The sequence below is a fragment of the Mandrillus leucophaeus genome, unplaced genomic scaffold (genome assembly GCF_000951045.1).
Source record: "Mandrillus leucophaeus isolate KB7577 unplaced genomic scaffold, Mleu.le_1.0 Scaffold267, whole genome shotgun sequence".
NCBI lineage: Eukaryota > Metazoa > Chordata > Mammalia > Primates > Cercopithecidae > Mandrillus > Mandrillus leucophaeus.
In genome coordinates this window covers 2,319,655-2,391,743 of record NW_012102776.1, presented here as the reverse complement: position 1 = coordinate 2,391,743, position 72,089 = coordinate 2,319,655, and the positions used below count along the sequence as shown (strand labels likewise).

The 72,089-nt window shown below is 36.5% G+C and overlaps 2 protein-coding genes across 2 annotated transcripts in view; one reads left to right on the top strand and one right to left on the bottom strand.

The window, feature by feature from the left end:
* Nucleotides 1-6,773, bottom strand: part of DYNC2H1 (dynein, cytoplasmic 2, heavy chain 1) — a 376,294-nt gene extending 369,521 nt beyond the window's left edge. The window contains exons 1-4 of the mRNA XM_011984411.1: nt 6,435-6,773; nt 2,524-2,694; nt 1,997-2,132; nt 949-1,067 (exon numbers count right to left, since the gene is read on the bottom strand). Coding sequence (XP_011839801.1) covers nt 949-1,067; nt 1,997-2,132; nt 2,524-2,694; nt 6,435-6,629 — 621 coding nt within the window. The 5' untranslated portion in view covers nt 6,630-6,773. The remainder of the gene's footprint in view (nt 1-948; nt 1,068-1,996; nt 2,133-2,523; nt 2,695-6,434) is intronic.
* Nucleotides 6,774-24,069: 17,296 nt separating this feature from the next.
* On the top strand, nt 24,070-54,776 carry DCUN1D5 (DCN1, defective in cullin neddylation 1, domain containing 5). Its single transcript, XM_011984409.1, has 8 exons — nt 24,070-24,498; nt 26,948-27,039; nt 33,079-33,149; nt 33,566-33,657; nt 50,261-50,369; nt 50,455-50,559; nt 52,461-52,563; nt 54,434-54,776. The coding sequence occupies exons 1-8, from the start codon at nt 24,413-24,415 to the stop codon at nt 54,487-54,489; spliced, it is 714 nt and encodes a 237-aa protein (XP_011839799.1). The 5' UTR covers nt 24,070-24,412; the 3' UTR covers nt 54,490-54,776.
* Nucleotides 54,777-72,089: the final 17,313 nt, after the last annotated feature.

Genomic DNA, 72,089 nt, shown 5'->3' with positions numbered 1-72,089 from the left:
TCACATGTCTTTATTCATTCATTATTAATTCACAATATTATGTTTAATCACACAACCACAGTCAAGATTTATCATGCTATTTTCATCACTGTTACCCAAAAAAGCTTAAAACCATTTAAAACACTCTATTAAAATATTATGGAAATAACAGTGGAAAGGAGTAGAAAATTAATATATATTTGTTTTGAAAAGAATAGACTTTTTATGTTCATACTTAAAATGGTTACTCAATTTCAATGTAGACACATAAAGGAATAATCAATTAAATAAGCATAAAACTAAGATTTTTTATATTTCAGATTACTTCAAAATGCTAATTTGAACAAAGTGAACACCCATTCAAAAGAACATGTTACCTGTACATGGATAAACCTGTTATATTTGTTTTTCACTATGTACCTGCAGAAAAGTAATTTTGGGGTTTTTTTGCTTTTTGGGTTTTTTTTGAGATGGAGTCTCACACTGTCGTCCAGGCTGGAGTGCAATGGCACAATCTCCGCTCACTGCAACCTCTACCTCCCAGGTTCAGGCGATTATCCTGCCTCAGCCTCCCGAGTAGCTAGGATTACAGGCGCTCACCACCACTCCCGGCTAATTTTTGTATTTTTAGTAGAGACGGGATTTCACTGTGTTGGCCAGGCTGGTCTCGAACTCCTGACCTCAAGTGATCCGCCCACCTCAGCTTCCCAAAGTGCTGGGATTACAGGTGGGAGCCACGATGCCCAGGCGTAATTTCGTTATTGAGAAAAAGATTTTATAGAGATTAGAATTTGACTAAGTTTTGGATTTCTCAATTCATTTTACATATACAACTTAAACTTTTCTACATACAATCTATTTTGTTCACAATCGTCAAGTAGATTTTAAAACAGAGGAGAGGCTGTAAAAATTGAATCCTAAAGTACTTTTATAAGAAGCCCAATATATAACCATGTATGAATCACATACTCTTGCAATTGTTTCAAATAATTCTTTAAAATAATTGGCTCTTTCTTTACTAATCTGTTTATTTCCACGGTGAGCTTGTTCTATCCAAAACTGGAATTCATCACTTGGTGTAAGGATACCTGTAAAAGTCAAGAGGGGGAAAAAAAATGGTATAGAATATCAGAGAAAAAAAAAATGAATACAAAACAGCACAGCAGCAAAATATTTGAGTCATCTAACACATATGCTCCTAGCTGAGGTCAAACAGGTGACACTTCCTTATTGTTTCCTATTTCATACTATAAACAAGTGTCCTTCCTGCAGTCTACTTAGTGCCACATTTTTCAGATCTATGTTCTTTTTGTTAGTGATTCAGTTTAAAATGGCCCCCCAAAAAAGTGCTAAATTGCTGTCTAGTGTTCCAAATCACAAGAAGGTTGTAATGTGCCTTACAGAAAAAATATATGTTCGTTAAGCTTCATTCAGGCGTGAGTTACAGTGCTGTTAGCCATGAAGTCAATGTTAATGAATCAACAATATATATGAATTAAAGTGTCTTTAAAGAGAAAAAAAAAAAATAAGGTTATGTATTGATCAGTTGATGAGATGTTGTGACCAGGGGCTCAAAGGAATCTCACCCTGTACTGCTCCTAGGAACAAAGGTTCAATATTCACTAACTCAGTGTTTACAGTGACTTTATAGAACATAACTACTGCCTTGGCACTTTGGGAGGCCTAGTAGTGAGGATCCCTTGAGGCCAGCAGTTTGACACCAGCCTGGGCAACAGACCAAGACCCCATCTCTACAAGAACTAAAATAAATTAGCCAGTGGATAGTGGTATGCACGTGTAATTCTAGCTACTCTGGAGGCTCAAGCTAGATTGCACATTATTAACAATTATATTTTCCTCTTCTCTACATCCACATAAATCTACTCTTTTTTTTTAAACCAATGCTTAGAGAAATTCCAAAAGTATTTGAAGAAATCTATAAAGAAATATGTTCATTCACTAATGTACTAATGAGACAATCATTTTGTACTTTCTTTTATTAAGCTATGGTGAATACCTCGTGTGTCATCTTCCTTAAATTTCAATTTTGTTAAGTTAGTGTCTGATCTTCGTAGAACTATACCCAACCCAGCTTCTAGTTCACTCAAAAGATTCTGCAGTTTGGGATCAAAATTTCTGCTCCATTCCTGATCCTAAACAAAAACAGACAAGTGCAACCAAGATTGATCAAAATTTTGCTAATCAAATTGGCTTCCCAAAACACTGTCCAAAAACCCATTTTTCTTAAAGCCTGCCACTACCTCCACTTCATAAGAATAAAAAGTCCTCTCAACAGTTAAAACTATGAAAAGCATCTAATGTAGAAATGTTAAGAGTTGATGTGGATTGCATTTTATACCTTTCTCCAATTTCTCTATTTTTTACCACAACTTACATTAAAATTTAAGTTTAAAAAAAGTTAAGAAATTTTAATTAAAATTGAAACACTAATAACATTAACAGTAAAAATAGATATTTATGTTTATATGAAAACATTTCTCCAAATACCTCAGTTAAAAAAAAAATGACAGCTACTTTTCTCACCTTTAACAACATTGGTGCGAATACTTGCCGTACTGCTTGGTAAAGAGAACTAATAGGTGACTCTAACATAGATGAAACAAGAATGTTATCATGTAGATTCTCATCGGTAATTACTTCAGGTCGCAGCTTGAAAAACACCAGCACTTTATCTTTGGTGTCACCAAACTCAATCTAAAGTGACAAATGATTTTTAATGTTATTGTCATAAAATTTAATATTTGAAAAAAATGTATACAAAGTTGTATCACTATAATTATACCTCTTGGAAAAAAATAGTTACTTTAAAAATAAATACATTAAAACCAATTTATCTCTTCTCTCCTTAAGAATACTTCAGTTTAAAAACCTATTCCCACTTATGTTCGATCATAAATTATTTATAAACATAAAACAATATATACATTATTGACAGCTAACTATTCCATTCCAGTCAGATTCCATTCCAGCCAGATTCCATTCCAGCCAGATTCCATTCCAGCCAGAATCAGTAATAGTACAGATGAAAGCTGTATGCTCCAGGTACACAATGAATAGTGTACTTCTCTAGTAACCCAGAAAGTCTATAACAAAATGTTAATTACCTCCTTACCTAGAAAAAGCATTTTAAAAGGTGCTTTTAAAAGTATACAGGCACTCAAAACTACCAAAATGAATTTAAGTTGTCTATCTCCTAAAATTAACTTTATCTTAACTGAAAATTTTTCCTTAAAGAGTTAAGAGCATAAAACTTTTTTGTTAAATTGTCATATAGCTAGATTATTTTAAATCAGAACCAGGTGAACTCAATTGGAATTCATTACAGCAACCTTGTTTAAAATAGGTCAGTTCACAGTAATTAGTTCATTAGCTGAGAAGTATACTAGTCAAAGGAAGTTTTTGCATTTTACACACATTTTCAGTTTTTCTCATTTCTTTTTTCAAGAAAAGAAGTCTACGAATTAAAAAGCTTTCAAACAAGGTCACTGCTGTGTATGAAGAACAGCTATGGGTCTCACGCCGCTTTTTTCTATCCAAAAAAGTACATTTTTGACTGCTAGAAAGGAGCTGAAACTTTCTGTTACTGCTCAAACTCTTATAATATTTCATGACACACGAAAAGTATATGAAAATCCACGTCGGTGTCCATAAAGTTTTGTTAGAACATAGCCATTCCCATTCAATTACATGTATTATTACAAAGTTGATTACATGTCTGCTTTCACACTCAAAGGCCAAGTTGTAGCTGCAATGGAGCCCTTGTTGCCTGCAATATTATCTGACCCATTACAGAAAAAGTTTGCGAACCTCTGTCCTAAAGCATAAACCAGATCACAGCTCTCTCTTGCTTAAGATTACCAATAACTCCCTATTTCAATTTAAATGGTGTACAAGGTCCTAAATGATCAGCCTATGCCTTATTCACCCTTCTCATCTACCATAATGTTCCTTCATACCATAAACTTCAGCCACCACTCTGGATTTTTTTTCTTGCCCCTCGAAACCAAGTTAAAACCCAGCTCAGGGCCTTGGTACTTACAGTTTCTTTAGCTTAGAACACTCTTCCCCCAGATTATGTCTGCCTGCAACTCATCATTCAAATCTCACTTCAAAGAGAACTAATCCAGAGACGTATTATCTCCCACCCTATATATATCTGTAGTTCCCAACCCCATCCCATCACTACTATAACATTATTTTTATCTTAACAGCACTTATCAATACCCAAAATGATGTTACATATATCTGTAGCATGTGTTTAGCCTACCTTTGTCCATTCCAATGTTACTCCTTTAAGATACGGACTCTGTGTTCATGGTTTTGTCCCCAGTACTAGTAGGTAGTCAATAAATATTTGCTGACTTATTAACTTATTGAACCATGCTAACTATCAGGCATCTAAAGTACAACTGAAGACATAACAAAATATTTTCAAATATGACTAAACACCTGTAGCGATGTGTACAACTAAAAATAACAGATACATCATTGGGCTGTACTAGTAATAGCTTTAACTTAAAAAAAAAAAGTTCTAACTTCAACTTTCAAATACCCAAGCTAAGATACAGTTTCACAAATCCAAACCCCTTTCCATCTTTCCTACTGCATTCTATCTGAACTTTCAGTGGCATTTATAACAGTGTGTCCTGATTTTATCATTTGCTGAGTATATGTCATCCTAAGCCACTAGAGTGAGTCTGGCAAAGGCAGAAAGCAGGGGGCTCTACCCTGAATTACACTACCTATTGGAGCAAAAGAAAAGTTAACATTTAGGTTGTAACTTTTGTCCCTTACTTTCCTCAGCCATAAAATAAGAATAGTTCCTATCTTACAGTGTTGTTATGGATATTAAATGAACCAATACATATAAAGTACTTAGAACAGTGCTTGACAGAGTCTAAAGTGAAAATAAATGTTAGCTATGATTATCCATCCTTTTTATATCTTTGTAAACTCATCAAGCCTAGCAAAGTGCCTTGCCTGTATTGACTTCAAAGTAAATGTTTATTAAATACAATCGAATTAAACCTAAGAATAAAGATAGTGAATGGGCTGAATGATTCAATCATCGTATAAAAATGCCCTGAAGCCAGGCGCGGTGGCGCACGCCTGTAATCCCAGCACTTTGGGAGGCCAAGGTGGGTGGATCACCTGAGGTCAGGAGTTCAAGACCAGCCTGACCCACATGGTGAAACCCAGTTTCTACTAAATACAAAAAATTAGCCGGGTGTGGTGGTGCATGCCCTTTAATCCCAGCTACTTGGGAGGCTGAGGCAGGAGAATCGCTTGAACCCGGGAGGCAGAGGTTGCAGTGAGCCGAGATTGCACCATTGCACTCCAGTCTGGGCAATAAGAGTGAAACTTCATCTTAAAAAAAAAAAAAAAGGCACCGAATGCTTTTGCTGAGTGTCGAAAACTCTGCTAGACCTAGGGATAAGGGTGAACGCAAGAGGAAGAGGTTGAAAATATGTCTTTGTTTTATTAACTTAAATGTATTTACTGAGTCCCCTTTACTGTGCCAGGCAATTTTCTCCTGTGTTTTTCTTTTAGGTTTATATATATAAGCCCTGATTGCAAATGCAACCCATTTTTTAAGCAATCCTGCCAGTGGAGGGGGCAGTGTAATTAATAAATCAGTATATCACATGTTGTACACCAATAAAAAATTCAAACTTTATTTTGAAATATATCATTTCGCAAAAATTTAAATTCCTAACTAATCTTTCCCTTGGGCAATGTTAAAAGCAGAGCCTGATCCAAAAAAGATAGACTAGAACTTGCCTCAAAAAAAACCTCAAAAGGGGGAGAGAGATAAAATAAAAATAACTAAGTAAATGTTTTCCTTTTAGTTATAACGTATCTGTAGTCTTTCTTAAAAAGTAGAATATAGGCCAGGCGCGGTGGCTCCTGCTTGTAATCCCAGCACTTTGGGAGGCCGAGGAGGGCGGATCACTTGAGGTCAGGAAATGGAGACCAGCCTGGCCAACGTGGTGAAACCCCCGTCTCTACTGAAAACACAAAAATTAGCCAGGCGTGGTGGCGCGCGCCTGCTACTTGGGAGGCTGAGGCACAAGAATCGCTTGAACCCAGGAGGCGGAGGATGCAGTGAGCAGAGATCGCGCCACTACACTTCAGCCTAAGCGACAGAGTAAGACTCCGTATAAAAATTTAAAATAAAATACAATCTAATTGCTTCTATTCAGATGTGTGGAAGGGAAACCTGCTTTGGTCAGGTAGGATGCAAAGCTTGGAAACTATATGCTTAAGCACGAGGCCAAAGCAGCTAAGCTAATAATGCAGGAGAAGTGGAGACAGCCTTGCGTTCCTGAAAAGGATCCGGTTGGTAAAGCTAGAGTGTGACCCGACATCCCTCTGGCTGGGCCTGGGGACTTGAAGAGCGGTCAGGGGTCAGGCAGGAGTGCAAGGAACCGTACCGTGTTGGAAAAGGAGATTCCGGCGTCGGATCGCTGCACCCTGAGGAGCATCTGGTTACCGTCATCCAAGAAGTTGTTGATTTCAAGACAGTTGCACAACAGTGGCTGATCCCAGAGTTCAGACATCAGCCCGAAGTAATTCTGGGTAGTAGTGAAGATGAAGAGCTTCCGAACGTCCGCAGTCCCGTTCGCCATGATTGGAAGGGGTGGAGGGAAGTTGGCGGTAGGAGGAAGGAAGAAGAAACCAGTCCGGAGGGAAGTGAAGGGAAGAGAGGAGCTTGGCTCAAACCCCTAGCCCGACCGCGGGACCGCAGAGCTTCGCTGTTGCCAAGGGTAGTCGCTATGGCGACGGAGCGCTACGGCGGCGTCGCTGGCGGCGCGCGGTGGACGTTGCCTTCCCGGGACACGCGCACGCAAAGCTCGCGGAGGCGATCGACCGCCTCGGAGCTCCTCAGCGGCTCCCTGCGGTCATCGATTGTAAAGGGTTCGGACAAGTTTGTGTTGGCTCTCAAACATGTCTTTTATTCTTCTTACTGATTTCTTATCACGCATAATCAGAAGAGAGGCATCTAGCCTTCAAGTACAGCAGGGTGATCTACATTTAGGAGAGCTGGGTTCCAGTACTCCGTCTTGACGTGCACCTGGTAGCAAACCACACTGTCAGCGTCAAGGTACACATCTGTAAGAGGGGTAAATACTTTCTCACAACCAGGAGTGTAGTGCGGATTGTAAGAGATCAGTATTTAAAAATCGCTTTTTAGAGAGGCTTATAAAGAATATGAATTCAATACAATGTTAATTTACTTTCTCAATCGCCCTGTGTTCCTTTCTGTGCTGCTGCATTTCCCAACATTGTTTTTTCTCCTATTATTAATTTTAGAAAAATTTAACCAGCGATTTTTTCATTGCAATCATTACCCGAACACAACCATATTTGTAAAATAGCTAAAATGTACAATGATACTTTTATTTTATAACATAACAACCGCAACTAAATTCTGTGAAAATACGGGCATGAAAACAGTCTTTGTCATTTTCTACCCCATGGCATAAATATAAACTATTAAATTGCTGGTCATTCATCTGAACATTCGTCAAACACTCTCAATTCAGTAATTCTCTTCTAAAAATATTTACTACATGCTATTAGGTTGGTGCAAAAGTAATTGCGGTTTTTTGGCACGAACTGTAAATACTTTTGCACCAGTCTAACACAATTTGCCAAGTACCGAACTAGGCCCTGGGGACACAGTTCCTGCCCTCAGGAAGTGTTTGCTGTAGTCATTCATCACCTCAGCACTGGTTTGGCCTAAGATCCTAGGGTACATAAACATATACAGATTTTTTGTTTGCACTTAATAATCATAACCTCCCCTTAAAACTATATTGTTTGAGAATTAGAAGGAGAGCCCTTTCATCTGCTGAGCAACTTAAGATTTTGGAGTGGGAACTTAAAAAAGCTGAACTGCTCTAAATTATAAAAGGAAATGAATGTAAATTCTCATGAAATATCCAAACGGTGGGAGATGGGAGTCTGGCCACCGGATGGGAAAACATCCAAACAGTGATATGGAATGCTGACCACTGGGTGGGAAAAAAAATCCTAACAGGAACCCAAGATGACTGTGTAGCTAATAAAAAGATTTTGAAAGCCAAAGTGACCACAATGGTTACAGAGTTTCTTGCTCTGCAATGGGCATTATCACTCTTACCAAGGTCTTCAGGAAAGTCTCCATTACCCACAAGCACTCGGTCTGGTGAGTTGTTTCGGTGGAAATGTATGAAATGGCTGAATCAAGCTTCCATAACAATATGGTGAATAAAAAGGCAACACATGTAAGAAGAAGAGTCTAGAAAGCAGATGAGATCATGAGTATGTCATCCTCCCAAGAATTTTTAGAACTCTTGAGGAAACTTCAGGCTTCCACAAACTATGAAATTCAAGTTTAACAACGATCTCAAACACGGAAGCTCCCGTTGACATGTAAACCCCATGAAAAAGACGTTTTGTGTTTCCTTTTCACTACTATATACGAAAAATGAAGAATAGAGTGGGAAGAAAAGACAGATATGGACTTTATTTATTGTATCAAGCATACAATAAAGAAGAAAGAACCTCACAGATTAAATAACTTACACAAAACCACAGAGATGGTAAGTGGTAGAACCAAGATTCATACCAAAATCCAATTCTGAGCCAATCTCTATATACCGTATCACAGTGATAGCCAGATATCCACCAAAATCTATTTTTCCTTTCCATAGCTACCATCCAGGTGTGCCCGTGTGACTAATTCTCACCAATAAAATGTGAGAAGAAGTAATGTGTGTGTCTTCAGGGCAAAGTTTTAAAGAAGTGAGAGTACCTTTACCTTTTGCCAGCTGGATGCAGATAACAACAAAGCAATAGGGATGGCAAAACTTTCAAAGAGTGGGACCCTAGGACCCTGAATCACAGTGTGGAATAATGTCTGCAGTTGTTAAATAACCAAGAAATAAACTTTGTTGTGTTTGAGGCATTATACATTAAACTGTGTGAGGCTATTTTTATGGCAATTTAGGCTACTCTAACCAAAAGAGTAATTGATATCCATATTGTAGTAACCATTTTTTTTTTTTAATGTGGGGCATTGGTTTAGCAGTTGGCTGGCAGGTGGCATAAAAACAGGAAGGGAAGGCCCAAAACTTTCTGAGCCAAGGTTTCCTAATTTTGTCCTATATGCCATTTCCCAAGCTTTTTGGTGACCTTTTTATACTTCATACTTTAAAAAATTATTTTTATACTTAAAATATTACTGACAGGCAGAGTGGCTCACGCCTGTAATCCCAGCACTTTGGGAAGCTGAGGCAGGCAGATCACGAGGTCTAGAGTTCGAGACCAGCATGGCCAATATGGTGAAACCCCGTCTCTACTAAAAATACAAAAATTAGCTGGGCACAGTGGTGCATGCCTGTAATTCCAGCTACTCGGGAGGCTGAGGCAGAAGAATAGCTTGAACCCGGGAAGCAGAAGTTGCAGTGAACCTAGATCGCGCCACTGCACTCCAACCTGGAGTTGGACTCTGTATCAAAAAAAAAAAAAAAGTTACTGAGGGCTCCAAAAGAATTTTGTTTCTGTAGGTTATTTCTATCAACATTTACTGTAATCAAAATTAAAACTGAGAAATTTTTGAAATATGTATTAACTTATCTATTTTAAAATAATCATAAGACCATTCTTGTTAAAATAAATAACATTTTTATGAAAATAATTATGTTTCTAAAAGGTGAAAAACATCAACGAGAAGAATGGCATTGGTTTACATTTTTGTTAAGTCCCTTTCCTGCCTGCCTCAGCAGAAGACAACTGGATCCTCTATATGCTTCTGCATTCCATCTCTTGCAATACATTGTTTGGATTGAAGTATATAAAGAATATCCAGCCTCACACAGATAGGTAGTTTAAAAATTGAGAAGCTAAAAAATGAAGAATATTTTAAGAGATACTTGTGAATATTCTTTTATAGTAAACTAACACTCCACAAGTAGTAGTTTCTTAAAGAATAGTTAAAAGTTAGAATTTGGGACCATATGAATGAATATTTCATACTCAGTTACATTAAAATCCACTGGTTTTCTAGCAATTTGAATGTATATTTTACTCTCACATAATTTCATAACATCATACATTGGTCATTTAGAAAATATTGGTTCACTAAGCTATGAAGATCTTCCAAATATTGATACATTTCCTTATACAATATTTTTAAAAATCACATTTATTAATACACCACTGATCTCATAAGGAAAAGTCTTTTTAGAGACAGGGTCTTTCTCTGTCACCCAAGCTGGAGTGCAGTGGCTTGATCATACGTCGCTGTAGTCTCAAACTCCTGTACTCAAGTGATCCTCCCACCTCAGCCTCCTAAAGTGCTGGGATTACAGGAATGAGCCACCTCACCTGGCCAAGAAAAAGTCTTCATGTATGGAGAGGTTGTCAAACTTACAGTAGACAATTTAAGTTATCCAAGAATCTGATTTTTGCAGGAATGCTTGAATTTTATCATTGGCCAGTTAGGTCAAATAAGGTCAGCTGTTTCCCTGGAAGTGATAAGCTCATTTCATTCATTTTTAAGAAAAATTTCTGCCAAATATCAAAGTCTGAATAACATTAGTTGTTATTCTTTCAAGTAAAATTGGTCTTCCATGAAAAAAGAACAGGTAGTTTAGATCATAACTCAAACAATCACAAAATTATTTTCCTTGAAACAACCATTATTAATACTTCAATGCAACAGAGTGTTTTACGGTATATTATTTCATTGTTCAAAATATTGAAATGACTAGTACTGAAGGTTTAAGATTTAATAAAAGGAATACATTTTACTCCTTTATCCAGGAGATTCTTAAATGAAACTGAAATCTTTTCCAGTGAATGCATGCATGTGGAGAATAGATGATTACTAAAGCAGTTTGGTGCCCCACCCTTGATTTGTGTCAACTTGCCAGCTGTTTTAGCCACTGCATTGTTGTGTAACAAACTACTACAAATTTAGTGGCTTAAAATAACACCCATGTATTAGCTGAAAGTCTGATAAGTCAGGAGGCTGGCTGCTGTATGCTAAGGGTCTCGTAGGCATAAATCAAGATGTCAGCCAGGCTGCATTGTCATTTGGAGCTTAGAGTCCTCTTATAGTTGATGCAGAATGCATTTTCTTGCAGTTGTAAGACTGACGTCCTCATGTCTTTGCTGGATGTCAGCTGGGGCCACTCAGCAATTAGATATTGCCCACATTCTTATCCTCCATCTTTAAAGCCAACAGTAGAGAACTTCCTAACACATCTAAGCTCCTTGTGCTTCAAATCTCTTTTGTAACAGGAAGAAGCCAGTTCCTTTTAAGGGTTCACTTGATTAGATCAGGCCCTACGAATAATCTCCTTTCTCATTAGCTCAAAGTCAACTGATGAGTAAACTAGGCATGGGAGTGATATACCATCATATTCACAGATTTCCTCCACATTCAAGGTTAGGGGGCTCTTCGAAGTATGCACACCAGAAAGCAGGGGCCTTGGGGCCTTCCTACAATTCTGACTACCATAGCTGCCGTTGCTACTGCACCATCAATGAAAATGTCAAGCACAGCAGCAGAGATATATAATGTTTCACTACTATTGTGAAAAAAGTTCTGACCTCACAAGGTCCCCTGAAAACATTTCAAGTTCCTCCAGAAATCTAGCCTTCTAGATGATTTCTAAGGTATTGGCATCTATTCCATGAAAGTGAATATAGGATAAAGATTTTTTTCCATTTTACCCATTATGTTTGATAAACATTGGCAAATACGTTAAATATATAGTGTTGGTTATAAAATATTGCCCTACTTATTAAATAGATACCTTGTAATTTAGTAAATTTAAGGGAAAAAATACTAGTCAAGTTGGTAGAGTAAATGATACCCAGATAGCTGGTAAAACATTGTTTCTGGTTGTATTTGTGAGGATGTTTCAGGAAAAGATTAGCATTTGAATCAATAGACTGAATAAGAAGATAGCCCTCACCAATGTGGACAGGCATCATCCAATCCCTTAAGGACTCAAATAGAACAAAAAGGCAAGGAAGGGTGAACTTGCTTTCTTCTCATGGTGGGCCATCCATTTTCTGCTCTAGAAAATCAGAACTCCTAGCTTTTGGACCTTTTGACCAGAATTTACACCAGCAGCACACCATGTTCCAAGGTCCTGAGACTCAGGCTGAATTACACCACCAACTTTCCTGGTTTTCCAACTTGCAGACAGCCTAACATGGGACTTCTTGGCCTCCATAATTGCGTGAGGAAATTCCCATAATAAATATCCTCTTAAATATCTATTTTTACCCTGTTAATTCTGTTTCCCTGGAGAACCCTGAGTAATGCAGATCATTTAATGTTCCTTCAAATTCATATATTGAAACTTAATCCCTAGTGTGATATTATTAAGAGATAGGGCTTTGGAAAGTAATTAGGTCTTGAGGATGGAGCCCTCATGAATCAGGTTAGTTCCCCTATAAAGGAGGCCCAGTAGAGCTTGTTCACCCCTTCCATTATATGAGGACATATAGAAGGCACCACCTAGGAGGAACAGGCTCCCACCAGATACCAAATCTGCTGTTGCTTTCATCTTGGATTTCCCAGCCTCCATAACTGTGAACAATAAACTTCTATTATTTACAAATTACCCAGTCCAAGATATTTTGTTATAGCAGCCCACAAACGAAGATGATACTCTACACTGAAATCTGATATTTACCTCAAATACTTAAATATATTTACCTTTACACATTTTTATGACTCTTTGTGGAATAAAAGGAATTCTATTTCTTCTGACTTTCTAAATCACTGAATAGTTGCTAACCATTACTTCTGGGTCTAGCAGGGAGCCAATTCTTCCTGCAGTCAATTGCACTGAAAATATACAGGGATGACGAGTTGATGGGTGCTGACGAGTTGATGGGTGCAACACACCAACATGGCACAAGTATACATATGTAACAAACCTGCACGTTATGCACATGTACCCTAGAACTTAACGTATAATAATAATAATTTAAAAAAAGAGAAAATATACAGGGAAAGAGGAAGGAGATATGTAAGCAAGGGTGTTAGTCTTCATTGGTTTGTAACACGTAGTTGAAGATATTTCTTATATCTGTACTCTTGCCACCCCCTCCCCCAATGATGTCCTATGATGTTATCATTGAAGAGGGGAAGAATACCCAGAAACGTGATAATGTGCGGATGATTTTCACCTATCTCCTCTAACAAGAGAACCAGAAACAGTCATTAGAAGATAACAAAATCAAGGGGTAGCATTCCTTCTTGCAAATAATATTTCTGTGTTTCATTATGAGAACATCCAGACAGTATATTTAAATAATTTAAATCTTAACCTTTCTATCAGATAATAAATATCATTTATTTGAATGTTAGTGCTTCATGTTTTAAAAATTACATATCAAAGTCACTTTTAAATACATTTAAATATTAATAGCAAGGATTGCAGGAAATACAGCAGACTATTCTAAAACTGTTATCTTTTAAAATAAAATGAATACCAGTCTTGGGATGAAAATACATATATATATATATATATTCTTAAAAGTATAGCTTTGTGATGCTATGCAAGTACTTCTTAGTAAAAACTGTTTCTAGTTCTTGAGCTGTGATTATAATTACCTTATATAAAAATTCTCTTAAGTAGTCACATTGCTTTTTGACAATACATCTTACTGGGATTGAGGGAAAAGAGAACATGTGAAAAAGTAGATACTGGCTCCCAAAGTTTCTACACATCACTTCCATTTACATTTTATTGGCCAAGCAAACTACACAGTCACGTCTAGCTGCAAGTGGGCAGGTAAGTGAAACCATACCTTGTACACAAAAGGAGAATTATAGAATATTTGAGAGCAACCCTAATGACTACCATGCTTTCTAATGATGTTTTTTCCTTTTTCTTTCTTTTCTTTTTTTTCTTTTTTTGAGACAGAGTCTCACTCTGTCCCCCAGGCTAGAGTGCAGTGGCACGATCTTGGATCACTGCAACCTGCGCCTCCCGGGTTCAAGCGATTCTCCTGCCTCAGCCTCCTGAGTAGCTGGGATCACAGGCTCCTGCCACCACACTCGGCTAACTTTTTTGTTTTTTGTATTTTTAGTAGAGAATACACCAGTTTCACCATGTTGGCCAGGCTGGTCTTAAACTCCTGACCTCAAGTGATCTGCCTGCCTTGGCCTCCCAAAGTGAAGAGATTATAGGCATTAGCCACCGCGCCCAGCCTACTGTTTTTCAAATTAACAAAAACAAATCCTGCTTCACTAAGCCAAAGAAGCTGTGCTCTTTCTTTTTACTCTGCCACAATAACCAGTAGTGTTCTAGACAGTGGCTGCGCTCATGACAAAGAACAGAGTCTCCAGCTGACCTTTAACAGGTAGTATGAACAAGCAAGAAAATTGTGCTATCCTAAACTGAGCTTCTTTGGCTTCTTTGTTGCTCTGGCCTGATCTAACCCATCCAGACTTTGGCAGATAGGGTATGCACTTGGCTTCAACCATGGTACCCACCTACCCCATTGTCTTACACCCAGGCCATTTCACTAATTTACATGGTCTACCAGGCCCAGAAGGCTTGCAGGTTTGTAAAGCTGCTTTATGTAATGCTGTCTTAATGAAATTTGTTGCACTTACACTAGATTATGTGATAATCACTTGTCTGGTAAAGATATTGCTTTTAATTTTGCCATTCAGGATAATAAAGTATGCTAGTAAAACTGTGTTAAGGCCCTTAATATAAACAATTTCAAAACACATTACTAGTTAATCTTTTCCTCTATGAGGATGCTAATTATACTTTTACATGGTTTGAAGTTGCTTTCTTTACTGTGTGCATTATCTAGCTTATCTGTTATTTGCAGGAAATAGTCTTGCCTGAATGTCCTTTAATGTCATTTAAAAAGAAATACATACCCACTGATGTAAATGCTGAAGGGAAAGCTTTTTACACCATGTTAACTAATAATAAAGATGTTCACATAAATTGTTATTTTGAGTCTTTTTTTTCTATCTCCATTTTTATTTACATAAAATGATTGTTAAATAACATGCAATTAAATCAAAGCTTTCTGCTTCACAGCCTGGCATCTTTTTGGATAGATTCTGTGATAAAATAACTCTCTGACATCACAGCTTGTTGCTATGAGAATAGAACATCAAAAATTTGGCAGTGTCAACCTACTCAGCAGGGTAGCTCAGGATAAATTTAAAGTAAAAGAGATCAAATTACAATTCTCATTTTTCAAGCATTGGCTTGGCACCTTTAATCCCTAAAGATATCTAATCAAATGTGAAATTTGAGATTTTACACCTTTAAGGAACACATTCACTGAAACTACTGGAAATTATTCCTATCTTGTGTCTAGTGTTCTTGTCAGGAATGGGGCTGTGAAGTCCATGAGGACACATTTGGGGAAGTCCTTTGTTAGAGAAAAGAGAGGGATCTCTAAGGTATCCATGTGATGCAGTTGTTTCCATCGGGTTGAAACGTAGCTCCTGATGGTTCAGCAACCTACAAACTAAAAAGATAAGTTATTTGAGCTTCCTTCTGGGGAAACTCTGGGAGCTTGATAGTTGTTTTAAGGCTCAAAAAATCAGTGTCTTTTGGTCCAGGCACATGGTTTATTTAACAATGTAATTCTTTTCCAAACTTAGTAGGCTTTCTGATGTATTTGCTCTTAGTTCCATATTCTAAATTCCATATTCTAGTTATTTCCTATATATGATTCCAAAGAATGATCTTTTTGCTTACTCATACCCATGTCTTCCTCTCTCAACTTGATGGTTATCCTGAGGCTATATGAAACAAGGTTTAAATAGCAAAGTTAAAACCCTTAGTCTGAGCTTTGCCCAAAGATTCTATCACTTTTCTTAACTGAGAGATCTTTTAGTGCCTTTACCACTTACAACTTTGTCTTTTTCAGTCTTATCTCTTATTACTTAGAAATTAGGAGCAGTCAGCCCCTCTAAACCTGAGAGACCCCTGATCTCTAGGATTCCTTAGTATCCTTCTATTCTTTCTAGAAGATTAACCAGTTCTCATCTGAGCTCATATTTTTCTTGTAAATCTTGCGAAAGGCCAATACACATTATCACTTGCTATAGCCAATACACTTTGTCACTCTGCCTCTAGCTATTTTCCATAGAGTTAGATTCTTACTAGGTTAATGGTCTCCCTTCTACTTCTCATTGGGAAGTATCACTGAATATTTTAACAAGGCATGTTAAAAATCTCTAGATAATCCACCTACTAATCTGTTTCTTTGCTGCCTGTTGCATGACCACTAATTCTATACAATGTATTTTAAGTTTCTGCATGCAGCATCTTCATTCTAAGCACCAACATCTATATCCATGTGGTAGTTGTTACTGTCATCTAACAAATGTTTCTGGCTTTCCTCTTTCTTGGCACTTCTCTGCTCCTTTTAAAGACAGGTATGATCTTATGACTTGCTTTGATCTTTGAATTCTATGTAGAAGTAATATATCACATATACACAAAAATACTAAAAGCCAATATGATTTACCATAGTTCTTTCTCACCATCATGGTAATCATGGAAGTATAAATCAAGACAGTGTTTTTATCAGTTTAGCTCCCGGAGTAGCTTGGATGGGTAGGGTCTTATCAATAACCTACCATGAACAAGAAATAAACCTTTGTTACGATAGCATATTGATATTTTAGTTTTGGTTACTATAACATAGCCTAGTCCTGACAGACAATCAAGGTACGGCAAACGTTATTATAACAACCCCCAAATTTTAGTGGCTTAACCTAAGAATTTTATTTCTCCTTCTTTTGACAATTCAATGTGGTACTTGGCAGGCAGTCTTCCATGTGATGATTCAGGAATCTAGACCGCTTCCATTTTATAGCTCCACTATCCCCTAGGACTATGGAATTCTCTCCTGGGTTATTTAAATCTGGTTGATTGACAGGTAAAGAGTGAAGTCTCATGTACATATTGGCATATACATGCAGGAGATGTATATGGCGATTCCTGACTTCAAGGGTGGATAGGAAATGTATTTTTTTTGTCAGAGTCTTGTTCTGTCACCCAGGTTGGAGTGCAATGGTGCAATCTCAGCTCATTGCAACCTCCACCTCCAGGGTTCCAGTGAGGGAAATGTAATCTTTATTGTACCCTGAAATAGGATAGAATGACTTAATCAACACATATCATTCTCTGACACAGTGTGCTTTACAAATCTGGTGCTCCATTGAATGAACCTATAGGTCAATCGGGCCTTTACTTGTTTTTAAACTGTATGCAGGGCAGATTTTAAGCGCATGCAACTTGTGCGATGTCACAGGGCATCATGCTTAGAAAGGCCTTTCAGTTGGTTTGATGATGTGTTCTCACAGAGCACTACATAATTTTTTAACAAGAGGCTCTGCATTTTCATTATGTTCTGGGTCCCACAAATTATGCACCTGGTCCTAAGTGTAGGTTGCATCAGAAAGATGTGCAGTGGAAGCTTTAACTGCATATGAAATGTGAAAGAGTTCAGTGAAGTTATCTAAGAATCTCTACTTGTTTAGCCTATAGAGAGATAATGTCTTGAAAGAATTGTTATATTTTGTTCTATTTTTGTTTTCTTTATATTCTTGCTCATGATCATTATAGTCAGTGTCATTATCTAAAAGAAAATTATAAGCTGTAAATCAGAAATGGAAAGAAATACAGTTGGTTTACTTTAAAAACATAATCTTGAAATACCACAATATTTAAAAAATGCTATTTAAACCAAAAACTGTTGATTTTCATAAGCTATGTTTTCTTTATAAACAAGAAGGCTCTTGCAAATTACAAGTTCAGGCCCTGAAAGAGGAAGATCATAGATGCTATGCCATAACAATTGAAAGTCATCTTAGCTAGAAATAGAGTTCAAAAGTTGGATAGGGCTTGAACTTGGAAGAGGTCTTTGTTGTGAAACTAGAGAAGAGGGAATAGGCCTCTGAGGAACACATATTGAGAAGCAGCATCAGCATCAAGAGACACCAACACTGTCACTGCCAGAGACGAGAGCAAGGTGGGTGCCAAATAAATGTCCAACTCTTTGCAGACCATTAACTGCCTTTCTAAGAATAACTGCCTCTGCTGCAATCATGTGAACTGATCTTCTCTGTGCTGAGTGGTCCTCACCAGTGGCCTTCTATAACTGCTCATGTGTTACCTAGGGATTTTCCAAAGACGTTATGCATAGCCATGGCCCAAGAATTTGCTGAATCCCATTCAAACTGCCCAGTGTAGATGACCCTATTTTCAATGGCTGAAAACATGGTTATGGTTAATATCTCTGCAACTAAAGATGAAGTCTTCAAAAAGTGGAGTGATATAGACGAGAAAGCTCCATTATCAGAATTTGGGTGGGGATAAAAACCAAGACACCTCACTCCTTTTACATATCTCCTTCATTGCAACTCCTTCCTTTGATTCTGTAAAATACTTAAAAATAAATCCTCTTGCTAAATGTAGAATTTGATTTTTGTTTAATGTACTCTAAAGACCTCAACTGATATATGGTTTTGTACCCTTTAGCAATTTTGATAACATTGTTATCAAAATATTTAACATTTATTTTCTCATGTTTTTCAACAACACAATGCTGTGATGTCTAGATAAGGCAAGTATTATTATTTTATCTTACAAAGAACAAAACTGAGTCACAACATAGTTAAATGTTTATCAAGGTTGCAAAGTTAAAAAGGAAATTCATCAGTCTAATGGTGGTTCTCATTTTAACAAACCCTTTACACTATGCCACTTTGCAATGTTAAGTCTTGGAAGTGTATGGTGCGATAAACGTCTGTTCAGCAAATACCACAATTAGGAAACTACACTTAAGAACATACCCAATGCAAGCTGTCTCCATTCAACTTTAGTCTTCTCTACCATCTCATCAAACAAAAAGGGAGTTCTCTGCAGCAAGTCATCAAAACAATACAACCTCTGCCAGTAAGTTTGGTTCTATGAACTACTTTTTTAAAGACAGAATCTTGCTTTGTCACCCAGACTGGAGTGCAGTGCCATGATCTTAGCTCACTGCAACCTCCACCTCCCAGGTTCAAGAGATTCTCCTGCCTCAGCCTCCACATAGCTGAGATTACAGGCATGTGCCACCATGCCCGGCTAATTTTTGTATTTTTATTAGGGACAGGGTTTTGCCCATGTTGGCCAGACTGGTCTTGAACTCCTGGCCTCAAGTGATCCACTCACCTTGGCCTCCCAAAGTACTAGGATTACAGGCATGAGTCACAGCACCTGGCCTGAACTACTTTTCTTCATTTGGGGTACATATTTACATATGGGAAGGTAAATCAGGTGTACTGTTTAATACAGTTTCCCACCTGAGCACTTGTTCTTAGTCTTCCTGGTTAGGTTTCAAGCTGAAATTGCTCTGTCCTTGGCCAGCTTATATATAAGACATTGCTTTCTACCTATGATCCCACATCCAGAAGTTTTTAGATTCTTACCTTTCCAAAAGCATCCAACCTAGGCAGCTCTTTTGAATCATTACTCTTTCTTCCTGTACTTCACTATTTTCCAAATTTTCTTTATTTTTCCCTATTCACTATGACTTCTTAATAATTTATTTTAGAAGAGTTTTAATTTTGTGGAAAAATTGCAATGATACTACAGAAACTGCTCATATATCCCACACCCAGTTTCCCCTATTACTAATGTCTTACATTGGTATGGTACATTTCCCACAATGAATGAACCAATGTTTATTTTTTTCAACTAGACTTCACTTTTTGATAGGAAATGGTAAGTTTCTAGAATATGTGGGATGAGACATATTGCTGTGACCACCTTTGAAGAATATAATCTGCCACGTTGAGGTATAAGCAGAAACCAATCTTACGCATTTTCCTACTGCCTCTTTAAAACTGCACTGTGAACTCATTTTTCCCTACGCTTTGAAAAAAATTTCAGTCCAATCTCTTACTGTAGTAGGCTGTATTTACCTTTACTTAATGTTTCTCTGCAGGAGGATTGTACATTCCTGCCCTCATGACCTCAGGTGTAGCCACATGACTTGAACAGGATTAATGTGTCACTTCAGGGCAGAATCCTCGACAGGCAGCATGAGGTTTACCATGTTGTTCTTTCCCTCTGTCATGATGACAAGCAGTGTTCTAGGTAGTGACTATTCCCTCAGTCTAGATCCCAGAATGAACCACAGTCACAGCCAAGCTTTAGGGTGTAGGGGGTAAGTGTCATGAGTTACATAGTTCTGCACCTCTGGGCCTCTCTAAAACACAAGTTCTTGTAGGCTATACTGAAACGCCGAAACAAAAAATCCTGTCTTGACATCTCATTTCTACTAGTCTCTTAGTGTTATCTTTCTGTAGATTTATGTGCATGAAACATTTCACAAAATTTTTAACTACAAAGTTGTTTTAAAAATCAACATTAATACATGGAAGGGAGAGCATCTGCACAGATCCGGGACCACAATAACATGTGGCATCCCATAAATCACTTAATGTCTGTGTTGCTTGTTATTCTTGCAAGTGGGAAAGTCCTATTTTAAAGAGGTGTTAAGAAAAACTAAACTATGTACGGAATATATAAATTAACACATCTTAGAGTACTATTTTTGGATACCTTGACAGAGATATAACTATTTTAAGAGATGTTTTTCATGGCTTTGTTTTATAACTCCCAAAAGCTAAGGGATGTATATATGACCAAGATGCCAAATAGATAATAGAACTGGGTCTCAGTATTCTTGCTTAATTACTTCCCTATTCAGCATAAGTATTATCTTTGTTGTTTTTTTCCTACATCCTTCTGTATAAGAATAGGATAAGATGAAAGATAAAGGAAATTATATCCCTTTCCTAAAGTCACTTGAGTGTCTTCTTTGGATCTGGAACCAGAACACACAGGCTTCCGCTTCAGGTAACTACTTCATCCCTCCCTTCCTTGTCATTACCTTCATTTTAAAAATTCTACTGCACGACAGAGAGCCACAGTACTCGTCATAGTTTGTTTCTGTATTATAGGTATCTTTTTTGATGCAAAATCATGCACTATGTGTGCATCGGTGAGCAGCAGAAAATATTAAAGCCACATAACTAGGCATTTCTATACTTCTCATAGGTAGCAAGGCTATCAATATGCCCCGTTATGAGAGTAATTAGGGTGATGAAGAGCCAACTTTTGGGAATGGAGGTTTGCCAGTAGCAGTAGGTACTGACCAGACAAGAGAATGAAGAGGTAGATGGATGTGAATGGTCTACATGACCCAGAAATTGCCATCCCTTTGATATCATTGACAAGCATAGATTATGAACCCTAATTCCTATTCATACAATTCTCTGAAATGCAGATAGCATACACAGAGTCATATATTGCTTATTGACAGGAATACATTGTGAGAAATGTGTCGTTAGGCAGTTTCATCATTGTGTGAACATCATAGAGTGTACTTATACAAATCTGGATGATATCACTTACTACATGCCTAGGCTATATGGGATAGCCTATAGATCCTAGGCTACAAACCTGTACAGCATGGTACTGTACTGAATACTGTAGGCAATTTTAACACAATTGTATTTGTGTATCTCAACGTACCTAAACATAGAAAAGGCACAGTAAAAATACAGTATTATAATCTTAAGGGACTATCATCGCATATGCACATCTTGACCAAAACGTCGTTATGTGGTGCATGACTATTTCTCCCTCCAGACTGGCAGCTCCATGATTGCAGGAGTCATGTCTGCCTTTTATATTCTTAGGCCCAGTAAAGCTCCTGGGTGAAGTGATGATTAAATGTTTTTTGAGTAGATAGACTAAATGAATACCACACATAGATCCAGCCTTTTGTCTTTTTTTTCCAGAGTATTCTATGGGTGTCAGTAGGCTCCTATTCAGTTACTGCATTCAGCTCAATGTCCAGGATTTCCAGGTATAGTGGGGTCCCCCTTTGTTCGAAAGTGATTCCTTATGGTCCAATGGCCTATGAACTAAGAGGCAATAATCTATTCCCCACTCTCGCCCAATAAATAATGGTGAAGAAGGGACACAATTATCACAATGAAAAAATTCCTATTTAAAAAAGAACAGAAGATGAGATGTGCAGTGGTCTTTGGTCTATAGCAATGCTGGTAGCCTGCAAGACAGGCATTATGAAATTCCCTACACTTTGATCAGGCCCTGATTCTACTCTCTGGAAGGACACACCTTTAATATCATCCTCTGAGATCTTTCTTTCCATCCTTTAGGTTTTGTTCCATTTCTTTGGTCCTCCTTGGGAAAATGGGCTGTTTAGCTTTTGCAGCTCACTTCTTGAAGAAATAAGCTTGGCTATCTCTAATAGTTTTGTCATTATCATTTATTTTGTGGTTTGTTTTGCACATTTTATATAAATTTTGTTTAGGAAGAATATTCATAAAAATATCCATTTTAAGTGTACAATTCAATGAATTTTGACAAGTATATATACTATTACTTCAATCAAGACATAGAATATGTTCATCACCCAAAAAGTTCCCTTGTGTTTCTTTGCAGTCAGTCTTCCCCGACTCACTCCATCCCTGTCCCCAAGTGTCACTGATATGCCATTGCTATAAATAAGTTGGACATGTTCTAGAATTTCATCAAATATCCAGCTAGCAGTAACATCTCCAATTGCCACATAGATGTTATAATATTGTTTAAACTGTGTGTGTGACTCAAATTCAAATAAGAACTGCACGCTGAAAATGACTGACATATCCTTTAAGTCTCTTTTAATTTCCTTCTCTCTCCTCTCATCCTAATAATTTGTTGCAGAATTTGGGTCATTTGTCCTGTAGACTTTTCTGACATCTAGATATTGCTGATTGCATTGGGTATTTAACATGTTCCTCTGTCCTGTGCTTTTTGCAGATGGTAGTTCTATTTAGAGACTTTATCTGATTCTGTTTTGATTTTTTTTTGGCCTCATGCGTTTTTAAATGGGTTGAAGGATCATATACTTTGACATTCTTTCGGTTTTAAGTAACAGAGAATTGAACTAAATATGCAAAATAGTGAAATTTGTTGGTTCACATAACTGAAAATTCCAGGGCATATCATGGATTTTGGGCTCATATCATATAATCATATTCTGGTTTTTCTATTTTTCTGCTTGCTACTGCTCTCTTCTGAGTTTTGGCTTCATTCTCTGTACCTTCTCTGGTTCAAATCCATAGGAAATAAAATTGCTTCCTGGTGGTTTAATTTTGTGTCACTGGCACTCATTGGCCTAGCCTGAGTATGCGTCCATCCTGAACTAATTAATAACACTAAGGAAATATGATATTCGGATTGGCCAGATTAGGGTGCCATTGTGAAGGTAGTTTCACAGGAACCACTTCAACTGTTACTCAGACTTTTAGTCTTCTCCCATCACAGTTGGTTTGCAGAGATAAATTTATTTTACCAACAGAATTACTAACGAATTTATACTATGTCTTTACATACAATAACCATTATTTTAAAACAGTAATTCCACCTAAGTGCAAGTGAATAGATTACAGTGTGTTTTGGTTAGTAAGGTCTAGGGGGAGGCTCCTTAGAACTGTCCCCCAAATTTCTTCCTACTAAGTAGCAGTCATCTACTATCTGTTATCGGAGAGGTGAGCTCTGCGGAAATAATGGTAGAGCTAAGTTTCAATACAGGACAAAGTGATATGCAAAGGTAGGGAAAAGGGAGAAGGGGGAGTGGGAGGCTGATCACAGGCCCATAAAGAAAACACGCAAGACACAGGGTGACAATGCATTTAAGGGGTGGGAACACTTCAGGTGAGGTTATCGTGTGGAAGAGCTCACAAGTGGAACTTGGTCTACTTTACCAGGTTATTTTTAACGTCAACTGCAAAGTATTAGTAGTTTCATTTTTTGGCGGTGACTGCCAGCATCAGAGCGCGGCAGAAACTCCATCAGAAACGTCAGGATACTCTGGACAGAATACAGAATCCGCGGGCAGCCGCAGTTGCGAGGGTCAGACAGCTTCCCCTTGCCTGGCCTACCTACGAGTGGCAGAGGCAACCGGAATCACGCCCCTTCCCGGGACCGGCTCCGCGATCGCGTCACTTCCGGGTCTCAGCGATTCGCCTCCGGGTTAGGCTGAGCCTTCTGCTTTCTGTGACTGGTGGAGCTGCCGCGCTGTCCGCGTTATCTCCTCCCGGTGAGAACGAACCGCAGTGTTCACCGGCGAGGAGCCAGCCCTGTCTCGGTCAGAGAAAGACGACGAGGATACCTGGGAGCGGGCGTCGGCCGGGCTGGGCCGCGCCGGTGCGGGCTGGCGACTCTGCTCCTCCGCTTGCTGCTGTCTCTGGGAACTGGGTGCCAGCGCTGAGGGGCTTCCAGCGGACAGGGACCCCCTTCCCCGGCTCCCCTGCCCACCCTGCCGGGGAGGGCGGAAGATGCCGGTGAAGAAGAAGAGAAAATCCCCTGGGGTGGCAGCCGCAGTAGCGGAAGACGGAGGCCTCAAAAAGTGTAAAATCTCCAGGTACCATCTCCCCCCACCCTTCAAGCTTCCCTCCTCCCTCCTTTGCTGGACAACTGGAGGAAAAGGAGTCGGGCCCGGCCTGCCGGGCTGGGGCTGGAGACAGGTGAGGCCCCTTTGATCGAGCTAGGCGGTAGGTGCCGAACACCGCGAGTCTCCGCGCCCGACCCGACCTCGTGTTCGAGTGTGTGCACGCTGGCGTTTATGGAGAGACTAGAAGAGCCGCCCACGTTAAGAGTCTACGTGCCCTGCAGGGTGGGGAACAGATGCATATGTAAATTGCGCTGCCCCCCACCCCCACCCCACAACCGACCCTCAATCTCCTACTCCCGTATCGCTCCTCTGCCTTTTTTTTCTAGACTTAGAAGTGAGTGCAGTTCCGCGGAAGGGTCACTTCTAGAATTTCTTTGTAGAGTGTGAAGAAAGCAGCACATAAGGAATCTTGTCAACTGTCTTGGGAATGGTAGAAAGGAAAACTTGTATGCTGTAATTGGCCTCCATATTTAGTATTTGGAGTGGCCTAACCCGGAAGGTCCCAGCAGGAGGCCTTTTAAATTGCAGGAGCCCCATTTTCTGGAAGTATAGTGCCTCACCTATGCCAAGTGCCTGTGTGCAGAGTTGGAAAGGCCCTGCATGCTTTTTGTCTTCTAGCATTCAGGACGCTGTTCGCTCTCAGCATAAATTAAATAATTTGTGAACTCTTGTACTCTGTCCTATTGGTAAGAAAGAAGACAAGGCAGAACTATATAGTAGTAGTTCTTTGATCCCTTTGTAGCATATCCTGGAGGCATCACAGCAAAATTATATGCTACAAAAAAATAACAGCAATTTTGGTGTGAGAAGTGGTTTTTGTTTTTTGTTTTTTTTTCTTTGTGACGGAATCTTCCACTGTCGCCCAGGCTGGAGTGCAGTGGCGCGATCTCCGCTCACTGCAACCTCCGCCTCCCGGGTTCAAGCGATTCTCCTGCGTCAGCCTCCTAAGTAGCTGGGATTACAGGTGTCCACCACCACACCCTGCTAATTTTTTGTATTTTTAGTAGAGATGGGGTTTCACTATGTTGGCCAGGCTGGTCTTGAACTCCTGACCTCGCGATCCGCCCGCCTCGGCCTCCCAAAGTGCTGGGATTACAGGCGTGAGCCACCTCGCCCGACTGAGAAATGCTTTTTAAAAAAATACCCATATTAGCTGCCTTTTCATCAATGTTTGGCACTTGATATGACAACTTAAGGTGCTATTATTAAAAGAAGACAGTAGCCAGGATTATAAGAAGGAAGTAATGCTAGAGCTCTCCTTAAACAGAGATCTGCTTAAACTGTGAGGTAGATGACTTATCTAGTCATCTTTTTTGTAATTGGTCGACTTTTTTCCCTCATTACTGTGTTTTGGTAAAGGAGTCTAAGAAGTATTTCTTGGGCTATTAATGTGAAAGATGATACACTTTTTTTATACCTCTTGTTAGCCAACATTAGAATTTGACATGGGTTTCTTTAGTAGCTCGTATTTTTATAATATATAGGCAAATTATTAATTCATTTTTGTATTACTCTATCTCATGGCCATAAGTATATAATGTATTAAAATTATTTAAGTACATCAAAATTGCTGAGCAGGCAGTATTATTAGAACTCAGGTGATACTTTGCTCTATCAATTTAAATTTTTAAATATAATACTCTTACTTTACATTACTCAATTACAGAGGTTCTAGCATTTCTATGTCATTGTAGGATAATTATTTGAGTTCCTTGAAAAAAGTTTCTCTGAAAGTCATTAAATTCTAGAGGCCATTTTGAACTTACCAAATTTTAGTTATTTTATGAAAAAGAGAAATTTTATGAAAAAAATGAAACAGAATGAACAGAAGCTAGGATTAAATACCCTGTCCCAATTATTTGGACTATTATTAACTTTTAGGGTTTTTTTGTTGTGTTTTTTTAAATCCGTGAAATTTAATATACCCTTAGGTCCTAAGTCATCATTTATCTTTAAAAATCTAAGCTTAGGTGATAAAACAACTCTTAATATAACATTTTATTTTGAAATATTGATTCATTAAGTATCAAAATATACTTTGTGTTTTCAATATTTATCTATTACACACAAATAGAATTTGTATACAAATCAATAGAATCACAATAAATATTTATACTTTTCCAACTACTAGGTTGAACTTCTTTGTAGTCTTTTAAAATGTGAGGAAATAACTTACTGATATTTTTGGATTTTGATACTGAGTGAAGAGGTGTTTGGGTTTTGTTAGCCGATAATTCTTATGTATAGACTACTGTTTCAAGTTGCAGTTACTTAACAACTTCAATTTTTTTCCAGTAATGCCAACCGAAGAAAAAAAAAATCTTTGTTTAATGTGAATTGAAGTAGTTAATTTTGAACTTAGTTTTTCTCTAAGAGTTGAGATGTGATAAAAATCTTAGGCATCTGTATGTTTTCTAAGCTATTGCAGATCCCAACCCCCTGCTAGACTAATAAGTGGAGAGGAACATTTTTCAAGCAAGAAGTGCCTGGCTTGGTTTTATGAATATGCAGGTAATGAAATTAATGTAAGAAGATACCAGTCATATGCTTCAAAAGTTTATTTGGCTCATTAATTTAACAAATTATCTGTTACAGGCCTGCTATATGTTAGTGCTGTGAACTGGGATGAGGGTCGGGACTGACAATTGTGGGTAGGCTAAAAATTTGTTGCCAATTTAGGCTGATATTTCTTTAAATATATATTCAGTATATATTTACTGGGAGGGAAGAAACTCATTTACTATTAATAAAATGTGTAAACAAAGATTCACTTATTTACATCCATTGGCTAAAGTAGTATTCTGGAAAATAAAAGGTATATAATAAAACATTTTTGTACTTGATATTGTGGAAAACACAAAGTACATAATAGAACATTTCTATTCAATATTCTTTTTTTGAAATTTTTCTGAACTAACATTTTCCGAAACTTTTGGGGAGACATAGGAAAAGATTTATACCCCTCAGTTATGATTGTATAACACATTTACCTTTTAATAATTGTCATTTAGCCATCCACTTCTACTAGAGATGCAATAGTAAGAAAATAAATAGACTGATATTAATACAGTGTGATAAATACTGTATTCAGAAGATACACTGTTAGAGTTCATAGGAGGAATATATAACCCAGCTTTTAAAGTGTCATGGGAGTTTTCTAGAGGAGCTAACTTAACCTCAGTTAAATCCTGTAACTGGTGGATGAAGAGCCCTAGGCCCAGGTGGGGTTGTGTTTTAGAGGCAAAAGTCAAAGCCAGCCAGAGATGAGGCTGAAGAGTTAAGCAAATATATGCACAAGAACACTTATACTATCTCATAAGCATATATGAAATTTTTTCCCCTTAGAATAGTTTTGGTTTTTTTGGAGTTACTGATTTTAAAGCTTTTCTTTTTCTTTTCCCTGTTTTGTTTTTTTTTTTTTTAACCTGTTTCACTTTTTTTTTCTCCTTTTAGTCACCATCATTCTCAAAATGTTTGTTTAAAATAAAAGTGTATATGTAGCTATTGCCTTATATTTAGTGCTCATCCACATTAAGGTCTAAAGTGGTATACTTTGAACTTGAGGTATAAGTTTAGGCTAATTGTATGAAATGTGAGACTATTTTGAAAGGGGGGCAGTAACTTCACTGTTGGGATCAGCTGAGTGATCCCAAAGTACAATTTTAAAATTGTTTAGTGACAGAACAGATTCTTTCTAGACCAGAAGTAAATGCTATTACTGGCATCCCAAGACAACCACTAACCCAATTTAAATGAAGGGAATTCATTTCTTACTGACCTCCATTTAAAATGTTGACCCATTATCCCAAATGCCAGTTTTACTGGTATGCATGATATAGAATCAAAAGGTCATTCATCTTATTTCATTTATAAAGGTTACTAGATACAATAGAAATAGAAAATATTTTCCTCAACTAGGAACTTTCTAGGTAACATAAGATTCTAATTAAACATTTGTTTACTGTATTAGCATTTTTAATAGCCAACATAATAATTGCATTATTCAGGAATTGTCCTAGGTATATTATTTTTTTCTTGTGACTGTTCTGTTAAGTAGGTAGTATTATCACCACCTCCCCACTACGACTTTATTTTTTGAGACAGGGTCTCACTCTGTCGCCCACACTGGAGTGCAGTGCTGCCATCATGACTGCAGCCTTGAGCTCCTGGGCTCAGGCCATCCTCCCACCTCAGCCTTCCTAGTAGGTGGGATTATAGGCATGTGCCACCACGCCCGGCTAATTTTTTTGATTTTTTGTAGAAATGGGGTTTCACCATGTGGCCCAGGCTGGTCTCGAACTCCTGGGCGCAAGTGATCTACCTACCTCAGCTTCCCAAAGTGGTGGGATTACAGGCATGAGCTGCTGTGCTTGGCCATACCCTCATTTTATAGATGAGAAAACTGAGACTTAGATTAATTAATTTGCCCAAGATCATACAGTGACAAGAGCCAGGATTCAAACCCCGGTCCTTCTGATTCTAAAGTCCATGCTTTTTTTTTTTTGAGATGGAGTCTTGCTGTGTCGCTCAGGCTGGAGTGCAGTGGCCGGATCTCTGCTCACTGCAAGGTCCGCCTTCCGGGTTTACGCCATTCTCCTGCCTCAGCCTCCCGAGTAGCTGGGACTACAGGCGTCCGCCACCTCGTCCAGCTAGTTTTTTGTATTTTTTAGTAGAGACAGGGTTTCACCGTGTTAGCCAGGATGGTCTCGATCTCCTGACCTCGTGATCTGCCCGTCTCGGCCTCCCAAAGTACTGGGATTACAGGCTTGAGCCACCGCACCTGGCCCCAATTCCATGCTTTTAACTACTATGCTTTTATGTATTTTGTATTTAAATTTTATAATGTTTATAAATATATATAGTTACAAACATTTTGTTATAATAGACATCGTTTTGTGTTTATTTTTTAAGCTAATTTTCACTTTTGCAAAGAAAATTTTGGTACTCTTGGTTAACTTCTGTCATCCATTCAATAAATACTGAGCACTTGTTTTGAATCAGGCACTGTGCTGAGTGCTGGATATATAGTGCTGAGCAAATCAGACAAGATCCCTGCCTTTGGGGGACTTGCCTTCTAGTGATGAAGACAGTAAACAGGTATGTAGGCAAGATAAGTACAGATTGTGGGGAGTTATAAGGATAATAAATATGGTGAGGTTCAGGAATAGAGAATAAAGAAGGGTTAGATGGTCTTTCAGATAGAGTGATTAGGGAAGGCCTCTCTGTGGAGACCACTTTGTGCAGAGACCTGTTTAGGGAGGAACCGTGTGTTTTTGCCAAATAGTAACTGTTCTGTCTTGACATGGGTGTGTTCTTATTAAAATGAAGGCAATAACTTTGCCTACTGAGAATAATACATGTAAAGCCCTTAGCACAATACCTGGTAGTCAGAACTCAAATGTTAGTTGTTATTATTATTAAAACAGTAATAGCATTACACCATCAGATTTACTGGTTGTGTTTTTTACAATGTTCCAAAATTAACTACTCTTATGTAGCTCATGTTGAAGGTGCTGTGTCACTGAGCTTTTTTTTTTTTCCCCCCCTAAGCATCTGTTATGGCTGGCATGGTATTAGGCCTTGCAGATATAGCTGGGAACATTTCTTTATAGTTATAAAGAAATCAGGAAATTGATGGTGTTTTTCTTTTAGTTTTGAAAATATCACTAAACTTTTTACTATGGTATTATATCATGTGTGATAAGGCCGTTTTGTTCTTTCACAAGACCTCGTTCTCGAGTGATAGTTAAATTAATGATTCAGTAATGTACTGACCTATGGTAATTAAAAACATGGAAAATGAAAGGGCAGTTTTAAGATCTCATAGAGTCAAAAAATAAGTTTGGAATTGCATAGTCCTAATATAGTACCTAGCTGGTAGAGTAAAATGAACTCCTAGTATGAACAAAATCATTTCTATAGCTTCTTCAATTGAGTGGAAACCTAATTGTCCAAAAGAGTTAATTAAATTTAGCTCCAGAGGTTTTACCCATGCAGTAGTTTTATTAGAAAGATTGGAAGCAATGTTATTGGAAGGATTAACGTTTTGCAGTCTAGGGAAAGCACATTAGTTATAGACTTTGCTTTCGACTTAGATCTGTTACTATTTACATCACGTTGGCAAAGTCAGTTAACATTTACAGACCTTATCTAAGTTATAAGTTATTATATCTCTATGTAATCTCATTTGACTTGGTTCTAACCAAATTTTAATTAGTAATCACCAAGTAATCCTCCAGTTTCTAGGGGGGGCTATACTGATATTTCTTCTTTTTTTTTTTTTGAGACGGAGTCTCGCTGTGTCACCTACGCTGGAGTGCAGTGGCGCAATCTCGGCTCACTGCAATCTCTGCCACCTGGGTTAAGCGATTCTCCTGCCTCAGCCTCCTGAGTAGCTTAGATTACAGACGCCTGCCACCACATCTGGCTAATTTTTGTAGTTTTAGTAGAGACGGGGTTTCACCATCTTGGCCAGGCTGGTCTTGAAATCCTGACCTCATAATCCATCTGCCTCGGCCTCCCAAAGTGATGAGATTACAGGCGTGAGCCACCGCTCCTGGCTTATACTGGTATTTCTTGACATCCTCTTCAGCTTTCTCTTCAAATCTCTAATGGCAACTTTGAGAGCAAGTATGTTTTCTTGATGCTTTAGAAAAATTTACAATATATTCTCATCATGGCTTTTAAAACAACCATTTGTCTTTTCCCTTAATTTTTTTTTTTTTTTTTTTGAGACAGGGCCTTGCTCTCTCTCAGGCTGGAGTACAGTAGTGTGATCATGGCTCACTGCAGCCTCAAACTCCTGGGCTCAAGCAATCCTCCCACCTCAGTCTCCTGGGTAGCTGGGACCACCACACACGGCTATTTTTTTCTTTTCCCTGGAGATAGGGTCTCCCTATGTTGTCCAGGTTTGTCTGGAACTCCTGGGCTCAAGTGATACTCCCACCTCGGCCTCCCAAAGTGCTAAGATTACAGGCATGAGCCACCGCACCTGGACCTCTTAAATTTTTAAATCTGATTTTTGTTTTCTTTCAATCATATATAAGAATACATGCTCAGTTATGCATTTTTAACACCTTTATTGTATATGTATGCTTTTTAAATTATAAAATTAACACATTCTAATTTAAACAGTTCTCCAAATATATAAAGGAAGAAAAAGCACCCTATAATTAATCACCCCCTTCACCTTTTAACACATGAGTGCATTGTTAGTACTTACTTAAACCTAATAACATTTACCATGTTACACAAAAAAATTAAAAAGGGTTTTGGCTTCAGACCATGTATTAATGTCATCTTAGCAGCTTGGATCCCAGGCAGCAAGAATGTATTGACTTTATGTTGTGTTAGTAACCTAAAGATGGTGCTATCAAATCTACCTGAGCAGCCTTGGTCTAGTCCATGGTTTATAAAGCTGGAAGATTTTCATCCTTTAAAAAGGAAAATAGAGGCTTCTCTTGACTATTAAGAATAATACCTCAAGATTATATTTTCAAAATCCCATAGCAGTAAACACATTTCTCATATTACAAAATTTGTTTTAGTCTTATCCAGTCATAAAAGAGACTAGTGATGATGTAATTACTGTATTTTGGGAATCTGATAACATTTTGAAAAAATGATAATTGATGTATTGATTTATTAGTGTTGCTAAGGGTGTAAAATAAGGAACAAGTTAAATACCAGTAATTAATTTTTGGACAAATGATAGACATTAGCTAATTGAAAGATTAAACTTTTGTTTCTACATTCAAGTGATATTAATGCTTGCTGTCTATTTTAGAACCAAGATGATAAGGAAAATAGCTCTTTCTGGAAATGGAGTGTAGTAATTTCCATAAGTCATTATTTCCAAAATACGTTTGTCTTTTTCAATAATTAAATTATATTTGAGTATATTTCAAAAGGGTAATAAATGGCCTGTTTTATAAGTAAAAATTAAACCCTTCTGATTACTGTATTGAACTTTATGTTGGTTCTGATATTCCAGTAGATTAAGAAGCTCCAGCTGCCTTATGTTTTTTCATATTCATACATTGTCAAAAATTTTATTCAGAGTAAGCTCTCAGTAAATTTTTTTTTTAAATGGATTGGTTTGAGTTTTTGTACTGACTCATGATTGATACTAATGGAGTATTTCTTTGCTGCTTTTTGAAAAACTAGCCGGGCGAGGTGGCGGGCGCCTGTAGTCCCAGCTACTCGGGAGGCTGAGGCAGGAGAATGGCGTAAACCCGGGAGGCGGAGCTTGCAGTGAGCTGAGATCCGGCCACTGCACTCCAGCCTGGGTGACATAGCGAGACTCCGTCTCAAAAAAAAAAAAAAAAAAAAAAAATTTTCTTAATTTCATATTATAATGTGTTCAAAGAATACTTTACAAATTTTAAATTTTAAATCCTGTAGCAAATATTTATACTTATCAAAGCTATGCCAAAATTCAGATTTAATTATTTGCAAAATATTGTGTGTTCATGGGTACTTTTAGCATGATGTTTTATGTTTTATGTTGATATTATAACAAAATAATGTAAATTATTTTTGTTTTTGAAGGTCCTGATGAAGTTGTAGGGCCAGAAGGAATGGAAAAATTTTGTGAAGACATTGGTGTTGAACCTGAAAATGTATGTTTTATTTCTAAGTAGAATGGAATATAAGTGGGATATAGCATATTCATAAATTTATAAAAATTGAGACACTTTAATCTTGTATGAAGATTTTATTTCTTCATGTTTAATATTGTAAATTTGCATTTAGGGCACATTTAATCAGTTTAAGTTGGGCAAATGTGTTCTTTCTTGATACAAATGTTACATGTAATAGAATAAGAGATTCTACCTTCAGAAACTGTTAGAACTTTTTACTTTTAAGAAATTGGCACATCTCAATTTCTTTATATATAGTTAATAATTCCAGAGGTTATACTCTTTAATAGTTGAAGGATGGAAGTAGTTGTGTAAAAATGCTCTCCATGATGAATATAGACATGATTATCTCTATGCTGACTTTTCCCCTATCCTTTATGTTCTGTTCTTTCCAGATTATTATGTTAGTTTTAGCGTGGAAATTGGAGGCTGAAAGCATGGGATTTTTTACCAAGGAAGAATGGTTAAAGGGAATGACTTCATTACAGTAAGAAATTTTTTTAAAAAACAAATTTGATGGCCTATTTGAAGATCTTAATTGATATTTTGTGCTTCATAATTTTCAGGAGTAAGGTTTCACCTTAAATCAAATCTGTTTGATCTATAACAATTAGTTTGGGGATTGAAAAAATTAAATTGTGGTCTTGACAAATGAATAGGTACCCCATGTTTTATATTCTCTAAGAAAGAACCTTAGTACAGTCCTATTAAAATTGCTTGATTCTCTTCGTGAGTCACTTAAAAGTTCGTGATCAAAGACCTACTTATTTACAGGTTGTTTAAGTATAAGGTTTTCCCTCTCTGAATACAGAATTCTACTATCTAAGTATGTTTGTTGGGCAGCTCTAAGCTCTAGGGCCTCCTCTCCCTTCTTCGTTTTTATATTTGACTTTAAAAATTTGAAGATAGAGTTACATAACAGTTTTATGCCTTCTTTATTGCCAAGTGAATTTCATAAAGGACAAAAGTAGAAATGTCGTAACTGCTCCCATGCACTCTTTACCCATTTTATAGTCCTACACTTTCGGTTTAGGATCCTGCCTTTCAGCATTTTCATAAGTTGCAGAATTGCACCTTGTAAAAATAATTTGGTTTTGCTTTTCTAAATGAAGTGTGCTTAATTTCAGAATCAGTTAGTAATTTTGTGTTAATTGTGTAGTATCATGTTTGTAGTGTTTCTGCAGAGTATTAGTTATCAACATTCTAAAATAGAAGAAGCATTAATTTATAACATTTTTGAGGCAAAAACTGGGGCTTAATTAGCTGTGTGGTTTCCTATTGTGATTATGCTTTCATTAACACATGTAATTATTTTTTGCCTGGCCTTAAATTTTTTTTTAAAGTATTTGTTTATGAGGCACTAAAATTTTTAAATTTGAATTTTCAGTGCCTAATGGTTTATAATGCTCTTTTTTAACTGACATTAACATGTTGACACGTAGATACTTTATATATTTATTATTGGGTAAAAGCCTTTGCTTATGTGAACCAAATCATAATTTCTTGAATGGAATATAAAATCAACCCTCCTACTTCCATTTTTTTAATAGTCTGAGACCCAGAGAGGTTAAGAAAATATTAGGCTCAGTTCCTTAGTAGTAGTGCTTAGTTAGAACCTAGAATTTCAAATTTTCTGATTACCTATCTATAATCCTGTATTCCTATTATATTGTTACTTTCTATATAAATCAACATTCCTTATAAAATAGAGGACCATTATTTTTAAATTATAGCATTTGCTACCAAGACTGAATTCTGCCATACATTTAGGTGTCATAATATGCCCAGTTAAATACATTGATTCTGAAATTCTTTGGATTATTTCTCACCATTTAATTAGCTTTTTAGGGAAAGATTAAATAAAATATACAAAGGAATATGAAAAGAATATAGGCTTTGTACAACTCAATGTGTTTTATTAAAATGTATGTTGTAATATGGCTTGTTGTAAGACCTTTTTTGTCATTATAAGTGCATTTTGGACTACTCCTCCTCCTCCTCTTTGGATATTGCTTTTTGAAGTATCTCAGCTAACAGGTGGCTGTATATTTTTAAACCTAAAATTTTCTTACTTACGTTTTTGCATAAGTTGATGCAACATAAAAAGTCTTTTTATAACAAAAATGTGTAAGCACAAAGCATTTCTAATATATGCTCCTGAATAATTAACATCATATGGTTTTGGGTACAAGAATAGAAACTGAGTAGCCCATGAGCAAGTTTTTTTTTGAGATGGAGTCTCGCTCTGTCGCCAGGCTGGAGTACAGTGGCGCGATCTTGGCTCACTGCAGCCTCCGCTTCCTGGGTTCAAGCGATTCTCCTGCCTCGTCCTCCCGAGTAGTTGGGACTACAGGCATGTGCCACCACGCGTGGCTCAGTTTTTGTATTCTAAGTAGAGACACGGTTTCATTGTGTTAGCCAGGATGTTCTCAATCTCCTGACCTCGTGATCTACCTGCCTCGGCCTCCCAAAGTCCTGGAATTACAGGTGTGAGCCACTGTGCCCAGCCAAGCATGGTTTTTATTAGCACACCTTTCCTGTAGGAAGGTCACAGGGTATACAAAAGAAGAGAATTATTCAGCACTTAAACTTGTCCCTGAAGTTTCTCTTTCACTCATGTATTATTCCTTGCCCATTTGCCTGGAATAATATACTGTAGAGCCTTGAAGCTACTGAGGAATGCTTGAAGTGAGCATTCTTGACCTAGAAAATCGTTGGTTTTTTTCCCTCATGATCTGGTTTACCATGTGAAATACAAAGTGTTCTTCCTCAACTGGCCAAGTCTTATTACTCCTTGAATTTTCTTATAAAAAACTTGCTATGAATAAAACAGTTTGAAATTTAAACAAAGGAAGACAAAAAATCTCTGTCTTTAGAAATTATTCATTGCTTAGTATACTTGATGTTCTATATAATAAACATAATCTTAAAATATAAAACTTTAGTATCAGTTCCCTTTGATATTTTTCATACTTTTATAATTTCACCTGGGCATCTAATGATCTCTTAAATCATCTTAAGATAGTCATGAATTGTTTCAGTTAATTAATTTTAACCCATAAAACTCTTTATAACTATGTTGGTCTGTTAAAAAAATAGTCTGGTAGTTTAAAAAATAGTCTGGTAGTTTAAAAAATACACTACGTTAAAGGATAGTAGACTGTAACAGTCATGATTAGTTATCTATATTGTGTAATGCTTTATAGTTTGCAGACTACTTTGTTAACATTCGTTCATTTTCTATTCATATAGGCTTTCTATAACTGAATTGGCTTTCCTTTTGGGTGAAAGAATTTGTGGGTATATGAACTTGGATTTAACTGGCCTAGACTGGCCATTTTGTAAGTTTCAAGGGATGAAATTGCCATATGCTTTTCACATCCATTCTTCCATGTAGTTTTCATCTTTGTTTAATAATAGCCAAATTTCCTTGCAAATCTAAGGGTTTTTTTTTTTTTTTTTTTTTTTTTTTTGAGACAGGCTCTGGCTCTGTTACCCAGACTGGAGAGCAGTGGCGCAATCATGGCTCACTGCAGCCTAATCTCCTGGGCTCAAGTAATCCTCCCACTTCAGTCTCCCAAGTAATTGGGACCATAGGCACATTCCACCACACCTGGCTAATTTTTTTTTTTTTTTTTTTTAAGAGACAGGGTCTCACTATGTTGCCCAGACTGGTCTCAAACTCCTGGGCTCAAGTGATCCTCCAGCCTTGGCCTCCCAAAGTGTTGCAATTGCAGGCATATGCCACTGTACCCAGTATTAATTTTAATTTAATTTTGTAGATATTTATATTAGAAACCTATATTATTTAAGGCACAGCATCACTTACTGGTGATCACAGTGAGGCATAAGATGCAGCTTTTGTCCTTTAGTTATATTCTACCAGGTCAGGGAAAACATTACAATACTATAACCCAGCCAACGTTTTAGGCACCAGGAACCAGTTTCGTGGAAGACAGTTTTTCCACGGATGGGGCGGGGGCGAAGGGAGGGATGGCTTCAGGATGAAACTGTTCCACCTCGGATTATCAGGCATTAAATTCTTATAAGGCGCATGCAACCTAGATCCCTTGTGTGCACAGTTGACATTAGAGTTCGCACTCCTATGAGAATCTAATGCTGCTGCTGTTCTGACAGGAGGTGGATATGCTTGCTCGCCCACCTGCCGCACGCCTCCTGCTGTGCAGCCTGGTTCCTAACAGGCCACAGACTGGTACTTATGCTCAGCCCAGAGATTGGGCACCTCACTGTAACCATAAACCAAGGAGAATGTGACAAGTGCTAGAGTGGAAATACAAGATACTATGAAAGCACAGATGAGTAAGGTTAATTTCAGCCGAGTAGGTAGGTAAATCTTTATAGGTGTGACCTGTGAACTAGAACATGAAGAATGATTAGGATTTTGTTCATTGAGGATACAGGAAAATGTTTCAGAAGAGGGAAATTGTGAGCAGAACCTTGAGGAAGGAAAGCATATGTTTGAAGGAAGTAGTTTGATTTCTTAGAATTGTAAAGTACATTAAAAATTGCCAGGATAGGTTTTGAATTCTAGTATTTTGAGTGATGGCTTCACTGTGGAGTGCTTTATCTAATATGTTGAGAGAGTTTATATTACAGATACTGGGAAACCTTCAGAGATTTTAAAGCACAGGAATTGTAAAAGATTTGGGGGATCATTTTCAATGAGCAATTGTTTTTAATATTTTAAAGTCATAGTCTCTTGAGAGTCTTATGAGTACTATGGACCTCGTTCCCATTAAGAGGCACATGTACTGCTAGACACAAAAATTTGATATGCTCTCAGGAGGTTATGGAATTTCTCTTCCTTCATCTATAGATACGAGGTTCCAAGGATACTTGGCGAGTTTTTGTTCTGGCATAGTGTACTAGAGTGGAGGTCTTTTCTCATATCTGCTAGCCAAAAGTCTGGTGTTGGAGCAGGGGCAAAATACTATGCCCGTGGAGAAAACTGAACACAGACCTTTGAAAGAGGACTGTACTTGATTATGATAATGAAAAAAAGACAAGACAAGAGCTTCTGAAAACAGTGGTAGTAATTAAGCTGCCTGCCAGTAGGCTGCAGTTTGTAAATCTAGTCTCTGTTTTGAGCCCCGGACTTTTAAGTTTAAAGGGAATGGCGTGGCTTGACCATCTGAGAGAGGGGAATAGGGAACATTTATACAATTTTTTTTGGTCGGGGTGGAAGAGGGGAGTAAATGAAATGCCATCATGTGTGTAGTGTGACTGTCATTCATTTAGCATTTGGGGCCAAACTACTAATTACCATTAGCATCCTTCCCCTCTGTTCTCTCTTACAGGTCATTGTGACAATTTCAAAATGCCCCTCTGCACATTTTCAAATACCTGTAGAAGTAGATGGTATTGTTCTGGTTGAGAGAGCTTATTTAGAGGAAGTTCTAAATCCAGAACTTTGTGACACAATTCTTCATGTTACACATCAGTGTGTCACAGCAGTCACTGGGACTTATGGATTAGGAAGAGAGCCTCACTTACATCTAATACATACATGAGACTTTCTTCTCACTTTAAAGGTCTTTAATGAAACACAAGTTCAAAAGCCTCCCTTTGTAATCAGATGCTTCGCAATACCAGGAAATTAATTTCTGAGTCCTAATGTTGAAATTAAAACCCATTTCTTCTCTTTCTAACCACAGTGGCCTTGGAGAATGGTGTATCATATTGTGCCAGTGTTCCCTAAACTCTGTGTGGTTTTATTTGGTTGTTATTCAGAAAACTATCTCTTGCTTTCGATAGTATGCTAGTTAAGTATGCATTTCTTTTTATTTCAGAGGAAATATAATTTTTTCTAAACTTCCCAATTTCTGAGGTATTGATGTTAGTATTTTGGAGCTAGATTCAATATAAAAATCGTATAGCTGTTAGTAACTGCTTTGGTATGTTGGTTTTGCCAGATATGTTCACAGTCTTTATGATACTGAAAATAAATATGGAGGTTTCTGCTGTTACTCTTTTTTTTTTTTTTTTTTTTGAGGTGGAGTCTTGCTTAGCCGCCCAGGCTGGAGTGCAGTGGTGCAATCTCAGCTCACTGCAAGCTCCACCTCCCAGGTTCACACCATTCTCCTGCTTCAGCCTCCCTAGTAGCTGGGACTATGGGCACCCGGCACCACGCCTAGCTAATTTTTTTTTGTATTTTTGGTAGAGACGGGGTTTCACCATGTTAGCCAAGATGGTCTTGATCTGCTGACCTCGTGATCCACCCGCCTTGGCCTCCCAAAGTGCTGGGATTACAGACGTGAGCCACAACGCCCGGCCTATTCTTTTTTTACTCTTTAAAAAAGGCTGTTGGATTCTTTCTCTGCTCAAGATTTACGGTAGACCATTAGAAATGGTATGATGTAGTTTCTGCTAAGGTGTGTAGTGTAGGTGATTTTTAATCCATTTGCCTCAAAAGAAGTATATCAAGGACTGTGCTAAGCATTTAACACATGGATTCTCATTTAATCTTTATGGTTGTCCTATGAAATTATTATTGTTACCATTTTAAAAATCAGATAACTGAGGCTGAAAAAGGTTAAGTAACTTGCCATATAGTTGTCCTATTAAATTATTGTTGTCGTCATTTTAATAACAGGGAAACAGGCTGAAAAAGGTTTAGTAACATGCTGAAAGCCACATGGCCAGAAATGGAGAAGCTAGAATTTTAACCAATCTGTTTGACTTGAAAATTTGTTTCTCTCTTCACTTTATTTTTAAGCTTATTGAAATTACATGAGATTGTAACTTTGTGTACCTGTGAAATATAAAATATTTGGAAAATATTATAATTTGTTGGATTCTGATCTCTTTAGTGACTTCTCAGTCACTATGTGCTTTGTGATTTTGTTTGATCTACCATTTACCACTAAGTTTCTCCCAGATAGGAATTTGGAAACATGATATAATTAAATAAATAAATCACCTACCCTGCGGTTTATTTTTGGTAGTCACACTATTATCTAACAAATATTTTTGGAGTGCTATATGTCAGGCCCTGTGTTATGCTATGACAGTGATTTTTAAAATCTGGTGGTAAGGAAAGAAAGAACTTTGAATGTCAGGAGACATCTTTTATCTTCTTTGCCCTCTTAAGACTTAAGTCTAAAGTCTGTTAAGATTCTGCGTGAGATTTTGTATGAAAGATGTGACTCATATTACTTTTTAAAAAATATGTAAAACATTACTTTAGAAAAACCTTGAAGATATAGAAGATGAGGCCCTACTTAAGTCTTGGTGGGAAAGGGAGTACATGTAATAGATACTTAAAATGTAGGACCCTCTGAACATTTTCAAGTGATGGTTTGGAGGTCTTAAAGACTTCATCTCCATATTTTCAAACATTATAGTGGCCTGTAATCTGAGAAATCTGTTTTGCATATCCCCATGGTAGAAATCAGCTTTCATTAAAGCATTATTTTTCACATAATGAATAATTTTTGCACTAACAGAAACCACTTGGTGAAATAGTAGGTAATGGAATTTCTAACAAGTAAGAATAATTTTTTCTTGTTTCCTCATCAAGCATATTGTGCATTCATTCGTATATAAGGAATTCCGGTTAACTTATCCAAATTTTGATTTCCATTTCTGGCAATATGGCTCCTGAATGTGTGGAGAAACCATTTCTCATGTAAAACACTTAAATACTGGATAACATATAAAAATATCTTGGCTGGGCGTGGTGGCTCACACCTGTAATCCCAGCACGTTGGGAGGCTGAGGCGGGCAGATCATGAGGTCAGGAGTTTGAAACCAGCCTTGCTGACATGGTGAAACCCCGTCTCTACTAAAAATACAAAAATTAGCTGGGCATGGTGGCATGCACCTATAGTCCCAGCTACTCGGGAGGCTGAGGCAGAAGAATCACTTGAACCCGGGAGGCGTAGGTTGCAGTGAGCCGAGATCATGCCACTGCACTCCAGCCTGGGCGACAGAGTGAGACTCCGTCTCAAAACAAAAAAACTTTTTAAAAGTATACTTGGACTTGCCTATAAGGAAAACAATCAGAAGCCAGAAATGGTGAGTGATGGTGATTACATAGAGATCTATGGAGCTGACATTTACCCTGAAGAAACCTGCCTATTCCTAGTCACCTAGGGTCTGGCTGTTGACGTGTCATCCATGTTGAGAACAGGGTACACATTTCAAGCAAGACCTTAATAGGATGGGAATCAGATCAAAAACATTGATGACAAACTTAGGCAATAACTGGAGATTTGATGACCTGGGCTTGGTTTTACATACAGTTAGAGGTAAAGGTCTTCTACCAGAGAGAATTCCTAGTCCTCCATCTTCTGTCTTGCAGATTTGGGGCTGGAATTCACTGTATGACCCATACCAAAAATGTATTTTAGAATAAGACTCCCCTGTTTGTAATGGAATGTAAAGAAATTTGTAAAATTTATTCTGTAGAGAAATTTTACACAAACCTCAATTTTTGCAGAAAAAAGTTCCATGATCACTAAATGTATAATCAGAAATCACTAAACATATTGAGAAATCAATCTTAAAAAATGAACTTGAGAATCAGACCCTTTAAGATTAATGTATGAATTATCACAATTTCCACATAACTCTATAGTTACAGAAAAGAGAATGGTCTTAGATATCAGACTCCAAATAATTAAATTTCTGAAAGTGAAAAACAGCAGATTAAATACTCGGTGGCTGGGCGCAGTGGCTCACACCTGTAATCCCAGCCCTTTTGGAGGCCAAGACGGGCCAATCACGAGGTCAAGAGATTGAGATCATCCTGGCCAACATGGTGAAACCCTGTCTCTACTAAAAATAGAAAAATTAGTGGTAGTGCACGCCTGTAGTCCTAGCTACTCGGGAGGCTAAGGCAGGAGAATCGCTTGAACCGGGGAGGTGGAGGTTGTGGTGAGCTGAGGTCGCACCACTGCACTCCAGCCTGGGGACAGAGCGAGACTCCGTCTCAAAACAAACGAACAAAAACTCAGCAGATGAGATAAAAGATAGATGTAGTTGATGTGTAAGGATGAGTGATCTGCAATATCTAAGGAAATTAGTGCAGAGAGGTAGAAGGGGAATGTGAAAGAGATGCTAGCAGACATGGAAGATAAATTTTTTTACCGTTGAATTTTCAGAGTTCGCTGATATTAGTCTTTTGTTGAATGTGTGTTTTGCAAACATTTTCTTACATTCTATAACTTCTTTCACTCCTGTAACAAGCTCTTTTGCAGAGCAAAAGTTTTTGATGATGTCCAGTTTATTAATTTTTCCTTTTATGGAGTGTACTTTTTTTTGAGAGTCTTACTGTGTTGCACAGGTTGGAATGCAGTGCTGTGATCTTGGCTCACTTCAACCTTCACCTCCTGGGTTCAAGTGATCTTCCCACATCAGCCTCCCTAGTATCCACACATGCATGTGCTATCATACCTGGCTAATTTTTCTATTTTTTAGTAGTGACAGGGTTTCACCATGTTGGCCAGACTTGTCTGGAACTCCTGACCTTAAGTGATCTGCCCGCCTGAGTCTCCAAAAATGTTGGGATTACAGACATGAGCCCCCAGCTCAGTTTTGATGTACTTTTGATTGTACTTTTGATGTCAAGTCTAAGAATTATTTGCCTAGTCTTATATCCTGAGAATTTTCTCATGTATTTTTCTAGAAGGCTTGCATTATTAAATTTTACATTTAAGTCAGTGGTGTGTTTTGAGTTAATTTCTGTAAAAGGTATGTAAATGTTGTACATATTTGTGTACATTTATTTCTGGGTTTTCTTTTCCACTGATGTGTCTTAACCTTCTGCCAGTACCACACAGTCTGGATTACTGTGGCTAAATAGTAAGTCTTAAAATCAGACAGACTGATGGCATCCTTTTTCAAAATTGTTTTAGGTATTCTAGTGTATTTGCTTTTCCATATAAATTTTAGAATAATCTTCTCTTTACAAAAATATCTTGCCGAGATTTTGGTTAAACAGCATATAAATTTGGGGAGAATTGACATTTTTACTATTTTGAGTCTTTGAATACTCTGATATTCCTGATACTGGTAATTTTTGTCTTCTCTCTTTTTTTTGTCAGTCTTGCTTTGAATACTGGAAGATAGATAATGTCTCTTCACTTTTTTAGGTATTTGATTATTTTAATCAGTTTTGTGTAGTTTTCAGCATATAAGTCCTATACCTCTTTTGTTAGAATTACACCTAAGTATTTTATTTTTACTTCAACCTGTTGTAAATGGTATTTTACATTTTATTGTCCACATGTTCATTACTAATATATAGAAATACAATTGATTTTTGTATGTTATCTTGTATCCTGTGACCTTGCTGAACTCACCTATTAATTCTAAGATGTTTTATGTATAGACCTTGGATTTTCTACATAGTCATGTCATCTGGAAATAGGGACAGTTTCTCTTTTCTGATCTATTTATCTTTTCTTTTTTTAAATTATTATACTTTAAGTTTTAGGGTACATGTGCACAACGTGCAGGTTTGTTACATATGTATACATGTGCCATGTTGGTGTGCTGCACCCATTAACTCGTCATTTACATTAGGCATATCTCCTAATGCTATCCCTCCCCGCTTCCCCCACACCACAATAGGCCCCGGTGTGTGATGTTCCCCTTCCTGTGTCCAAGTGATCTCATTGTTCAATTCCCACCTATGAGTGAGAAAATGCGGTGTTTGGTTTTCTGTCCTTGTGATAGTTTGCTCAGAATGATGGCTTCTAGCTTCATCCATGTCCCTATAAAGGACATGAACTCATCCTTTTTTATGACTGCATAGTGTTCCATGGTGTATATGTGCCACATTTTCTTAATGCAGTCTAACATTGATGGACATTTGTATATTTTGTGTGTATACAAAGACTTGGTTGATTCCAAGTCTTTGCTATTGTGAATAGTGCCACAGTAAACTTATGTGTGCATGTGTCTTTGTAGCAGCATGATTTATAATCCTTTGGGTATATGCCCAGTAATGGGATTGCTCGATCAAATGGTATTTCTAGTTCTAGATCCTTGAGGGATTGCCACACTGTCTTCCACAATGGTTGAACTAGTTTACAGTCCCACCGACAGTGTAAAAGCATTCCTGTTTCTCCACATCCTCTCCTATCTCTTTTTTTTTTTTTTGACTTATTGCATGAGCTAGAACTTCTACCACTACGTCGATAAGAGTGGTAAGAGTATGCATCTTTTCCTTGTTTCCCATCTTAGAGAGAAAACGTTGGCTTTCACTCTTATGTTACCTATAAGTTACTTATTTATGCTCTACCAAGTTGAGGACATGTCCCTCTTTTTTTTTTTTTTTTTTTCCCTGAGAGTTTTATCATGAATGAATGTTAACTTTTTAAAGTGCTTTCTCTGTATTAAATGATAAGATTATGGGGCTTTTTTTGTGTTTGCCTGGTTTTGGTATCAAGGTAATACTGGCTTTATTAAATAAAGTTTTCTTTATCTTTTAATTTTTCTTTTTAAAAATATTTTAAATTTTCTTAATCTTTTATGTTTTGAGAGAGATTATGTGGAATAAGTCTTTAAAGGTTTGGTAAAATTCTGTAGTGAAACCATTTGCTCCTGGAGTTTCTTTTTTGAAAGTTTTAAAATGTTGAATTCAATTTCTTTAATAATAACAGGGCTACTCAGATTATCTACTGTATATTGTATGTGTTGTGGTAGTTTCTGTTTTTCAGGGAACTTATTGGTCCATTTCATACAAGTTTTCATGTAGAAAAATCTTTATATGTGTAAAATTTTTATATCTATATAAAAATCTATATGAAATTTATATATAAAATATCTACATAGATATAGATTATAGATATCTATATAGGTCTATAGATATAAAATATCTATCTATAGATTAGATATAGATCATATAGATATGGATTATATAAAATTATATAGATATAGATTTTATCTGTATAAAAATCTTTATATGTGTAGAAAAATTTATGTGTGTAGAGTTGTTCATTGTGATCCCTTACTGTCATACATTGTGTATGTTCAATGTGTATCCCTTACTATGCTTTTGATAGCTGTGGGTCTGTAATGATACCCCATTTCATTCCTGATATGAGTAATTTTTGTCTTCTCTCTTTTTTTTGTCAGTCTTGTTAGAAAATTGTCAATTTTATTGATCTTTTCAATGTGCTTTGTTGCATTGATTTTTCTGTTTTCAATTTCAGCAGTTTCTGCTCTTATTTACTTTGTCCTGCTTGCTTTATGTTTATTTTGCCTTTCTTTTTCTGAATTCTAGAGATATAAGCTTAGATTGTTGATTAAGGCTTTTTCTTTTTTCTTTTTTTTTTTTCTTTTTTTTTTGAGATGGAGTCTCGCTCTGTCACCCAGGCTGGAGTGCTGTGGCCTGATCTCAGCTCACTGCAAGCTCCGCCTCCCGGGTTTATGCCATTCTCCTGCCTCAGCCTCCCGAGTAGCTGGGACTACAGTCGCCCGCCACCTCGCCCGGCTAATTTTTTATATTTTTTAGTAGAGACAGGGTTTCACCGTGTTAGCCAGGATGGTCTCGATCTCCTGACCTCGTGATCCGCCCGTCTTGGCCTCCCAAAGTGCTGGGATTACAGGCTTGAGCCACTGTGCCCGGCCCTTCTTTTTTCTAATGTGTGTATTTAGCACTATAAATTTCCCTCTCAGTACTGCTTTATTTGTGTGTCAACATTTTGATATGTTGTATTTTCATTTAGTTTAATGTATTTTTTGTTTTCCCTTGAGACTTAACTTTCCCATGGATTATTTAGGTGTTTGCTGTTTAGTTTCCAAGTGTTTGGAGATTTTGCCTTTAACTTTCTGTTGTTGATTTCTAGTTTGATTCCATTGTTGTCAGAGAATACATTCTTTTTTATTTCAGTTATGTTTACTCTGTTGAGGGGTTTATATCTCCGGATTGGTCTATCTTGTTTGATGTTTTCTGGGCACTTGAAAATAATGTGTATTCTGTTGTGTTTGAATGGAGTAGTCTGCTAAGGTCAACTAGATCCTGTTGGTTGATGATGTTAAGTTCTGTGAGTTTGTTGAATTCTATCTAGTGTTTCTATCAATTGCTGAAAAAAGGGTGGCGAAATATCCAACTATAATTATGAATTTATTTCTCTTTTCAGTGCTACTTCACACGTTTAGTTTTTACTTCACACATTTTGCAGCTCTATTGTTTAATGTATATAGGATTGCTTAGAATCGTTTAGGATTGCTGTGTCTTCCTGATGGAATGACTCTTTTGTTATAATATAATTTTCACCTCTATTCTGATCATTTTCTTTACTCTGAAGTTGCTCTATTTTAATATCATCTAATGTAGAAATCCACTTCCTGCTTTCTTTTAATATTTCTATGAGATATTATTTTCCATTGTTTCACTTTCAGTCTGCCTATACTATTTGAAGTTAAAGTTTCTTCTAGACAGCATATGTTTGGTTCATGTCTTTTAAAATCCATTATTGGTGTAGACTACTTACTGTCATGTAATTATGGATATATTAGGGCTTAAGTCTACCTTGTATTTTACAGTTCAAAATTTTCCATTTGGTTCTTTTTTTATATCTTATATTTCTTTGTCCTTGGACTCTTTTTGCTGAGACTTTATATTTTTTCATTTTTCTATTATGTTTTTAATTACTTGTTGAAGTATTTGTATGATAGCTACTTTAAAATGTGTCAACTAATTCTCAACATCTCTGTCATTTTGGTGTTTGCGAGTATTGATTGTGTTTTTGCAATCCATTTGAGATCTTGGTTTGACAAGTGATTTTTTAACCTGAAACCTGGATATTTTGGGTAGTATATTATAAAACTCTGCATCTCTGAATCATATTTAAATCTTCAGTTTTAGCTAGCTTACTCTAATGCTATTCTGGCAAGAGAAATAGAGCTGCTACCTTCTTACTGCCAGGTACAGGTAGAAATTGAATTTTCTACTCTGCATCCATTGACATCTAAGGAAGGATATCCCTTGTGACTGCTGGGCAGGGATGAGAGTTCTGGGTTCCCACTACACTTTTACTGATGCTTTCTTGTCTGAAACGGATAGGAGTGCCTTGTTACCAGTGGGTGGTGGTGAAAGCCCGGACTCTTCACTAGGCCTCCTCTGTATCAACCTAGGGCAGAAGAGGATTGGCTGCTTGTTACTACCTGACGAGAGCAGAAGTTCATGTTACCTGTGTGGTTTCGGTTTCCACCAGCATTGTAGGAGTTGAGAGAGAGGCTTTATTATTTTCTGGTAAGGGTGGACATTTTAGGTCTCCATTCAGTCTTTGCTGGCATTGGTGGGAGTTGGGCCATAGTCTTTTCAGTGGTTTTTAACTGGAGTAGAGTGTTTATTTTCTAAGAGTTTTCTGTTTTGTGAGGCTCCTCCTTTCTTCGTCTTTTGGCTAGAGAAAAGGCAGGGTTTTGTTGGGGCTTTTTGTCTGCCCCCATTGTTGTTTCTGGTTACTAGCTTCTTCAGCTCCAATTTTGGAATATATTAGGCAAAAAGAAACCCAGAGAACTCACCACCATGTAATTCCTCAGGTTTCCACCTTTCAGGGTCTTGTATTTATTTTCTATATAATGTTCAGGCATCTTAGTTGTACCTAGAAGAGAGTGAGTGGGAAAAGTTCATTGACTGCATCCCACTCAAGTTAGTGCCTCTTTTATCTGCACCACTTTAGAATCAAACTCTTTGAAAGTATTCATCTATACTTATTTTCTCCAGTTCCACTCTTCATTCTCTCTTAAACCTATTCCAGTAAAATTTCTATCCCTATCACTCCTTCAAAACAATTCCTGTCAAGGTGTCATTTACAAGTAAATACTAAAAGCAAAAATATACATGTATGTTTGAATTGTAAGATCTTTATTTTTTAAAATTTTTAGGTTTGGGGGTACATGTGAAGGTTTGTTACATAGGTAAAGTAGTGTCACAGGGTTGATTGTGCAGATTATTTCATTACCAGGTATTAAGCCTATTACTCAACAGTTATCTTTTATGCTCCTCTCTCTTCTCCCACCCTCCACCTTCAAGTAGACCCCAGTGTCTGCTGTTTCCTTCTTTGTGTTCATAAGTTCACATCATTTAGCTCCCACTTATAAGTGAGAAAATGTGATACTTGGTTTTCCAGCATTAGCTTGCTAAGGATAATAGCCTCTAGCACCATCCATGTTCCCGCAAAAGATATGATCATGTTTTTTTTTTTAATGGCTGCATAGTATTCCAGAGCGTACATGTACCATGGTGTATATGTATTTTCTTTGTCCAGTCCATCACTGATGAGCATTTAGGTTGATTCCATGTCTTTGCTATTGTGAATAGTACTGCAATGAACATTCACCTGCATATCTTTATGGTAGAATGATTTATATTCCTCTGGGTATATATCCAGTAATGGGATTGCTCGATCGAATGATAGTTCTGCAAACAATACTTATCAAAACTTGTGGTTGCAGCTAAAGTTGTAGCAAGAGGGAAATCTATAGCCTTAAATACTATATTAAATGAATTAATTCTGGCAAGAAAAACAAAAAAGCGATGAAGATAATGTTAATGCAAATTAGAAAATGTTATAAATTTTAATCATATTTAAATAAACTTATATGTAAAATAATCTAGTTATCAGAAAAGTATGGGACCAAAACATTCAAAAAGAAATAGAAATTCTGAATGGCCCTATGACCATTAAAAATGTTGGTTTATTAGTTAAAAGTCTTCCTTCCCTCAGTACTCACCTGAGTTTGGACAGATGATAATTCCAGGGTTACATAAGCTTTTTCAAAAAACGGGGGGAAAAGTAGCAATTCTCTTTTCATTTTCTGAGTCTTATGTACTACAATCTTGTTAACAAAACTAGCAAGGAGAGTAAGAATGAAATTTACAAGCTAGTCTCACTTAAGAAGATAGCAAAACAGTCCCAAAATCTAGCAATGTATAAAACAGGTAACATGACCAAATTTGACTTATTCTAGAAATGCAAGGTTTAATTAATATTAGAAAATTGTCCAAAATATTTACACATTAATGAAATTATGTTACTACACATCATAGGCCTTTGCGTTATTGATTTAGTGTAGTCTTAGTTAAATCCGAGAATGCCAGGTGTCTGGAGAGCTTGTTGAATAACTAAAATTCAGTTTTGAGTGGAATACTGTGGACAACAGTAGATGGCACAATTAATTTGATTAAAGGGAGTCAGATGGTTTCTCAGAGGTGGCAAAATGTGAGTTAAGTCTTGATGAATAATATTTTTATCAGCATGTTTGAGATTTCAAGTAGAAATAATGGGTGCTGAAGCATGGCTGTGGCATTTGGGAATGGTAAGTGATATATTTAGAGCATGGTAAGATTATCAGGAAGTGGCAGGAGATGAAACTAGAGATTTGTGACAAATTGTGAAAGGCCTTGACTGCCTTGCTTCTTGCTAAACAGTGGAATTTATCAACCCACTGAGAGAAAGCCAGTTAAGATTTTTGAGCCTTCCATATATTTAGCTGCTTATATTTAATGTGTTGTCTTTAAAAATAACACGATTTGTTGTTTGCGTGTTTTTGCATATGTAACTTATTTGAAGTTAAGTGCTTCTGCTGATTAACTTTTTGTTCACAAAAATATAGGGATCTGGATTTCTGACTGGACCACTTAATATAATGTATTACTTTCCGCTGTGTTATGTCCTAAACTTTTAAAACCACTAACGTCTTTCACCAAACTGTTAAGAACTTTCTAAAGAAGTATGTGACAAAGGCATGTTTCATTTCATTTGCTCTGCCATTTTTAGCTGTATATGTGATAAAACATGTTTTAATACATCTCTTTTTAACTTTGATTTTATTGGAATTTTTGAATGAGTTGTTTGTTTTTAAGAAAAGTAATTGGAGTGAACTTTCTTTGATTCCCAGGTTTTCTTTTTTCCCCTTTTTTCTTTATTTATTGCATTGGTAGATGCAAGGCAAGAAATTTATTACTATAAATTTGTGACTCAGAATTTTAAAACTAAATTAACTTCATAAATGCACTCACTTTTTTCTTAATGGATTCCTTCTAACCCCCAATGATGCTTTTATTTGATTTTCTTGATTATGTAATTTGTTTGCTGTTTCTTTTATTTAAGGTGTGACTGCACAGAAAAGTTACAAAACAAATTTGACTTTTTGCGCTCACAGTTGAATGATATTTCATCATTTAAGAATATCTACAGATATGCCTTTGATTTTGCAAGGGTAGGTGCAATTTTCTTGTTTTGTTGTTTTAATCGCTTTTCATCTTGAGACCACACTTAGGAAAACTTTTTCATTTACATTTTAGGATAAAGATCAGAGAAGCCTTGATATTGATACTGCTAAATCTATGTTAGCTCTTCTGCTTGGGAGGACATGGCCACTGTTTTCAGTATTTTACCAGTACCTGGAGGTATGTATTTTTTTTTTTAATTTTGAAAATATTATTTTAAAACTTAATCTGAAAGTTACACTTTTGAGGAACAAGTAGATTTTTAATAGTATGCTTAAAAAAAACTCCTTGAGTAGAGAAAAAATTCTAAAATATGTACATATCAGTTATTTTTAGATGTTCATGCTTGTTAATATATTTTGTACCTAAGATACCTTCAATCCTACCCCTCTCCCTGCCCCAATAAAAGAAACCTCCAAGAAATACACTGTAGCACAGACATTTGTCATGCAAAGTTAGTTTCTCGGGGTTTTCGTAAGAGAGAATTAATGCTAGCACGCAAATCTTAAACTTCTAAATCTGATTTTCTTTTGTTATACAGGGTCTTAAGCTGAAATGTACATAAGATAACCAATTTAGTAATACAACTTTCCTTTTCTACTTAGGCTCAATCTAAAGAAAGAGAATAAAGCTATTCATATTTTATGTCCACAAATATGAGAATGACTATAATAGTATACTTAAATATGCTGGTTACTAAAAAGATGTAAGCTGAAATGATGAAGTGTTCTTTTAGAAGGTTTATCATAGCACCTACTATAGGCAGTGATTCTAAGAAGATGCTATTCTTTTTTTCCATTGCTTTCTTTGTCTAGTTTTTGTTTTTAAAACTGTTTTTGTGTCTTTGTAATTTTAGGGTTATTGGTATAGTTCTCACCATATCTTGAATACAGATGCTTTTTTCCTTTGGAAATAATTTATCATAAAGCACATTGCTTATAGCAACTTCCCTTTTCCCATAGTAGTAAAAGTTGTAATATAAGACAATGATATCAGCCAGGAATGGTGGCTCAAACCTGTAATCCCAGCACTTGGGGCGGCCAAGGTGGGCAGCTCACTTGAGGCCAGGAGTTCGAGACCAGCCTGGCCAACATGGTGAAAACCCCATCTCTACTAAAAATACAAAAAAAATTAGCTGGATGTGGTGGTGTGCACCTGTAGTCCTGGCTACTCGGGAGGTTGAGGCACGAGAATTGCTTGAACCATGGAGGTGGAGGTTGCGGTGAGCCGGGATTGCACCACTGTACTCCAGCCTGGGTGACAGAGCGAGACTCTGTCTCAGAAAAAAAAAGAGAGAGAGAGAGAGAGAGAGTGGTATGAAAAGGTCTTACATGAATGAGTTTTATGCATGATTCAGTCTTTAAGTCCTATAAATTATTTTTGATGGATGATATCTATTTTCTTTCTATTAGTAGTTTTGGGCAAAAATAAATTTAACTGAATGTAAAAATATTCAGCTCTATGGGGAGCTGAGAAGAACTAAATATTTTCAGACACTTGTTGTGCAGGTTGTTTGGCATACATTTTTAAAAATCTTTATAACACCATTTTGAATTAAATTCTACCCCCATTTAACAAATGAGGAAGTGGTTTCTATTCTTAAGTAACTTTCCCAAAATCACTCAATTAAGTGGGAAGGATGGGATTTAAATCAAAGCCTATACTCTTTCAGTTGTCTCCAAAGATGCCAAACTCAAAATGTGGCTAACCAGTAAATCTTAAGCAAAGAAATGATTTACTAGGAAGCAGCATAAGATAACATACTGGATGTAGGATATGTTATATATCGTGATCTCATTGGTGGTAACACAAGTATATACATATGTAAAAGTTAGTTTTATCCTTACTATTAGTACTCAGTGCTCTTATTATTCCTCAAAAATGAAAAAAAAAAGTAAAAAATAGATGATGTTAATATGTAAATGCCCATGAGGAATCTCTTAAAACACAAATAATTAAAAGAATAATAAATGTTTTAGGAAAAACCAAATGACAAAAAAAGTTATAACTTAGTTTACTAAATTGAGTAAATGATGTTTGCTTAAATATTTAAATACAAATATTTAAATCATTTTTTGCAGCAATCAAAGTATCGTGTTATGAACAAAGATCAATGGTACAATGTATTAGAATTCAGCAGAACTGTCCATGCCGATCTTAGTAACTATGATGAAGATGGTGCTTGTAAGTATAACATAGCATGTTCCTTTGAAAATAAAATTTCCAAAAATATTAAATGAGAGTATGGATTTATGTAGTATTAGCATAGAAGTTTTAAATTTTGTAATAGTAACATTATTTAATCATGTGGGGGATGTGGGAGAAGTAGAGAGAAAGCTTAGATTCAGCAGTATTATATAAAATCTATGCTGGTAGGTGAAATGTGTTCAGTTTCTCAGTAACCAAACATTTTAGCTAAATTTAAATTATAATTTTTGCATCTAGAAACTAAAAATCAGCTTTGTTTCTGTCTTTCCTGGCATTTGCCTATGGAAGGAAAGTACAGTCATGATTTTTAAAATATAACAGCAAAACAATCAGCCACAATAGAAAAAGCTTTAAAGAGTTGTTGTAATATTATGCTACCCATTAACAATATGGCAAATAATGTCAGTATAACTTCTCTCTGAAAACTGTAAATTGATTGTGAGTAAACTGATAGTGAAATAGTTATAATTTTTTAATCCCTCAAGTTAAAGTATCTGTCCCTACTCCTCCATGGAAAGGCTAGAATGCCATAAAACAGGATTTTGAAATAATGATAAATTAATTAGATAAACCAAGTTAATTTTGTAGAACTATAAATTATTTTCAGTTTCCACCACCATTTTGGTTGGTTGCATGTGTTTTCAGTGTTCAGAAGGGTTACAAGGAAAAGTACATTCCTATAAACTTAAACTGAAATTTACACTTTTTTTCTGTGACACTGAAAAAATAAAATAACAGAAGAAGGGATAACTTTATTTCTTCCTACATATATTTTGTCCTCTCTCTACAAGATGATATAAAATTTAGTATTATTGTAAAGAAATAATACCTAGCAGCAGTAACCTGGCAGCCCAAAGGCTGTATATGGCCTGTAGATGTGTATATTTATGTATTTTGTATCAACATTTAAAACTACGAGATTTTGTATTAAAATACAACTTTTAAATTTGTTTGAAAAATTTAAAAAGTCTGACAAAACTGTACCTTTATAGTACTCCTTTATAGGAGTCAGAGGCTAGAGGCAAGTATTAACTGTGTTGGACTTGCTTTTCAGTTTGACAGTTCATGGGATGCCAACACCTAGGCTGGGCTGTTTTTCAGTTGCCATTTATTATCATACTTGCTCTGCTGTTTTTCTTACAGTAGAGAAACATGTCTGTCAAAAACAATGGAAAAAGACCACCAGAGGATTATGTGTTTTAAGAAGAATAGAGCAAGCATATTTCTTTGTGGCAGTGATTTTTCCTACATTTAAACAAAATAAACACTGAGCTCATTTAAACTGCCTACCTGGCTCTGTCAACAAATGAGTTTGGACTTCTCCTGCATTATAAAAATACCTTTTTTAGAATAGTACTTAGCGCATTAGTCAGATATTCATTAGGCACTTGCTTTGTGTTCAGCTTTGTACTACATCCTGTTATTGGAATAAAGTCAAGTCTCTGTTATAGTTGATCCCTCTCAACAAGCTTATATACTTCTTGGGAAGGCAACATAGAAATATTACCTTCAACACTTTTCAGCTTGTTTAGTAATTACATGCCAGAATGCTATGGACACTTAGAAAAAGGGAGAGATTTGTATTGACTCAGTTATTGGAGGGTTCATGAAACACCTTGAGAAGGAAGTTACTATAGATACCATTGTTCCTTGTGTATTTAAGGGCAAAAAAGAAAAGGCAAATAAGGAAGCACCATTAAATGGAATAAAGTGACTAGAAGTAGAACACCCAAAGAAGGGAGGGGTCAGTCCTCTGTCATTGCAGAGCTCGTGGGGAGTTTGTTTGTTTTATAATTGGAGAGATGAGTTCACTGAATTCTGACAAAAATTGTTTCTTTTTTTCTAGGGCCTGTTCTTCTTGATGAATTTGTTGAGTGGCAAAAAGTCCGTCAAACATCATAGCAAGAACTATTGTGAAGAAAATGCAAACCTTTTGATTCCCACGTGTATACAAGCTAATGTGATGAGGGGGAAAAAAAATCCAACGGGTGCATTTTCATTCATGTGAAAGACTTCTCATAGTACTTTTTTTTCCTTTTTTTAAAGGAGGTTTTTCTTGTTACATGTGATGGGCATTGAGCCACACCTCTTCTTAGACTGAATATTGAAGTTTTTGTTTTGAGTTATGTTTATAACATTTATTTCAGAACAATAAAGATTCAGATTTGTGACAAAGGCCTTAAAGTGAAGATGTCCCTTGAGTGTCAGAGTGGTATTTATTTTTGTAAATTTGAATTTTTGGATTTTTGAGGTTCCCATTCACCGTGAATTTATAGAATTTTCAAGATTTTAAACAGTCTTAATATTTGGCAACGTAGTCTGCTGATGGTATGGCTCATTATAGTCATCTCTGCACAGTTTGGAAGACTGTTGGCCTTGACTTCTGGGATAATGATATGCTGATGCAGCTAATAAACATTTCTAGGCATTGGAAAAATGCTCCTACTTTTAGCTCTGGGTTTCTATAAAAGCTGCCAAGGTCTTATGCAGATGTCTTATCTCAGAGTTTAGAATTGGAAAGATCATGTCCAGTTTTGTTTTCTAAAAAACTTGTATTATTAAGTTGTATCATCATTGTTATTGTTGATAGTGGCATATTTATGATATTTTTAACTGTCATTATATAGGAAATTTTGTTTACAGCACTTTTTAATCTTTTTTTTTTTTTTTTACCTTAAGAGGACATTAGCTCTGATATGAATTTAGTTAAGATACACATAGGAAAAGAAGACAATAGAATAAGGAATCATGAGAGAACTCTGGGTGTAATTGTACACAGCTCAGTAGAGCCATTTACATTGGTAGTATTGCAGTATTGCTAATTATCACAATTTTCTGCCTGTTGGTAATAAAGTGACTTGAGGAAAGGGAATCCTTTCCTAATTCATGTAAAAGGCACTTTTGTACTAGCAGCAGGCCTGTTTGTGCATTCCTTTTCAAACCATCCAGTATCCCAGTGATAGGAAAACTTTGTTCATATTCATAGACCAGTCACAACTTCAGTAACGTTTCTAGTGTCATTGTATGAGTACAGAGAAGTAAGGAGATTATTTTTCCATAATAAGGGAGTGTTTCTATTAGGATTTAAGGTAAAGGTTGATTTTTCAGTGGTGAATTTGTTTAAAGAATGATTTCTCCATATTGATTACCTAAGGGGGAATGACATTTTAAAGTGTTTTGTTTGCTTTTTAGTTAATGAGCTGGGAAAAAAATGATTGCCAATGTTTTACTTGCCTTCTTAATAAGATTACTTTGTACAGTAATCTTATTAAAACACCCATAATGGTGGGAGACGGTTTTCCTAAATGTCTTAGAGAAAAGGATAATACAGAATGCTCCTCTTAAGTATTAGAATCACTGAGGTATGAACTGAGCATACCAGTGGTGTTAGGATTTAATATTGTGAATGATGTTTTAATATCAAATTTATTATAAGGAAAGCATTTACATTTGTAGACCTTTGAATTTATAATTTAATTGACTCTTCAAGGTACATCTGAACTGAAGAATATATCCATTTTTGTTAAATTCCAAAACATATAAGCAAAATCTTATAAATTATCACATTTGTAACCTGAACTAATGGTAATATTGGGTTTTCATCTTCAGTATTTGGGTAAAATAGGGAACACTTAAAGCGTATAGATGAAATGTTTTTTTAAAAGTATATATATGAAAGCACAGGCATCCTTGGTATAGGCAGGGGATTGATACCAGGACCCTTGTGTATACCCAAATCTGCGCATACTCAAGTCCTGCAGTCATCCCTTTGGAACCTGCCTGTATGAAAAGTCAGCCCTCCCCGTGTGTGTACTGTTGCATCCCGCAATACTGTATTTTCAATCCATGTTTGGTTTTAAAAATTCTGCGTATAAGCAGACCCACACAGTTCAAACTCATGCTGTTCAAGGGTCAACAGTATTTACTTTGCTTACTTATCCAAAGATACCTTTAAGACTTTTTGAGTCTGAAAATGAAATTTACTTTCTTTTTTCACTTAAAGTCAACCGTCCTATCCGACCCTTGCCATACTTGGAGTCCAGTACCACTGTGGCCATGCTTGTTTCACTCTGTTGCTCCATCTATTTATCTTACCTTTCTTAAAGTTACAACATTTGCCTACTTTGAAGGCAAATTTACTCTGCCTGATTCATCAGTCAGGGTGTGGGCTGTGTCCCTTCTTGTCTTTCCTTTGTTAGTTTTGAATAGCTTTTAATTTACTGGGAAATTTGTGATCAAAATGTTAAGTGATATAAACAAAGAATACAATATTAAGCACCCTGCAGTATAAAAAAGTCTAACTGTTGTTAGACTTTTTTTTTTGACTAGTTAGCTTTAAGTGCCTTCCCACGAATCCTGTTGTAAAATTTTCAGAACTACTTCCTTTGTACAGGATGAAATACTGTATGGTGCTTTATAACATGGAATTGAGTTGTTTCTATAAGAATATTATACAAATGTAATACTACTGGAAGAAAGTAGAGCCAGATGTTGATTTGAAAAGATTGCACCCTTCCGCACCCCCCCTCCTCGGGGCCAATAATTCTTAATTAGGTATGATGTTAATACCTCTAGGAAATTGCCAGGGATTCAGGTGACAGTGTGTGATGAAAATGGTGTATTGTGTGCTGGTCTGACTGCATTACCATGTTTGTCTTCTCTTGTCTATGATTTCTTATTTCTTAAATGCTGCTGATAAAATTCTTGATATAATACATTTTTGACAGTAGTAGCATTTTTATGTATAATGTATAGGTTTTGTTGGTTTTTACTCAGAAGCACTCTAGATTAGTGTTTCTTGAACTGCAATTTGAGAGCCTTCTTTGGGAATGTTAGATTGAGGAGTATTTCTCTTAAATACAAATGCCTTTTCATCTAGCAAACCAAAAATTTATCTTAACATTGAATGCCATCACTCGGGGTCGGGGTGGAAGCATTTCACTTTGAAGTATTTCTTCAACAAAACGTGTCCTGTCTGCCAGCTTGCTAATGTGAAATTATAAAAGAATTTATTGAAGTATATGTTCAGATTGAGGAGTAATTGGTAAGAATGCCAGGTGGTGTTCTTCTGCCCTCTTAAAGAAGTGTACTTAAAACTGTTGTGATAATAATTCATCTCTGATAAAACTTTGTTCTGGCCTTCAAGGCTCCTACAGCTTAATGTTTTAAATGTCTAAGGCATCAAATAAATTGAGGGCATTTTAATAAAAAAAGGAAAACTAAATGCCTTTCTTTGTTAAAGCAAAAGGCCAAAAAAAAAAAAAAAAAACCCAAAAGTCTTACTCCTAAGGAATTCTTACCTCTAAGGAGGAATCCTTCCCTCTTGAGGAAATACCACTTTTTGAGTGACATTAGAAATCATCACAAGGAAGCATTTCAAAGAAAGGATCATTTTCTTTTCAGGAGAAAGAGGAATAACAATTTCATTAACTCTTCCTCAAAAGGAAAGGCTAGTCTGAATTATTAAGTATTCTAGATTGTATCATTTTTTAGTATAGTTTTATTACTTTAGGAATATTTGGTAAGAACCAGGTAAACCTAATGTTTAAGATTTGTTCTTTTTTGTTAATAGACCTGTGGTTAGTGCGGTGGAAGCCCAAAAAGCAGTCTAACTTATGATAAACTTAGAGACTGTGGAAAGATGAATTTCTGCCCCAAACCTTAGATAAGCGGTCAATAATTTAATTGTAGAGATTTTTCTAGTGAACTTTTACTTCACTGGAGCAAATCTTTAGATCTTTTAAAGCACAGTTTATTTACCTTTTTACAAACAGCAGTCTTAAAACTGATGGATCATACATTTGCTGTGTGCACCTTATAATCTTTTACATTCTATTAGTACAAATAGTGTTTCCTTGGCTCCTTTTCCTGACCAGTTGTTATTGGTGTGACCATTTTCTTTTTAGGATTGATGAGACATTTTGCTATGTATGCTATGTCATGTATTAGAACCTTCTATAATATGGCTCATTTTGACATGGTTTCTGATTTACCATGTGTGAAATATTCCTTAAAATACATCAAGTAACACTATAGTGAGGTTAGACTTTAACATAAGTATTGAATCTTATTTTATAATGCAAATTTTATTGAAGCTTTGTTGTATTTATTTTATGGATCTATGGTCCATAAATGGGAGTTAGTAGCAAACATTTTGTTAAAAATGTCTTAGCTTTCCCCCAAATTATATCATTTTGTAGAAGTTTTATCCTTCTGTGGTTTTTCTGGCTTTCTGAGCTTTAAAGTGTTAATGAATTCGTACTTCATGGGTTCGGTTTTAAGTATTAGATTACAATTGTGGATTTTAAAAAGGTAATAAATACTTGAAGTGAATATATATAGACAGCCAGATTTTCCCAAAACTGGGCTGTGTGTGTTTTGTGTAGAATTGAATATTAGCCATAATTAACTTTTTTTTTTTTTTTTTTTTTTGGAGACAGGGTCTTACTCTGTCACCCAGGATGGAGTGCAGTGGTGCAGTCTCAGCTCACTGCAGCCTCCACCTTCCGGGTTCAAGAGATTCTCGTGCCTCACCCTCCCAAGTAGCTGGGATTACAGATGCCTGCCACTGTGCCCAGCTAAGTTTTGTATTTTTTTGTTTGTTTTAGTAAAGACGCAGTTTTACCATGTTGGCCAGACTGGTCTCAAAATCCTGCCCTCAAGTGATCCCACCCCCCTCAGGCTCCCAAAATGCTGGGATTACAGGTGTAAGCCACATTCCTGGCAAATGATTAACTTTTTCACGTAGAATAGATCACAGATAAAAGCTCCTCACATATTTTGAAGGTCAAAAGAAAATTTGTTGTTGCTAACAATTGCCTTTGAACCATGAAAGAGAATAAACTAACTTTATTTGAGCAACTTGTCATTTGAGACTTAAACTAACTTGCCAAACTTAGCAGAATTGAGTATTGACTTAAATGAAGTTAGTTTATATAGATACTTTACTATTCTGTCATGCAAATAAAATGGCTTAAAGCAAGTTCGTACACAGTTACTTTTATCTGCAAATGTAGAAATCTTACCTTTTTGAAATTTACATTATTCCCTGAAACTATGCATATTGAGAGAGCGTTTATAAAAGTATTATCTGAGAAACCTGAGTTTGATTTTCTTATTGTGACATTCCCGTTAATGTCACTTTTAAGCAAGACATTTAACCTATGTCATCTTCAGTTTCTTCTGTAAAGTGGTGATGATAATGATACCTACCAATATTGTTGTGAAGTTCAAATAGGGCCTTGTCCACAGCACTTAGTTGTTAAATGACTGCATCTTGGTAATTGAACAAGTGGTTAGTTATGATAGTTTATTTTTTTCTAACAAATTTATCTTATAAAAAGAAATAGTCGGGATTTCCTGTGTTATCCTGCCATTTTTTATAATCAAAATTATTAATATTCTCCTTAGACTAAATCATTAATTGAACAAACCTCAAGCATCTACTATATGCCAAGAAGTATTCTAGGCCTGAATATATTGCAGGGCACAAAACAAGACAGTTATTTCTGGACCTTATGGGATTTTTATTTTAATTGGTTAGTGAAATAGTTTATCATTTGGTAACAAGGTTATGTGGGGAAAGTAAGTTGAGGAAGAGGCCCAGAGAGTGTGTGAGGATAGGATTACTGTTTAGTAGACTGTACACTGATATGTGACATTGTGCAGAGACCTGAGGAAGTGAATGGTTGTGCAGTGTGGATATCTGGGAGGAGAGCATTCCAGGCAGAAGGAATATTACATGCTAAGGCCCTTAGCTGGTACAGAGTGTAAAGAAACAGCAAAGAGATCAATGTGACTGTAGTGAACAAGAATAGCATTTTAGGAAGAACTGGAAAATAAACTGAGAGAGATTGGGAGTAATAATCCTGCCTGATTGTAGATAATTATATAGGGCATTCTAGCCCTTTCTCAAGAGTTGGACTTTACTGAGTGAGCTAGCAAGCAGTTAGGATTCGGATCAAAGCAAGGATGGAAGCAGGTAGTAGTAGGAGGATAAAATATGGTAAATCCAGGTGACAAATGGTACAATTTGAGACTAAGAGTAATGGAAATAATAAGTGGTCAGGTTCTGAATGTATTTTGGTGGAATGTATTTTGGTGATGGCACCAAACGGATATGCTGATAGAATGTATGTGGGGTATGAAAAAAAGAATGATCAAGGTTTTTGGCTTGAAGAATGAAGTGGGCATTAATAAGATGGGGAAGATTCAGAGGAGCAGGCTTAAAGAGGTAGATTGAGAGTTTATTTTTGGATGTGTTATGGTAGACTTGTCTATCAGATGTCCAAAGGAAAATGTAGAGTGGGCAGTTGGATATTTGAACCTGGAAAAGTAGAGGTCTTGGCTGGAGATAAATATATTTGGAAGTCATCAGTGTGTAATCTTATTTTAAGGCAGGACATGGATGAAACCACTTAGAGAGTAAATGTAGCCGGAGGATAGAACTTAATTGAAGACATCTGATCAATGAAATTCAAGGCCAACTTTTGTGATTTTTCAAATAGAAATAAAATGTTAACATTTTCTACCACACATATACAAACCATTACTTTCTATAGTGTTATAGAAGCACTAAGAATTAAAAAGCAAGATTGATAATAATTACCAAATATGTAAGTAAATGGCAAATTAAATTGAGGAGGGAGTGTCACTTCATTTTTTGAATGAAGCTTTTTGTTTTGAAATAATACAGTTTTTTATATTAAGAATAACATCTGGAGTGCTAGTTTCTTTTTCTCATTGTTGGAAATTGCTATTCCAGTTCAATTTGACAGTTTTAGCACTAGAGGGCAGGCTTGCTTCTAGATTATGAAGAGTTCTAAATGAATTAATATAGCCAGACAGCGCAGGTTGAACATCCTTAACTCGAAAATCTGAAATTCAAAATGCTCCAAAATCCAAAACTTTTTGAGTGTTGACATGATGCCACAAGTGGAAAATTCCATACCTGACCTCATGTGAGGGGTCACAGTCAAAATGCAGGTGCGCAACAGTTTACTCTGTTCCCAAGAGAAAAATAAAATTAGCTTCAGGCTATGTGTAAAAAGTGTATATGAGACATAAATGAATTTCATGTTTAGACTTGGGTCCCATCCGCAAGATATCTCATTGTGAATATGCAAATATTCAAAGATTAAAAAAAAGAAGTCTAAAACACTTCTGGTCCCAAGCATTTTGGATAAGGGATATGCAACCTGCACCTACATTCATTCTCAATTAATGAATGCAGTTGTTTCTTATGTGACAGGTTTGCCATCTACAATGTTTTTTTCTAGTGCTGGGAAAGCATAAAATAAGGCTAATTGATTTTAGTACATCTAGGACTGGCAGTTGATACTAATATACATTTGAATATAAAGTCCAAGGAAGCTCAAGTTTAGCTTACTGTAATTATACTCAGATTTGATATAGAGGGCCTTCCACCACATATATGAATATTAAAGTCAGTCAGAAGAAATCCTGGACATGAAAACTTTTTTTTCAGGAAATAATTAACTATGTGCTGGGTATTATTATATGAGTGGGGCTACAAAGATGAATAAAATATAGTCCCTGCCTAAATAAGCTTTGTCGTAGCATCTTACAGCACTTAATATCTTGTGCTGTATCTGTTTAAATGTCTTTTTCCCTTCAATAATAGAAATCCTGACTCACTTATTTTTGGTGCCTCCAGGTGCCCATCACACAATTCAGTTTATAGTGTTTGAACATATGAATAATGAGAGATATAAAAAGAAAACAGGGTCAGGGAATTGGGGCCTTTGAAAAAACCTATTTTCACATTTTTACCCTTAAAGAGAGGCTCTTCCTGTTAACATAGCTAAAGGCGATTATGGAGACAATTCTAATCTTCTATCTTTGCTCCCATTTGTAGCAGGCTTTACCCCCATTCCTCAAGAGCAGCTATTGGCAGCCATAGAGAGTGGGAGGTCAGGCCTTTTTTATAGTCATTGGAGTAAACAGGAGAGATAGATGTGGAAATTGGGAGGTTCTCTCTATCTGGCTTACGTCAGTTTGAGAAGTTTGATGTGAAATGGAACCTTCTGGAATGAGGTTCTTCTATTTCCCACTTTTCACCTGGAAATTTTTCCCATACATGGCCCTCTTGCTTCCCTGATCCTTTTAGGGTCCCTGTTTCTACGTGCTAGTTCTTTCATTTCCTTGTCTGTAACATGAGGATGATAATAGTCCTTATCTAATAGGATTATTTTGAGGATGAAATGAAATACATGCAGTAAATATTAGTTACTCTTTGCTATCTGGAAAAATATCAATTGAACCTCATAGGATGGACTTGTGTTCAGTAACTGTTATTATATATAGTAGAGTCAAATGGAAAAATTGACCCACTAAGATACATTTTTTTTCATTGATACATAATAGATGTATTTATTTGGGGGGTACATGTGATAATATGATATATTCATATAATTAAAATGCATTGATACATAATAGATGTATTTATTTGGGGGTACATGTGATAGTATGATATATTCACATTAATTAAAATTCATTGATACATAATAGATGTATTTATTTGGGGGGTACATGTGATAGTATGGTATATTCATATAATTAAATGAAGATAATTGGGATATCCATCACCTTAAATATTTATGTTTTCTTTACACTAGGAACATTCAAATTCTCTTTAGCTATTTTGAAATGTACAATAGGTTAGTGTTAATAGATCAGTCATCCTACTGATATATCGAACACCAGGTCTTCTGTCTACATAGACATATTTAGAAATGCAAATCTCTTAGGAAATTAATCTCTAATGTCAGTGATGCGCACTGATTTGTATTGCTTGCTTTCTTTGTAGGCGATATAGTGAAATGGTTCCTTAAATGGATGCTAAATATGACTAAATGATCGATTTACAGTGTAGTTGGCACTAAGTAATAAATGCTCAGTAACATAGCTACCATAGCTGTCTTTAAAAGTGGATTGGTTTGACTTCATAAGAAGGACATTATTTTTAAAAAAGATAAATATTAAAAAACAAAAAGCCAAAATACTATAATGTTTTACCACATTGATTCTCTTAAATCAGTTTTTTTTTTTCTTAATTAAGTAGCAGGACCCTGTTCCAAAATAAGTTTTACCTAGAAGCACAGTATTTAAGACAGAAAGCTAAAATACTCTGGTTAAGTGGGAAGCGCCATGTCTTCCCCACTGCTAGTATTATTTCTGAAAAACCTCAAAGGAACCCCTTTGTCTCTAAATAGCATGTTTTAAAAACCACTGCTTGCACATTTGCACCTTGACATATCAAATATGTGAACAAAGTAATAGAGTGAGAAAACTGAATTTCTATTTAGGAATTTCTATTTTATTCTCTCTATAAAAAACCAAGAAGTGGTTGGTGTTTGGAATAACATGAAAAATGTTTCAAGTATCTTTGGAAATACTTACACTAGAACTATAAGGTTTATGATAATTCTATCTTAGATTCATTACCTTGAGCTGGTCTAAAAAGGGTGATATGTGAGAACTACCAAGAGAGACTTGGAGTAGATATAAGAATGAAGGAATGAATGAATATCCATGGGCCAAGGCTTTGCTAAGCCTTCTTATTACACAGGATAACAGAGTATAGTTGCTAGTTTCTACCTTTGAAGATTATGATCCTTAAAAAGGAAACAACTCTGTGAACAGAGACCATGTTATTCATAGGTGTTCCTCACTTGTTTCCACCACTTAATAAGGTGTTTATTGAATAAATGTTTATTTAATGAATGAAAAAATGTATGTCTCTCTTTGCTCCTAGACTGCAAGTTACTTAAAAGACATGGACCATATTTTACTTACCTTTCATGGCCTGCAAATTGAGTTTGCTTACTGAATTAATGAATGAATGACCAATTGTACACATATGTCTGTAAAACATTTACATATCCACATTCCCATTAGATTAAGATTCTTGAGGGCAGAAACCATGTCTTAGCTCTCAGCATGGTGCCTGACTCATAGTAGGTTGTGAAAAACATTTGCAGAACTGAATAAAACTTAAGTTTAAGTAGTACCGGAGCAGTCTCATAACCGGGCACAGTGTTTTCTAAATAGACACTAAAATTTCATAATTAAAGACAGAGATCTCACTAGGCATTTTCTGAGTTAGTGCCAGTTGAATAATATGAGCAACAAGCTATAGGAGTTCAGAGGAGAATGAGTTCTGTGGACTGAAATAGTCAAAAAAGTGGATTTTCAGAGCAGATGAGACATGATGAAGGCAGGAGCTACTTTGGTGTTTTGAGAACATTAATTAGGCAGCAGGAAAATCTGAGTACAGGGAGACTAGTAAGGAAGGCTGGAAAGAGCCCTGGATTTGGAGTTCAGAGATCTGTGTTCAGAGTCCTTTGCTTCTTAGTGACTGTGTGACCTTGAGAAGATAACTTGAACCCTTTTCCTCTTCGGTGAGGTAGAGGTAAGATTGATGTGCATATTGATATGTACTTAAAAGTGTTTGTAAAATGCTTAAGTAAAACCAAATGCTATGCTTTGAGTGTAGTAGATTCCAAATATTTGTTTAATGACAGAATAAATGATATTGACTAATTAAAATAATGGAGCCACTGGAATGTCACCTCCTGCATCTGCCAGTAAACCTTTTAACATGGGGGGCGGGGAGGGGGGAGGTAAGTAAATTTGTGAAACCACCAAATCTCATGATCAGAAGAAAAACTTTTTGAAACTCCCATGAGACTCCAAAGTTATGTCAGAGGTGAATAAGTCATGAACTTTTCATGCTGATATCATTTCTAAGGTTGCTGCCTTGTTGGAAGAAGCAAACCACAAGATAAACCATGCAGAAAATCTTTTTTTTAAAAAGCTTCCTGAAGGATGGATGGTTCGTTTGTTCTAATTGCTTGTCACTTTACTTACTAGTGAGTCATTTTTTTTCCTTAACCAGTAATTTGTTTTAAATTTGGTCATAAGATGGTATGTTGACTAGTCCAGTGTTACAAAATAATTGGAAAAAATATGACAGACAACTGAATAAGGGAAATCTGGTTCTTGAACTTTCAGTGTATGAATTGGTGATGGTAAGCTTAGTCTTTATGATGTAAGATTAGATTTATTGGAACTTCTTTATGTCCAGAAGTTGCAGCACATTTCTTTGTCTCTGGAATGCCCAAGGTCTTTACTGCATCCTGTAGACATTGAGGGTTTCACCCCGTATTCTGGGTCTGATTATTTTTAAAGAAACACTCTTTCCTTCTTACGCATTATGGAGACACTACTAACCTTGTATATACTTTTATTAGAGTGCTGATAACACCATATTACAGTAGCATACTTACATATCTGTTTTCTTAACTGTGAGCTCCTCGAGAGCAGGGACTGTGTGTTTTCGCTTTTATTTCACCAGTACTCAGAACTATCCACAGTATAGAAAAGCACTCAATAAATGGAACAAATGAAAGTGAATAGATAAATAAATGATTTCGCTTGTGTAAGATGTCTAGTAATCTTTTGTGTATTTTTTTTAATTCACTGTATGGCACACATTCTAGTACATCCCTCTTTATAATGTTGACCTACTATTAAAGGAATTAAACAAATGTAAGCCAAGACAGGAAATGCATATTAAAACAACTATGACACTTTTGCCTTCCAGATTGGCACAGATTTTAAAAATTGATAATGCCCATGTTTGATGACCCAAGGAGACAGGAATTGTTATACTTTGCTGGAGGAAATATAAATTGGCATAGCCTTTTCTGGAAGTCATTTAGGAAGATATATCCAAAAGCCTTAATAAGTTTCATATTTTCTCACCCAGCAATTCTATGCTTATCATCTTAAAGAATAAATTTAAAAACTTGTAAAAGATTTTTACCGTAACTTACTTGATAGAAAAAAGGAAATAACATAAATGTTTAAGTGTAGAAAATTTATTGAATAAATTATAGCATATTTATACAAGAGAGTACTATGCCATCTTGAAAACTCCACACTATATTTTCAAAGGGAGAAAAAGACTGGCTTTAAAGCAGCATATAGATAGGCACAATAGGATACTATGTTTTAAAAATGTATATATAGAGAGAAAAGCCTGAAAGGCTGTGTACCAAAATATGAAAAAATGGTAACTTCTTGGTAATAGAATTACCAGGAGTTTTTAGTTTATTTCACTCTATATTCAATAATATGATGAGTATGTATTACTTTTTTAATACAAAAAGTCAATAAAGGTTCTATAAAGAATACATACTTTCTCCTTTGCTGATTATATATATCCTCCAATGAAAGAAGAGGAACTCGCCTTAAAATGTGAATTTTTACCTGGCCCCAGTGTGGCACACCATTTTCCCTCCCTGGTTTTCCCCTGTTGTCCTTTGTAACTCATGTGGAGGCCTATACAGAAGTAACTGATTCATTCATTCAGGAAATATTTGTTGAGGACCTACAATAGTTTAGGAACTTGGGATATGAGATAAGTGTTGAATTCTTAAAGGCTAACTGTATTGTGGACTTTATTTTTAAAACTGGAAATACAATAAAGAGCATCTAGTCTAACCTCTCTTTGGAGACAGGGAAAATGGGTCCCAAGGAGGCTGCGTAAGATTGGATGTATAATAAATGGCACATCCTAGACTTGAATTCAGAAATATTTCTAGTTGTGTGCTCTTTGTGGTCACTTGAGCCTCTCATTTTGTAAAACTATCTGCACAAATACAGATTCTTAAAGTCAGAAGAAATCTTGTCCTTGATGCTTCTATCTGTTCTACAATAACTTTAATAGTCCTAATTTGCTTCACTTTGTCTCATAGACTGTGTTGTTAACTAAAGCATCATACCTGTCAATTTTCTATATTAATCATTGTTAAACTATTTCTCCCTCTTTTGCTTTGTTTTTAACCACATAAAACTGGACAAAGCCACTTAAAACCTTTCCTCCCATTTACATCAATGTGGTCCTCTTTCCAAGGTGGAGGGCCCATTAAGCCAGTCAGTAATCCATGTACCTTGTATATTATGCACAAAAGTTACGTATCATTTAGATTTTTGTCAACTGCTGAAATACAAATACGTTATAAACACAGCACAGCACTACACTGCCTTCAATTTCCCAAATGAGCTATTCCTTTACATTCTACTTTCTCTGCCTTTTAAGTCCTCACCTGGCTCTTTCACTCATCCTCCAAAATTCCTAATCCTAGCATAGATGTCACCTCTTCTCGGAAGGATTTTCTTACCCACACCTACTCCTTAACATCCTCTCTTACCTCCTATAGTGTCATCAGGCATATTGCATTGTATTATTCTGAACTTAAAACCAGAGACTTTGTCTTTTATCTTCCTGATAGGTCCATATGTGAGTCTGGTACCCACCACAGGCAACTTAAACATCTCTGTTGATAAAATGAAGAAATGGATGGAATGAACAAATTACCTTACCACGTTAAAAAATAAAGGTTACAGCTGGGCGCGGTAGCTCATGCCTGTAATCCCAGCACTTCGGGAGGCCGAGATGGGCTGATCACGAGGTCAGGAGATCGAGACCATCCTGGTTAACACGGTGAAACCCCGCCTCTACTGAAAATACAAAAAAATTAGCCGGGCATAGTGGCGGGCGCCTGTAGTCCCAGCTACTTGGGCGGCTGAGGCAGGAGAATGGCATGAACCCAGGAGGCAGAGGTTGCAGTGAGCCAAGATCGTGCCACTGCACTCCAGCCCCAGTGACAGAGCGAGACTTCGTCTCAGGGAAAAAAAAAAAAAAACAAAAAACATTACTTTGGAATTATTCTTCCATGCTGGTTCCTTGTGATCACCTCTTCTTTCTGTTTATCATTATTCATTAATCTGGTTTATATTCTCCTGGATTGAGAAAAATCACTATAAAATTCTATATTTTTGAAAAATCAGGAAAAATGTATGCCCTGTCTCCAGTTCTCTAGCTGTTAAGTATCTTGTTCCCCATTTTTCCTTTAAGATTATAGATTGTGTTTTGGTTATATTATCTGTACATTCACTGAGAATTCTGGATTGAGATATTGGAATTCATTTCATAGTAGCAGTGTGATATGGTGCAATGATCACCACACAGGAAGCCGAAGAGAGGATTCCAGTATAGATGGAGCCACTGATTTGCTAGATGACCTTAAACTGGCCATTTATCTTTCCAGGACTTCAGTTTCTCATCTGCAAAGTGAAAGTATTGGATTCAATAATCTCCAAAGTCTCTTCCCTCTCCCAGATTTTCTTAAATTCTATCTAGTGTGTTCTCTTAGAATACTATGACCTGATCTTAGCTTTCAAATAACCTAAAGAATTGGACTTTTCAGGTCAGCACTCAGCCCAACGTAGAAGTTGCCTCTTTAATCCTCTGACATATTCGACCTCTGCTTCAATATTTCCTGTGGTTTGGTGTTATTTCCATAAAAGACACCTCATTCCATTGAAACAACTCTCATTGCAAGTTTTCTGACATCGACCCTTATATACCCCTCTGTCACTTCCATGGATTGATTCTGATTTTGCCCTACAGAATGGAATTTCTCTTTTTCACTTGACAGACTTCCAGATATTTGAGAATAACAATAGTACACCAGCCATACGTGTTGTATTTCCAGGTTTAAAAATTCTGGTTTCTCTGACTGCTTCTCATATGACCAAATTGCTCCTTATTCCTGATGCAGCCTGTCTATCCTTTTGCACCTCAGTGACTGCACATGCCATCCCTCCACCTGCAGTGTGCTTCATCCCTTCCTCCATACAGAGTCACTCATTCATCAAGGCCCAGTTTAGACCCTTTCGTCTTCCAGCCAAATGAGTTATCCTGTCCTCTGTGCTTCATAAATGCTTTACTTTGCTTTTATATGCCTTTTACTACAGTGATTTTTATACTGAGTTTTAAGTTTTTCATGTATCTGTGTGCTCTGTGATAGCAAGGAACTTAACTGGCTTGTTCATCATGCTGGGAACCTGACAGGCATGCATGAGTTAAATGACTGAGAGTCTACTTTCTAGCATATAATATGGAGCCTGGCATATAGTTGATGCTTAAGAAGTGTTTATTGAAAAAAATGAATTCATGAACAAATGCTATTTGCTTCAAGATAGTTAAGGATCCTTTGAGTCCTGTTAAAATATTAAACGTAGAACCAAACATAAAACTACTGATGTGATTACCTGTGTAGTGCAGAGTGTAGGGGATCTTACACATTCTTGAAGCTGTCTTCTTTAATTTCAGATTGACATCCACAGGAACAAAGACAAACTAGGACCTCAGTAGTTCTGTTTCTCTTTATTCAGTGTGACACACCCCAGCAGTATTCATGTCTTCTCCATTCTCTTACCCCGAACACAACTAAAGAAGCCCTCAGCATCTTCCACTTTCTAAAGCAGTGGGTCCCCAACCTTTTTGGCACCAGGGACCAGTTTTGTGGAAGACAGTTTTTTCATGCAGGTTGGGAGTGGATGGTTTCAGGATGAAATTGTCCCATGTCAGGTCATCAGACTTAGATTCTCATAAGGAGCCACAGCCTGGATCTCTCACATGCTCAGTTCACAATAGGATTTGCGCTCCTATGAGAATCTAATGCTGCTGCTGATCTGACAGGAGGCGGAGCTCAGGCGGTAATGTCCCTGCCGCTCACCTCCTGTGCCGCCCATTTCCTAACAGGCCAGGGACAGGTACCCATCCACCGCCAGGGGTTGGGATTGGGGACCCCTGTTCTACAGTTTTATTCTGAACTTTTGCCTTCTGGCTCTGCTCTGAGGTCTCTGAGGCATTCTTGCTTTTTTGTCTTTTATACTTGTCTGTGTAAAACATGCTTCCCTTTTTGTCTTTTTATGTGAAGACAAAAAAACTCTTTTGGGCTCATAATGTGGTAACTGTATTTAAAGATTCTGCTAAAACTTATGAAAAGCCTTTCCTTAACATAAAAAAGTTAATTATCTGTAAGACTTGAAGAAAAGTGATCACTTAGAAACTCTCTGTATTGTTTTAGAGTAATATAAACTTCTTCAAAAATAAAAGCTGTGGTTTGATGCAATTGCTGGCATAGATTTATATGCAATTGCATAAATTATATACTTTACCCAGAACAATTAGAATTTTTTTTTCAAAATTATTTTATTTCTTACATGATGATTTAGAGGGACTGTCTTCAAGCCAGTAAAAATATTTTATAAATAATATCTGGCCGTTTTCTAACCTGTTGAGTAATTTGTTGCACAATAAGCCACTTCACATCTTTCAGCAAGAAAAACATTAAATTTAATGTTAATAGTAAAGATATTACACAATGAATTAGGACACAATTTAAATTTGCTTTAAATATTTCTTTAGGGGAGGGGACACCCACTTCTACTCAAAGAAGAGAAACATTTTTACAGTTCAGAGGCCTTTTACTTTTCTACACCTATTGTGCCATGAATCCATAGGGAAGGCGTGTCAGCAGCTCAAGCTCCTTCCCATTGGTTCTCACAAATGCACTTGTCTGGGTGGAGCAGGCTGGCGCTTCACCTGAACCTGGGTACTTCTCTCTTTGGCTTCCTTCTTTTTCCAATCATTTTCCTTTGCACGTTTCAGGAAGCTATCTTGGCTCTTAGCGTGCTTAATGTAATCAATACACACATTAATTCTCTTGCCAGGAATCTTGCCCTTAACTTGTATGTTTACAGCAATGCAAACGGCACACTGAGGAACACTGGGACTCTTCCAGTTTTGCCATGGTAACACTTGCAGGCATTCCTTTTTCAACAGTACCTATTCCCTTGATATCTACAAAATCACCTTTCTTATAGTTTCATATGTTTGTGGCCACAGGAACAACTCTATGTTTTCTAAAAGGCCTAGAGAACATATACAGGGTGCCTCTCTTCTTTCCTTTTGCATTCGTTATTTTGGTGAATTATTGGAAGATGGCAGTTCCGGCCAAACAGGCTAGAATGTTATTTCCTTCTGATTACTAAAATGCCCATGGCTTCCATACCGTCCAAATCTAATCTCCCTAAGTAGTGCCTATAGATTCAGGTGGTGGTCATTGAATGAAACAAGATACAAGCGAAAAAGGAATATAGAGCATAGGTTTGTGTGTGTGAGTAACAGAGAAAAACAAAGGGAAATGATACCAAGTGTAGTTTGCGATAAAAAAAGATGAGTTTTCTACCCCATTTCTTTGGTGAAAATAATGAAGAAAAGCCAGCAAGACTAAGGAAAAGCAAGTTATTCAGATTTCTTATATATGTATGTAGACAGACTGGGAAAAAACAAAACAGGAAGTACTTCAGAAGTTTAAACAAATACTTATTGCGTGGCTTTGCTGGAAAATTGTGCATTCTCCTCAAGTCCCAGAGAGTAATTAAATGGAAAAAATGACAACTAGAAAGAGGAATTTTTCATGAACCAGATTCCAGCCACGATACAATCTTCAATTACCTAATATGCAAATTTAGAAAATTACTCAATCACTTAAAAAATAAAAATGGTCAAAAAAACTCAATAATATCTTAAAGTAAATGCGAGGTCAGCAGAATCAATA

What these genes read in the sequence shown, in the direction of transcription:
- DCUN1D5 (XM_011984409.1), top strand. Translation starts at nt 24,413, where the DNA reads ATGCCGGTGAAGAAGAAGAGAAAATCCCCTGGGGTGGCAGCCGCAGTA. An exon ending in AAGGGAATGACTTCATTACA is followed by an intron (nt 33,658 to 50,260) that starts GTAAGAAATTTT and finishes CTTTTATTTAAG; the next exon opens with GTGTGACTGCACAGAAAAGT. An exon ending in TATTTTACCAGTACCTGGAG is followed by an intron (nt 50,560 to 52,460) that starts GTATGTATTTTT and finishes CATTTTTTGCAG; the next exon opens with CAATCAAAGTATCGTGTTAT.